We start from the raw sequence: 72,089 nt of genomic DNA, 5'->3' as shown, positions 1-72,089 counted from the left end.
CTTTGCATTTTTCTCCCAAACGAAGGACACTAGAAAGAAAATGTTAAAGCCTCCTGTTAGGCCATCATCTACACGGCATAGCCCTGAATTTTCCAATGCACAGCTCTTTGCAAAAGAGAGATATTGGCAAGGAAAAGCTGTCTTGTACCTTTGCATTTTTCTCCCAAACGAAGGACACTAGAACATTTTTTTTAAAGCCTCCTGTTAGGCCATCATCTACACGGCATAGCCCTGAATTTTCCAATGCGCAGCTCTTTGCAAAAGAGAGATATTGGCAAGGAAAAGCTGTCTTGTACCTTTGCATTTTTCTCCCAAACGAAGGACACTAGAAAGAAAATTTTAAAGCCTCCTGTTAGGCCATCATCTACACGGCATAGCCCTGAATTTTCCAATGCGCAGCTCTTTGCAAAAGAGAGATATTGGCAAGGAAAAGCTGTCTTGTACCTTTGCATTTTTCTCCCAAACGAAGGACACTAGAAAGAAAATTTTAAAGCCTCCTGTTAGGCCATCATCTACACGGCATAGCCCTGAATTTTCCAATGCGCAGCTCTTTGCAAAAGAGAGATATTGGCAAGGAAAAGCTGTCTTGTACCTTTGCATTTTTCTCCCAAACGAAGGAAACTAGAAAGAAAATTTTAAAGCCTCCTGTTAGGCCATCATCTACACGGCATAGCCCTGAATTTTCCAATGCGCAGCTCTTTGTAAAAGAGAGATATTGGCAAGGAAAAACTGTCTTGTACCATTGGATTTTTCTCCCAAACGAAGGACACTAGAATGAAAATTTTAAAGCCTCCTGTTAGTGCTTCATCTACATGGTATAGCCCTGAATTTTCCAATGCGTAGCTCTTTGCAAAAGAGAGATATTGGCAATGAAAAGCTGTCTTGTACCTTTGCATTTTTCTCCCAAACGAAGGACACTAGAAAGAAAATTTTAAAGCCTCCTGTTAGGCCATCATCTACACGGCATAGCCCTGAATTTTCCAATGCGCAGCTCTTTGCAAAAGAGAGATATTGGCAAGGAAAAGCTGTCTTGTACCTTTGCATTTTTCTCCCAAACGAAGGACACTAGAAAGAAAATTTTAAAGCCTCCTGTTAGGCCATCATCTACACGGCATAGCCCTGAATTTTCCAATGCGCAGCTCTTTGCAAAAGAGAGATATTGGCAAGGAAAAGCTGTCTTGTACCTTTGCATTTTTCTCCCAAACGAAGGACACTAGAAAGAAAATTTTAAAGCCTCCTGTTAGGCCATCATCTACACGGCATAGCCCTGAATTTTCCAATGCGCAGCTCTTTGCAAAAGAGAGATATTGGCAAGGAAAAGCTGTCTTGTACCTTTGCATTTTTCTCCCAAACGAAGGAAACTAGAAAGAAAATTTTAAAGCCTCCTGTTAGGCCATCATCTACACGGCATAGCCCTGAATTTTCCAATGCGCAGCTCTTTGTAAAAGAGAGATATTGGCAAGGAAAAACTGTCTTGTACCATTGGATTTTTCTCCCAAACGAAGGACACTAGAATGAAAATTTTAAAGCCTCCTGTTAGTGCTTCATCTACATGGTATAGCCCTGAATTTTCCAATGCGTAGCTCTTTGCAAAAGAGAGATATTGGCAATGAAAAGCTGTCTTGTACCTTTGCATTTTTCTCCCAAACGAAGGACACTAGAAAGAAAATTTTAAAGCCTCCTGTTAGGCCATCATCTACACGGCATAGCCCTGAATTTTCCAATGCGCAGCTCTTTGCAAAAGAGAGATATTGGCAAGGAAAAGCTGTCTTGTACCTTTGCATTTTTCTCCCAAACGAAGGACACTAGAAAGAAAATTTTAAAGCCTCCTGTTAGGCCATCATCTACACGGCATAGCCCTGAATTTTCCAATGCGCAGCTCTTTGCAAAAGAGAGATATTGGCAAGGAAAAGCTGTCTTGTACCTTTGCGTTTTTCTCCCAAACGAAGGACACTAGAAAGAAAATTTTAAAGCCTCCTGTTAGGCCATCATCTACACGGCATAGCCCTGAATTTTCCAATGCGCAGCTCTTTGCAAAAGAGAGATATTGGCAAGGAAAAGCTGTCTTGTACCTTTGCATTTTTCTCCCAAACGAAGGACACTAGAAAGAAAATTTTAAAGCCTCCTGTTAGGCCATCATCTACACGGCATAGCCCTGAATTTTCCAATGCGCAGCTCTTTGTAAAAGAGAGATATTGGCAAGGAAAAGCTGTCTTGTACCTTTGCATTTTTCTCCCAAACGAAGGACACTAGAATTTTTTTTTTAAAGCCTCCTGTTAGGCCATCATCTACACGGCATAGCCCTGAATTTTCCAATGCGCAGCTCATTGCAAAAGAGAGATATTGGCAAGGATAAGCTGTCTTGTACCTTTGCATTTTTCTCCCAAACGAAGGACACTAGAAAGAAAATTTTAAAGCCTCCTGTTAGGCCATCATCTACACGGCATAGCCCTGAATTTTCCAATGCGCAGCTCTTTGCAAAAGAGAGATATTGGCAAGGAAAAGCTGTCTTGTACCTTTGCATTTTTCTCCCAAACGAAGGACACTAGAAAGAAAATTTTAAAGCCTCCTGTTAGGCCATCATCTACACGGCATAGCCCTGAATTTTCCAATGCGCAGCTCTTTGCAAAAGAGAGATATTGGCAAGGAAAAACTGTCTTGTACCTTTGCATTTTTCTCCCAAACGAAGGACACTAGAAAGAAAATTTTAAAGCCTCCTGTTAGGCCATCATCTACACGGCATAGCCCATAATTTTCCAATGCGCAGCTCTTTGCAAAAGAGAGATATTGGCAAGGAAAAGCTGTCTTGTACCTTTGCATTTTTCTCCCAAACGAAGGACACTAGAAAGAAAATTTTAAAGCCTCCTGTTAGGCCATCATCTACACGGCATAGCCCTGAATTTTCCAATGCGCAGCTCTTTGCAAAAGAGAGATATTGGCAAGGAAAAGCTGTCTTGTACCTTTGCATTTTTCTCCCAAAACGAAGGACACTAGAAAAAATTTTTTAAAGCCTCCTGTTAGGCCATCATCTACACGGCATAGCCCTGAATTTTCCAATGCGCAGCTCTTTGCAAAAGAGAGATATTGGCAAGGATAAGCTGTCTTGTACCTTTGCATTTTTCTCCCAAACGAAGGACACTAGAAAGAAAATTTTAAAGCCTCCTGTTAGGCCATCATCTACACGGCATAGCCCTGAATTTTCCAATGCGCAGCTCTTTGCAAAAGAGAGATATTGGCAAGGAAAAGCTGTCTTGTACCTTTGCATTTTTCTCCCAAACGAAGCACACTAGAAAGAAAATTTTAAAGCCTCCTGTTAGGCCATCATCTACACGGCATAGCCCTGAATTTTCCAATGCGCAGCTCTTTGCAAAAGAGAGATATTGGCAAGGATAAGCTGTCTTGTACCTTTGCATTTTTCTCCCAAACGAAGGACACTAGAAAGAAAATTTTAAAGCCTCCTGTTAGGCCATCATCTACACGGCATAGCCCTGAATTTTCCAATGCGCAGCTCTTTGCAAAAGAGAGATATTGGCAAGGAAAAGCTGTCTTGTACCTTTGCATTTTTCTCCCAAACGAAGGACACTAGAAAGAAAATTTTAAAGCCTCCTGTTAGGCCATCATCTACACGGCATAGCCCTGAATTTTCCAATGCGCAGCTCTTTGCAAAAGAGAGATATTGGCAAGGAAAAGCTGTCTTGTACCTTTGCATTTTTCTCCCAAACGAAGGACACTAGAATTTTTTTTTTAAAGCCTCCTGTTAGGCCATCATCTACACGGCATAGCCCTGAATTTTCCAATGCGCAGCTCATTGCAAAAGAGAGATATTGGCAAGGATAAGCTGTCTTGTACCTTTGCATTTTTCTCCCAAACGAAGGACACTAGAAAGAAAATTTTAAAGCCTCCTGTTAGGCCATCATCTACACGGCATAGCCCTGAATTTTCCAATGCGCAGCTCTTTGCAAAAGAGAGATATTGGCAAGGAAAAGCTGTCTTGTACCTTTGCATTTTTCTCCCAAACGAAGGACACTAGAAAGAAAATTTTAAAGCCTCCTGTTAGGCCATCATCTACACGGCATAGCCCTGAATTTTCCAATGCGCAGCTCTTTGCAAAAGAGAGATATTGGCAAGGAAAAACTGTCTTGTACCTTTGCATTTTTCTCCCAAACGAAGGACACTAGAAAGAAAATTTTAAAGCCTCCTGTTAGGCCATCATCTACACGGCATAGCCCATAATTTTCCAATGCGCAGCTCTTTGCAAAAGAGAGATATTGGCAAGGAAAAGCTGTCTTGTACCTTTGCATTTTTCTCCCAAACGAAGGACACTAGAAAGAAAATTTTAAAGCCTCCTGTTAGGCCATCATCTACACGGCATAGCCCTGAATTTTCCAATGCGCAGCTCTTTGCAAAAGAGAGATATTGGCAAGGAAAAGCTGTCTTGTACCTTTGCATTTTTCTCCCAAAACGAAGGACACTAGAAAAAATTTTTTAAAGCCTCCTGTTAGGCCATCATCTACACGGCATAGCCCTGAATTTTCCAATGCGCAGCTCTTTGCAAAAGAGAGATATTGGCAAGGATAAGCTGTCTTGTACCTTTGCATTTTTCTCCCAAACGAAGGACACTAGAAAGAAAATTTTAAAGCCTCCTGTTAGGCCATCATCTACACGGCATAGCCCTGAATTTTCCAATGCGCAGCTCTTTGCAAAAGAGAGATATTGGCAAGGAAAAGCTGTCTTGTACCTTTGCATTTTTCTCCCAAACGAAGGACACTAGAAAGAAAATTTTAAAGCCTCCTGTTAGGCCATCATCTACACGGCATAGCCCTGAATTTTCCAATGCGCAGCTCTTTGCAAAAGAGAGATATTGGCAAGGATAAGCTGTCTTGTACCTTTGCATTTTTCTCCCAAACGAAGGACACTAGAAAGAAAATTTTAAAGCCTCCTGTTAGGCCATCATCTACACGGCATAGCCCTGAATTTTCCAATGCGCAGCTCTTTGCAAAAGAGAGATATTGGCAAGGAAAAGCTGTCTTGTACCTTTGCATTTTTCTCCCAAACGAAGGACACTAGAAATAAAATTGTAAAGCCTCCTGTTAGGCCATCATCTACACGGCATAGCCCTGAATTTTCCAATGCGCAGCTCTTTGCAAAAGAGAGATATTGGCAAGGAAAAGCTGTCTTGTACCTTTGCGTTTTTCTCCCAAACGAAGGACACTAGAAAGAAAATTTTAAAGCCTCCTGTTAGGCCATCATCTACACGGCATAGCCCTGAATTTTCCAATGCGCAGCTCTTTGCAAAAGAGAGATATTGGCAAGGAAAAGCTGTCTTGTACCTTTGCATTTTTCTCCCAAACGAAGGACACTAGAAAGAAAATTTTAAAGCCTCCTGTTAGGCCATCATCTACACGGCATAGCCCTGAATTTTCCAATGCGCAGCTCTTTGCAAAAGAGAGATATTGGCAAGGAAAAGCTGTCTTGTACCTTTGCATTTTTCTCCCAAACGAAGGACACTAGAATTTTTTTTTTAAAGCCCCCTGTTAGGCCATCATCTACACGGCAAAGCCCTGAATTTTCCAATGCGCAGCTCTTTGCAAAAGAGAGATATTGGCAAGGATAAGCTGTCTTGTACCTTTGCATTTTTCTCCCAAACGAAGGACACTAGAAAGAAAATTTTAAAGCCTCCTGTTAGGCCATCATCTACACGGCATAGCCCTGAATTTTCCAAAGCGCAGCTCTTTGCAAAAGAGAGATATTGGCAAGGAAAAGCTGTCTTGTACCTTTGCATTTTTCTCCCAAACGAAGGACACTAGAAAGAAAATTTTAAAGCCTCCTGTTAGTGCTTCATCTACACGGTATAGCCCTGAATTTTCCAATGCGTAGCTCTTTGCAAATGAGAGATATTGGCAAGGAAAAGCTGTCTTGTACCTTTGCATTTTTCTCCCAAACGAAGGACACTAGAAAGAAAATTTTAAAGCCTCCTGTTAGGCCATCATCTACACGGCATAGCCCTGAATTTTCCAATGCGTAGCTCTTTGCAAAAGAGAGATATTGGCAAGGAAAAGCTGTCTTGTACCTTTGCATTTTTCTCCCAAACGAAGGATACTAGAAAGAAAATTTTAAAGCCTCCTGTTAGGCCATCATCTACACGGCATAGCCCTGAATTTTCCAATGCGCAGCTCTTTGCAAAAGAGAGATATTGGCAAGGAAAAGCTGTCTTGTACCTTTGCATTTTTCTCCCAAACGAAGGAAACTAGAAAGAAAATTTTAAAGCCTCCTGTTAGGCCATCATCTACACGGCATAGCCCTGAATTTTCCAATGCGCAGCTCTTTGTAAAAGAGAGATATTGGCAAGGAAAAACTGTCTTGTACCATTGGATTTTTCTCCCAAACGAAGGACACTAGAATGAAAATTTTAAAGCCTCCTGTTAGTGCTTCATCTACATGGTATAGCCCTGAATTTTCCAATGCGTAGCTCTTTGCAAAAGAGAGATATTGGCAATGAAAAGCTGTCTTGTACCTATGCATTTTTCTCCCAAACGAAGGACACTAGAAATAAAATTTTAAAGCCTCCTGTTAGGCCATCATCTACACGGCATAGCCCTGAATTTTCCAATGCGCAGCTCTTTGCAAAAGAGAGATATTGGCAAGGAAAAGCTGTCTTGTACCTTTGCATTTTTCTCCCAAACGAAGGACACTAGAAAGAAAATTTTAAAGCCTCCTGTTAGGCCATCATCTACACGGCATAGCCCTGAATTTTCCAATGCGCAGCTCTTTGTAAAAGAGAGATATTGGCAAGGAAAAACTGTCTTGTACCATTGGATTTTTCTCCCAAACGAAGGACACTAGAATGAAAATTTTAAAGCCTCCTGTTAGTGCTTCATCTACATGGTATAGCCCTGAATTTTCCAATGCGTAGCTCTTTGCAAAAGAGAGATATTGGCAATGAAAAGCTGTCTTGTACCTATGCATTTTTCTCCCAAACGAAGGACACTAGAAATAAAATTTTAAAGCCTCCTGTTAGGCCATCATCTACACGGCATAGCCCTGAATTTTCCAATGCGCAGCTCTTTGCAAAAGAGAGATATTGGCAAGGAAAAGCTGTCTTGTACCTTTGCATTTTTCTCCCAAACGAAGGACACTAGAAAGAAAATTTTAAAGCCTCCTGTTAGGCCATCATCTACACGGCATAGCCCTGAATTTTCCAATGCGCAGCTCTTTGCAAAAGAGAGATATTGGCAAGGAAAAGCTGTCTTGTACCTTTGCATTTTTCTCCCAAACGAAGGACACTAGAAAGAAAATTTTAAAGCCTCCTGTTAGGCCATCATCTACACGGCATAGCCCTGAATTTTCCAATGCGCAGCTCTTTGCAAAAGAGAGATATTGGCAAGGAAAAGCTGTCTTGTACCTTTGCATTTTTCTCCCAAACGAAGGACACTAGAAAGAAAATTTTAAAGCCTCCTGTTAGGCCATCATCTACACGGCATAGCCCTGAATTTTCCAATGCGCAGCTCTTTGCAAAAGAGAGATATTGGCAAGGAAAAGCTGTCTTGTACCTTTGCATTTTTCTCCCAAACGAAGGACACTAGAAAGAAAATTTTAAAGCCTCCTGTTAGGCCATCATCTACACGGCATAGCCCTGAATTTTCCAATGCGCAGCTCTTTGCAAAAGAGAGATATTGGCAAGGAAAAACTGTCTTGTACCTTTGCATTTTTCTCCCAAACGAAGGACACTAGAAAGAAAATTTTAAAGCCTCCTGTTAGGCCATCATCTACACGGCATAGCCCATAATTTTCCAATGCGCAGCTCTTTGCAAAAGAGAGATATTGGCAAGGAAAAGCTGTCTTGTACCATTGGATTTTTCTCCCAAACGAAGGACACTAGAAAGAAAATTTTAAAGCCTCCTGTTAGGCCATCATCTACAAGGCATAGCCCTGAATTTTCCAATGCGCAGCTCTATGCAAAAGAGAGACATTGGCAAGGAAAAGCTGTCTTGTACCTTTGCATTTTTCTCCCAAACTAAGGACACTACAAAGAAAATTTTAAAGCCTCCTGTTAGGCCATCATCTACACGGCATAGCCCTGAATTTTCCAATGCGCAGCTTTGTGCAAAAGAGAGATATTGGCAAGGAAAAGCTGTCTTGTACCATTGGATTTTTCTACCAAACGAAGGACACTAGAAAGAAAATTTTAAAGCCTCCTGTTAGGCCATCATCAACACGGCATAGCCCTGAATTTTCCAATGCGCAGCTCTTTGCAAAAGAGAGATATTGGCAAGGAAAAGCTGTCTTGTACCTTTGCTTTTTTCTCCCAGACGAAGGACACTAGAAATAAAATTTTAAAGCCTCCTGTTAGGCCATCATCTACACGGCATAGCCCTGAATTTTCCAATGCGCAGCTCTTTGCAAAAGAGAGATATTGGCAAGGAAAAGCTGTCTTGTACCTTTGCATTTTTCTCCCAAACGAAGGACACTAGAAAGAAAATTTTAAAGCCTCCTGTTAGGCCATCATCTACACGGCATAGCCCTGAATTTTCCAATGCGCAGCTCTTTGCAAAAGAGAGATATTGGCAAGGAAAAGCTGTCTTGTACCTTTGCATTTTTCTCCCAAACGAAGGACACTAGAAAGAAAATTTTAAAGCCTCCTGTTAGGCCATCATCTACACGGCATAGCCCTGAATTTTCCAATGCGCAGCTCTTTGCAAAAGAGAGATATTGGCAAGGAAAAGCTGTCTTGTACCTTTGCATTTTTCTCCCAAACGAAGGACACTAGAAAGAAAATTTTAAAGCCTCCTGTTAGGCCATCATCTACACGGCATAGCCCTGAATTTTCCAATGCGCAGCTCTTTGCAAAAGAGAGATATTGGCAAGGAAAAGCTGTCTTGTACCTTTGCATTTTTCTCCCAAACGAAGGACACTAGAAAGAAAATTTTAAAGCCTCCTGTTAGGCCATCATCTACACGGCATAGCCCTGAATTTTCCAATGCGCAGCTCTTTGCAAAAGAGAGATATTGGCAAGGAAAAACTGTCTTGTACCTTTGCATTTTTCTCCCAAACGAAGGACACTAGAAAGAAAATTTTAAAGCCTCCTGTTAGGCCATCATCTACACGGCATAGCCCATAATTTTCCAATGCGCAGCTCTTTGCAAAAGAGAGATATTGGCAAGGAAAAGCTGTCTTGTACCATTGGATTTTTCTCCCAAACGAAGGACACTAGAAAGAAAATTTTAAAGCCTCCTGTTAGGCCATCATCTACAAGGCATAGCCCTGAATTTTCCAATGCGCAGCTCTATGCAAAAGAGAGACATTGGCAAGGAAAAGCTGTCTTGTACCTTTGCATTTTTCTCCCAAACTAAGGACACTACAAAGAAAATTTTAAAGCCTCCTGTTAGGCCATCATCTACACGGCATAGCCCTGAATTTTCCAATGCGCAGCTTTGTGCAAAAGAGAGATATTGGCAAGGAAAAGCTGTCTTGTACCATTGGATTTTTCTACCAAACGAAGGACACTAGAAAGAAAATTTTAAAGCCTCCTGTTAGGCCATCATCAACACGGCATAGCCCTGAATTTTCCAATGCGCAGCTCTTTGCAAAAGAGAGATATTGGCAAGGAAAAGCTGTCTTGTACCTTTGCTTTTTTCTCCCAGACGAAGGACACTAGAAAGAAAATTTTAAAGCCTCCTGTTAGGCCATCATCTACACGGCATAGCCCTGAATTTTCCAATGCGCAGCTCTTTGCAAAAGAGAGATATTGGCAAGGAAAAGCTGTCTTGTACCTTTGCATTTTTCTCCCAAACGAAGGACACTAGAAAGAAAATTTTAAAGCCTCCTGTTAGGCCATCATCTACACGGCATAGCCCTGAATTTTCCAATGCGCAGCTCTTTGCAAAAGAGAGATATTGGCAAGGAAAAGCTGTCTTGTACCTTTGCATTTTTCTCCCAAACGAAGGACACTAGAATTTTTTTTTTAAAGCCCCCTGTTAGGCCATCATCTACACGGCAAAGCCCTGAATTTTCCAATGCGCAGCTCTTTGCAAAAGAGAGATATTGGCAAGGATAAGCTGTCTTGTACCTTTGCATTTTTCTCCCAAACGAAGGACACTAGAAAGAAAATTTTAAAGCCTCCTGTTAGGCCATCATCTACACGGCATAGCCCTGAATTTTCCAAAGCGCAGCTCTTTGCAAAAGAGAGATATTGGCAAGGAAAAGCTGTCTTGTACCTTTGCATTTTTCTCCCAAACGAAGGACACTAGAAAGAAAATTTTAAAGCCTCCTGTTAGTGCTTCATCTACACGGTATAGCCCTGAATTTTCCAATGCGTAGCTCTTTGCAAATGAGAGATATTGGCAAGGAAAAGCTGTCTTGTACCTTTGCATTTTTCTCCCAAACGAAGGACACTAGAAAGAAAATTTTAAAGCCTCCTGTTAGGCCATCATCTACACGGCATAGCCCTGAATTTTCCAATGCGTAGCTCTTTGCAAAAGAGAGATATTGGCAAGGAAAAGCTGTCTTGTACCTTTGCATTTTTCTCCCAAACGAAGGATACTAGAAAGAAAATTTTAAAGCCTCCTGTTAGGCCATCATCTACACGGCATAGCCCTGAATTTTCCAATGCGCAGCTCTTTGCAAAAGAGAGATATTGGCAAGGAAAAGCTGTCTTGTACCTTTGCATTTTTCTCCCAAACGAAGGAAACTAGAAAGAAAATTTTAAAGCCTCCTGTTAGGCCATCATCTACACGGCATAGCCCTGAATTTTCCAATGCGCAGCTCTTTGTAAAAGAGAGATATTGGCAAGGAAAAACTGTCTTGTACCATTGGATTTTTCTCCCAAACGAAGGACACTAGAATGAAAATTTTAAAGCCTCCTGTTAGTGCTTCATCTACATGGTATAGCCCTGAATTTTCCAATGCGTAGCTCTTTGCAAAAGAGAGATATTGGCAATGAAAAGCTGTCTTGTACCTTTGCATTTTTCTCCCAAACGAAGGACACTAGAAATAAAATTTTAAAGCCTCCTGTTAGGCCATCATCTACACGGCATAGCCCTGAATTTTCCAATGCGCAGCTCTTTGCAAAAGAGAGATATTGGCAAGGAAAAGCTGTCTTGTACCTTTGCATTTTTCTCCCAAACGAAGGACACTAGAAAGAAAATTTTAAAGCCTCCTCTTAGGCCATCATCTACACGGCATAGCCCAGAATTTTCCAATGCGCAGCTCTTTGCAAAAGAGAGATATTGGCAAGGAAAAGCTGTCTTGTACCTTTGCGTTTTTCTCCCAAACGAAGGACACTAGAAAGAAAATTTTAAAGCCTCCTGTTAGGCCATCATCTACACGGCATAGCCCTGAATTTTCCAATGCGCAGCTCTTTGCAAAAGAGAGATATTGGCAAGGAAAAGCTGTCTTGTACCTTTGCATTTTTCTCCCAAACGAAGGACACTAGAAAGAAAATTTTAAAGCCTCCTGTTAGGCCATCATCTACACGGCATAGCCCTGAATTTTCCAATGCGCAGCTCTTTGCAAAAGAGAGATATTGGCAAGGAAAAGCTGTCTTGTACCTTTGCATTTTTCTCCCAAACGAAGGACACTAGAAAGAAAATTTTAAAGCCTCCTGTTAGGCCATCATCTACACGGCATAGCCCTGAATTTTCCAATGCGCAGCTCTTTGCAAAAGAGAGATATTGGCAAGGAAAAGCTGTCTTGTACCTTTGCATTTTTCTCCCAAACGAAGGACACTAGAAAGAAAATTTTAAAGCCTCCTGTTAGGCCATCATCTACACGGCATAGCCCTGAATTTTCCAATGCGCAGCTCTTTGCAAAAGAGAGATATTGGCAAGGAAAAGCTGTCTTGTACCTTTGCATTTTTCTCCCAAACGAAGGACACTAGAAAGAAAATTTTAAAGCCTCCTGTTAGGCCATCATCTACACGGCATAGCCCTGAATTTTCCAATGCGCAGCTCTTTGCAAAAGAGAGATATTGGCAAGGAAAAACTGTCTTGTACCTTTGCATTTTTCTCCCAAACGAAGGACACTAGAAAGAAAATTTTAAAGCCTCCTGTTAGGCCATCATCTACACGGCATAGCCCATAATTTTCCAATGCGCAGCTCTTTGCAAAAGAGAGATATTGGCAAGGAAAAGCTGTCTTGTACCATTGGATTTTTCTCCCAAACGAAGGACACTAGAAAGAAAATTTTAAAGCCTCCTGTTAGGCCATCATCTACACGGCATAGCCCTGAATTTTCCAATGCGCAGCTCTATGCAAAAGAGAGACATTGGCAAGGAGAAGCTGTCTTGTACCTTTGCATTTTTCTCCCAAACTAAGGACACTACAAAGAAAATTTTAAAGCCTCCTGTTAGGCCATCATCTACACGGCATAGCCCTGAATTTTCCAATGCGCAGCTTTGTGCAAAAGAGAGATATTGGCAAGGAAAAGCTGTCTTGTACCATTGGATTTTTCTACCAAACGAAGGACACTAGAAAGAAAATTTTAAAGCCTCCTGTTAGGCCATCATCTACACGGCATAGCCCTGAATTTTCCAATGCGCAGCTCTTTGCAAAAGAGAGATATTGGCAAGGAAAAGCTGTCTTGTACCTTTGCATTTTTCTCCCAAACGAAGGACACTAGAAAGAAAATTTTAAAGCCTCCTGTTAGGCCATTATCTACACGGCATAGCCCTGAATTTTCCAATGCGCAGCTCTTTGCAAAAGAGAGATATTGGCAAGGAAAAGCTGTCTTGTACCTTTGCATTTTTCTCCCAAACGAAGGACACTAGAAATTTTTTTTTAAAGCCTCCTGTTAGGCCATCATCTACACGGCATAGCCCTGAATTTTCCAATGCGCAGCTCTATGCAAAAGAGAGACATTGGCAAGGAAAAGCTGTCTTGTACCTTTGCATTTTTCTCCCAAACTAAGGACACTACAAAGAAAATTTTAAAGCCTCCTGTTAGGCCATCATCTACACGGCATAGCCCTGAATTTTCCAATGCGCAGCTTTGTGCAAAAGAGAGATATTTGCAAGGAAAAGCTGTCTTGTACCATTGGATTTTTCTACCAAACGAAGGACACTAGAAAGAAAATTTTAAAGCCTCCTGTTAGGCCATCATCTACACGGCATAGCCCTGAATTTTCCAATGCGCAGCTCTTTGCAAAAGAGAGATATTGGCAAGGAAAAGCTGTCTTGTACCTTTGCATTTTTCTCCCAAACGAAGGACACTAGAAAGAAAATTTTAAAGCCTCCTGTTAGGCCATTATCTACACGGCATAGCCCTGAATTTTCCAATGCGCAGCTCTTTGCAAAAGAGAGATATTGGCAAGGAAAAGCTGTCTTGTACCTTTGCATTTTTCTCCCAAACGAAGGACACTAGAAATTTTTTTTTAAAGCCTCCTGTTAGGCCATCATCTACACGGCATAGCCCTGAATTTTCCAATGCGCAGCTCTTTGCAAAAGAGAGATATTGGCAAGGAAAAGCTGTCTTGTACCTTTGCATTTTTCTCCCAAACGAAGGACACTAGAAAGAAAATTTTAAAGCCTCCTGTTAGGCCATCATCAACACGGCATAGCCCTGAATTTTCCAATGCGCAGCTCTTTGCAAAAGAGAGATATTGGCAAGGAAAAGCTGTCTTGTACCTTTGCTTTTTTCTCCCAGACGAAGGACACTAGAAAGAAAATTTTAAAGCCTCCTGTTAGGCCATCATCTACACGGCATAGCCCTGAATTTTCCAATGCGCAGCTCTTTGCAAAAGAGAGATATTGGCAAGGAAAAGCTGTCTTGTACCTTTGCATTTTTCTCCCAAACGAAGGACACTAGAAAGAAAATTTTAAAGCCTCCTGTTAGGCCATCATCTACACGGCATAGCCCTGAATTTTCCAATGAGCAGCTTTGTGCAAAAGAGAGATATTGGCAAGGAAAAGCTGTCTTGTACCATTGAATTTTTCTCCCAAACGAAGGACACTAGAATGAAAATTTTAAAGCCTCCTGTTAGTGCTTCATCTACACGGTATAGCCCTGAATTTTCCAATGCGTAGCTCTTTGCAAAAGAGAGATATTGGCAAGGAAAAGCTGTCTTGTACCTTTGCATTTTTCTCCCAAACGAAGGACACTAGAAAGAAAATTTTAAAGCCTCCTGTTAGGACATCATCTACACGGCATAGCCCTGAATTTTCCAATGCGCAGCTCCTTGCAAAAGAGAGATATTGGCAAGGAAAAGCTGTCTTGTACCTTTGCATTTTTCTCCCAAACGAAGGACACTAGAAATTTTTTTTTAAAGCCTCCTGTTAGGCCATCATCTACACGGCATAGCCCTGAATTTTCCAATGCGCAGCTCTTTGCAAAAGAGAGATATTGGCAAGGAAAAGCTGTCTTGTACCTTTGCATTTTTCTCCCAAACGAAGGACACTAGAAAGAAAATTTTAAAGCCTCCTGTTAGGCCATCATCTACACGGCATAGCCCTGAATTTTCCAATGCGCAGCTCTTTGCAAAAGAGAGATATTGGCAAGGAAAAGCTGTCTTGTACCTTTGCATTTTTCTCCCAAACGAAGGACACTAGAACATTTTTTTTAAAGCCTCCTGTTAGGCCATCACCTACACGGCATAGCCCTGAATTTTCCAATGCGCAGCTCTTTGCAAAAGAGAGATATTGGCAAGGAAAAGCTGTCTTGTACCTTTGCATTTTTTTCCCAAACGAAGGAGACTAGAAAGAAAATGTTAAAGCCTCCTGTTAGGCCATCATCTACACGGCATAGCCCTGAATTTTCCAAAGCGCAGCTCTTTGCAAAAGAGAGATATTGGCAAGGAAAAACTGTCTTGTACCTTTGCATTTTTCTCCCAAACGAAGGACACTAGAAAGAAAATTTTAAAGCCTCCTGTTAGGCCATCATCTACACGGCATAGCCCTGAATTTTCCAATGCGCAGCTCTTTGCAAAAGAGAGATATTGGCAAGGAAAAGCTGTCTTGTACCTTTGCATTTTTCTCCCAAACGAAGGACACTAGAAAGAAAATTTTAAAGCCTCCTGTTAGGCCATCATCTACACGGCATAGCCCTGAATTTTCCAAAGCGCAGCTCTTTGCAAAAGAGAGATATTGGCAAGGAAAAACTGTCTTGTACCATTGGATTTTTCTCCCAAACGAAGGACACTAGAAAGAAAATTTTAAAGCCTCCTGTTAGGCCATCATCTACACGGCATAGCCCTGAATTTTCCAATGCGCAGCTCTTTGCAAAAGAGAGATATTGGCAAGGAAAAGCTGTCTTGTACCTTTGCATTTTTCTCCCAAACTAAGGACACTACAAAGAAAATTTTAAAGCCTCCTGTTAGGCCATCATCTACACGGCATAGCCCTGAATTTTCCAATGCGCAGCTTTGTGCAAAAGAGAGATATTGGCAAGGAAAAGCTGTCTTGTACCATTGGATTTTTCTCCCAAACGAAGGACACTAGAAAGAAAATTTTAAAGCCTCCTGTTAGGCCATCATCTACACGGCATAGCCCTGAATTTTCCAATGCGCAGCTCTTTGCAAAAGAGAGATATTGGCAAGGAAAAGCTGTCTTGTACCTTTGCATTTTTCTCCCAAACGAAGGACACTAGAAAGAAAATTTTAAAGCCTCCTGTTAGGCCATCATCTACACGGCATAGCCCTGAATTTTCCAATGCGCAGCTCTTTGCAAAAGAGAGATATTGGCAAGGAAAAACTGTCTTGTACCATTGGATTTTTCTCCCAAACGAAGGACACTAGAAAGAAAATTTTAAAGCCTCCTGTTAGGCCATCATCTACACGGCATAGCCCTGAATTTTCCAATGCGCAGCTCTTTGCAAAAGAGAGATATTGGCAAGGAAAAGCTGTCTTGTACATTTGCATTTTTCTCCCAAACTAAGGACACTACAAAGAAAATTTTAAAGCCTCCTGTTAGGCCATCATCTACACGGCATAGCCCTGAATTTTCCAATGCGCAGCTTTGTGCAAAAGAGAGATATTGGCAAGGAAAAGCTGTCTTGTACCATTGGTTTTTCTCCCAAACGAAGGACACTAGAAAGAAAATGTTAAAGCCTCCTGTTAGGCCTTCATCTACACGGCATAGCCCTGAATTTTCCAATGCGCAGCTCTTTGCAAAAGAGAGATATTGGCAAGGAAAAGCTGTCTTGTACCTTTGCATTTTTCTCCCAAACGAAGGACACTAGAAAAATTTTTTTAAAGCCTCCTGTTAGGCCATCATCTACACGGCATAGCCCTGAATTTTCCAATGCGCAGCTCTTTGCAAAAGAGAGATATTGGCAAGGAAAAGCTGTCTTGTACCTTTGCATTTTTCTCCCAAACTAAGGACACTACAAAGAAAATTTTAAAGCCTCCTGTTAGGCCATCATCTACACGGCATAGCCCTGAATTTTCCAATGCGCAGCTTTGTGCAAAAGAGAGATATTGGCAAGGAAAAGCTGTCTTGTACCATTGGTTTTTCTCCCAAACGAAGGACACTAGAAAGAAAATGTTAAAGCCTCCTGTTAGGCCATCATCTACACGGCATAGCCCTGAATTTTCCAATGCGCAGCTCTTTGCAAAAGAGAGATATCGGCAAGGAAAAGCTGTCTTGTACCTGTGCATTTTTCTCCCAAACGAAGGACACTAGAAAGAAAATTTTAAAGCCTCCTGTTAGGCCATCATCTACACGGCATAGCCCATAATTTTCCAATGCGCAGCTCTTTGCAAAAGAGAGATATTGGCAAGGAAAAGCTGTCTTGTACCTTTGCATTTTTTTCCCAAACGAAGGACACTAGAAAGAAAATTTTAAAGCCTCCTGTTAGGCCATCATCTACACGGCATAGCCCTGAATTTTCCAATGCGCAGCTCTTTGCAAAAGAGAGATATTGGCAAGGAAAAGCTGTCTTGTACCTTTGCATTTTTCTCCCAAACGAAGGACACTAGAAAGAAAATTTTAAAGCCTCCTGTTAGGCCATCATCTACACGGCATAGCCCTGAATTTTCCAATGCGCAACTCTTTGCAAAAGAGAGATATTGGCAAGGAAAAGCTGTCTTGTACCATTGCATTTTTCTCCCAAACGAAGGACACTAGAAAGAAAATTTTAAAGCCTCCTGTTAGGCCATCATCTACACGGCATAGCCCTGAATTTTCCAATGCGCAGCTCTTTGCAAAAGAGAGATATTGGCAAGGAAAAGCTGTCTTGTACCTTTGCTTTTTTCTCCCAAACGAAGGACACTAGAAATAAAATGTTAAAGCCTCCTGTTAGGCCATCATCTACACGGCATAGCCCTGAATTTTCCAATGCGCAGCTCTTTGCAAAAGAGAGATATTGGCAAGGAAAAGCTGTCTTGTACCTTTGCATTTTTCTCCCAAACGAAGGACACTAGAAAGAAAATTTTAAAGCCTCCTGTTAGGCCATCATCTACACGGCATAGCCCTGAATTTTCCAATGAGCAGCTTTGTGCAAAAGAGAGATATTTGCAAGGAAAAGCTGTCTTGTACCATTGGATTTTTCTCCCAAACGAAGGACACTAGAATGAAAATTTTAAAGCCTCCTGTTAGTGCTTCATCTACACGGTATAGCCCTGAATTTTCCAATGCGTAGCTCTTTGCAAAAGAGAGATATTGGCAAGGAAAAGCTGTCTTGTACCTTTGCATTTTTCTCCCAAACGAAGGAAACTAGAAAGAAAATGTTAAAGCCTCCTGTTAGGCCATCATCTACACGGCATAGCCCTGAATTTTCCAATGCGCAGCTCTTTGCAAAAGAGAGATATCGGCAAGGAAAAGCTGTCTTGTACCTGTGCATTTTTCTCCCAAACGAAGGACACTAGAAAGAAAATTTTAAAGCCTCCTGTTAGGCCATCATCTACACGGCATAGCCCATAATTTTCCAATGCGCAGCTCTTTGCAAAAGAGAGATATTGGCAAGGAAAAGCTGTCTTGTACCTTTGCATTTTTCTCCCAAACGAAGGACACTAGAAAGAAAATTTTAAAGCCTCCTGTTAGGCCATCATCTACACGGCATAGCCCTGAATTTTCCAATGCGCAGCTCTTTGCAAAAGAGAGATATTGGCAAGGAAAAACTGTCTTGTACCATTGGATTTTTCTCCCAAACGAAGGACACTAGAAAGAAAATTTTAAAGCCTCCTGTTAGGCCATCATCTACACGGCATAGCCCTGAATTTTCCAATGCGCAGCTCTTTGCAAAAGAGAGATATTGGCAAGGAAAAGCTGTCTTGTACATTTGCATTTTTCTCCCAAACTAAGGACACTACAAAGAAAATTTTAAAGCCTCCTGTTAGGCCATCATCTACACGGCATAGCCCTGAATTTTCCAATGCGCAGCTTTGTGCAAAAGAGAGATATTGGCAAGGAAAAGCTGTCTTGTACCATTGGATTTTTCTCCCAAACGAAGGACACTAGAAAGAAAATTTTAAAGCCTCCTGTTAGGCCATCATCTACACGGCATAGCCCTGAATTTTCCAATGCGCAGCTCTTTGCAAAAGAGAGATATTGGCAAAGAAAAGCTGTCTTGTACCTTTGCATTTTTCTACCAAACGAAGGACACTAGAAAGAAAATGTAAAAGCCTCCTGTTAGGCCATCATCTACACGGCATAGCCCTGAATTTTCCAATGCGCAGCTCTTTGCAAAAGAGAGATATTGGCAAGGAAAAGCTGTCTTGTACCTTTGCATTTTTCTCCCAAACGAAGGACACTAGAAAGAAAATTTTAAAGCCTCCTGTTAGGCCATCATCTACACGGCATAGCCCTGAATTTTCCAATGCGCAGCTCTTTGCAAAAGAGAGATATTGGCAAGGAAAAGCTGTCTTGTACCTTTGCATTTTTCTCCCAAACTAAGGACACTACAAAGAAAATTTTAAAGCCTCCTGTTAGGCCATCATCTACACGGCATAGCCCTGAATTTTCCAATGCGCAGCTTTGTGCAAAAGAGAGATATTGGCAAGGAAAAGCTGTCTTGTACCATTGGTTTTTCTCCCAAACGAAGGACACTAGAAAGAAAATGTTAAAGCCTCCTGTTAGGCCTTCATCTACACGGCATAGCCCTGAATTTTCCAATGCGCAGCTCTTTGCAAAAGAGAGATATTGGCAAGGAAAAGCTGTCTTGTACCTTTGCATTTTTCTCCCAAACGAAGGACACTAGAAAAAATTTTTTAAAGCCTCCTGTTAGGCCATCATCTACACGGCATAGCCCTGAATTTTCCAATGCGCAGCTCTTTGCAAAAGAGAGATATTGGCAAGGAAAAGCTGTCTTGTACCTTTGCATTTTTCTCCCAAACTAAGGACACTACAAAGAAAATTTTAAAGCCTCCTGTTAGGCCATCATCTACACGGCATAGCCCTGAATTTTCCAATGCGCAGCTTTGTGCAAAAGAGAGATATTGGCAAGGAAAAGCTGTCTTGTACCATTGGTTTTTCTCCCAAACGAAGGACACTAGAAAGAAAATGTTAAAGCCTCCTGTTAGGCCATCATCTACACGGCATAGCCCTGAATTTTCCAATGCGCAGCTCTTTGCAAAAGAGAGATATCGGCAAGGAAAAGCTGTCTTGTACCTGTGCATTTTTCTCCCAAACGAAGGACACTAGAAAGAAAATTTTAAAGCCTCCTGTTAGGCCATCATCTACACGGCATAGCCCATAATTTTCCAATGCGCAGCTCTTTGCAAAAGAGAGATATTGGCAAGGAAAAGCTGTCTTGTACCTTTGCATTTTTTTCCCAAACGAAGGACACTAGAAAGAAAATTTTAAAGCCTCCTGTTAGGCCATCATCTACACGGCATAGCCCTGAATTTTCCAATGCGCAGCTCTTTGCAAAAGAGAGATATTGGCAAGGAAAAGCTGTCTTGTACCTTTGCATTTTTCTCCCAAACGAAGGACACTAGAAAGAAAATTTTAAAGCCTCCTGTTAGGCCATCATCTACACGGCATAGCCCTGAATTTTCCAATGCGCAACTCTTTGCAAAAGAGAGATATTGGCAAGGAAAAGCTGTCTTGTACCATTGCATTTTTCTCCCAAACGAAGGACACTAGAAAGAAAATTTTAAAGCCTCCTGTTAGGCCATCATCTACACGGCATAGCCCTGAATTTTCCAATGCGCAGCTCTTTGCAAAAGAGAGATATTGGCAAGGAAAAGCTGTCTTGTACCTTTGCTTTTTTCTCCCAAACGAAGGACACTAGAAATAAAATGTTAAAGCCTCCTGTTAGGCCATCATCTACACGGCATAGCCCTGAATTTTCCAATGCGCAGCTCTTTGCAAAAGAGAGATATTGGCAAGGAAAAGCTGTCTTGTACCTTTGCATTTTTCTCCCAAACGAAGGACACTAGAAAGAAAATTTTAAAGCCTCCTGTTAGGCCATCATCTACACGGCATAGCCCTGAATTTTCCAATGAGCAGCTTTGTGCAAAAGAGAGATATTTGCAAGGAAAAGCTGTCTTGTACCATTGGATTTTTCTCCCAAACGAAGGACACTAGAATGAAAATTTTAAAGCCTCCTGTTAGTGCTTCATCTACACGGTATAGCCCTGAATTTTCCAATGCGTAGCTCTTTGCAAAAGAGAGCTATTGGCAAGGAAAAGCTGTCTTGTACCTTTGCATTTTTCTCCCAAACGAAGGAAACTAGAAAGAAAATGTTAAAGCCTCCTGTTAGGCCATCATCTACACGGCATAGCCCTGAATTTTCCAATGCGCAGCTCTTTGCAAAAGAGAGATATCGGCAAGGAAAAGCTGTCTTGTACCTGTGCATTTTTCTCCCAAACGAAGGACACTAGAAAGAAAATTTTAAAGCCTCCTGTTAGGCCATCATCTACACGGCATAGCCCATAATTTTCCAATGCGCAGCTCTTTGCAAAAGAGAGATATTGGCAAGGAAAAGCTGTCTTGTACCTTTGCATTTTTTTCCCAAACGAAGGACACTAGAAAGAAAATGTTAAAGCCTCCTGTTAGGCCATCATCTACACGGCATAGCCCTGAATTTTCCAATGCGCAGCTCCTTGCAAAAGAGAGATATTGGCAAGGAAAAGCTGTCTTGTACCTTTGCATTTTTCTCCCAAACGAAGGACACTAGAAAGAAAATTTTAAAGCCTCCTGTTAGGCCATCATCTACACGGCATAGCCCTGAATTTTCCAATGCGCAGCTCTTTGCAAAAGAGAGATATTGGCAAGGAAAAGCTGTCTTGTACCATTGCATTTTTCTCCCAAACGAAGGACACTAGAAAGAAAATTTTAAAGCCTCCTGTTAGGCCATCATCTACACGGCATAGCCCTGAATTTTCCAATGCGCAGCTCTTTGCAAAAGAGAGATATTGGCAAGGAAAAGCTGTCTTGTACCTTTGCTTTTTTCTCCCAAACGAAGGACACTAGAAATAAAATGTTAAAGCCTCCTGTTAGGCCATCATCTACACGGCATAGCCCTGAATTTTCCAATGCGCAGCTCTTTGCAAAAGAGAGATATTGGCAAGGAAAAGCTGTCTTGTACCTTTGCATTTTTCTCCCAAACGAAGGACACTAGAAAGAAAATTTTAAAGCCTCCTGTTAGGCCATCATCTACACGGCATAGCCCTGAATTTTCCAATGAGCAGCTTTGTGCAAAAGAGAGATATTTGCAAGGAAAAGCTGTCTTGTACCATTGGATTTTTCTCCCAAACGAAGGACACTAGAATGAAAATTTTAAAGCCTCCTGTTAGTGCTTCATCTACACGGTATAGCCCTGAATTTTCCAATGCGTAGCTCTTTGCAAAAGAGAGATATTGGCAAGGAAAAGCTGTCTTGTACCTTTGCATTTTTCTCCCAAACGAAGGAAACTAGAAAGAAAATTTTAAAGCCTCCTGTTAGGCCATCATCTACACGGCATAGCCCTGAATTTTCCAATGCGCAGCTCTTTGTAAAAGAGAGATATTGGCAAGGAAAAACTGTCTTGTACCATTGGATTTTTCTCCCAAACGAAGGACACTAGAATGAAAATTTTAAAGCCTCCTGTTAGTGCTTCATCTACACGGTATAGCCCTGAATTTTCCAATGCGCAGCTCTTTGCAAAAGAGAGATATTGGCAAGGAAAAGCTGTCTTGTACCTTTGCATTTTTCTCCCAAACGAAGGACACTAGAAAGAAAATTTTAAAGCCTCCAGTTAGGCCATCATCTACACGGCATAGCCCTGAATTTTCCAATGCGCAGCTTTGTGCAAAAAAGAGATATTGGCAAGGAAAAACTGTCTTGTACCATTGGATTTTTCTCCCAAACGAAGGACACTAGAATGAAAATTTTAAAGCCTCCTGTTAGTGCTTCATCTACATGGTATAGCCCTGAATTTTCCAATGCGTAGCTCTTTGCAAAAGAGCGATATTTGCAATGAAAAGCTGTCTTGTACCTTTGCATTTTTCTCCCAAACGAAGGACACTAGAAATAAAATTGTAAAGCCTCCTGTTAGGCCATCATCTACACGGCATAGCCCTGAATTTTCCAATGCGCAGCTCTTTGCAAAAGAGAGATATTGGCAAGGAAAAGCTGTCTTGTACCTTTGCATTTTTCTCCCAAACGAAGGACACTAGAAAATTTTTTTTAAAGCCTCCTGTTAGGCCATCATCTACACGGCATAGCCCTGAATTTTCCAATGCGCAGCTCTTTGCAAAAGAGAGATATTGGCAAGGAAAAGCTGTCTTGTACCTTTGCATTTTTCTCCCAAACGAAGGACACTAGAAAGAAAATTTTAAAGCCTCCTGTTAGGCCATCATCTACACGGCATAGCCCTGAATTTTCCAATGCGCAGCTCTTTGCAAAAGAGAGATATTGGCAAGGAAAAGCTGTCTTGTACCTTTGCATTTTTCTCCCAAACGAAGGACACTAGAAAGAAAATTTTAAAGCCTCCTGTTAGGCCATCATCTACACGGCATAGCCCTGAATTTTCCAATGCGCAGCTCTTTGCAAAAGAGAGATATTGGCAAGGAAAAGCTGTCTTGTACCTTTGCATTTTTCTCCCAAACGAAGGACACTAGAAAGAAAATTTTAAAGCCTCCTGTTAGGCCATCATCTACACGGCATAGCCCTGAATTTTCCAATGCGCAGCTCTTTGCAAAAGAGAGATATTGGCAAGGAAAAACTGTCTTGTACCTTTGCATTTTTCTCCCAAACGAAGGACACTAGAAAGAAAATTTTAAAGCCTCCTGTTAGGCCATCATCTACACGGCATAGCCCTGAATTTTCCAATGCGCAGCTCTTTGCAAAAGAGAGATATTGGCAAGGAAAAGCTGTCATGTACCTTTGCATTTTTCTCCCAAACGAAGGACACTAGAAAGGAAATTTTAAAGCCTCCTGTTAGGCCATCATCTACACGGCATAGCCCATAATTTTCCAATGCGCAGTTCTTTGCAAAAGAGAGATATTGGCAAGGAAAAGCTGTCTTGTACCTTTGCATTTTTCTCCCAAACGAAGGACACTAGAAAGAAAATTTTAAAGCCTCCTGTTAGGCCATCATCTACACGGCATAGCCCTGAATTTTCCAATGAGCAGCTTTGTGCAAAAGAGAGATATTGGCAAGGAAAAGCTGTCTTGTACCATTGGATTTTTCTCCCAAACGAAGGACACTAGAATGAAAATTTTAAAGCCTCCTGTTAGTGCTTCATCTACACGGTATAGCCCTGAATTTTCCAATGCGTAGCTCTTTGCAAAAGAGAGATATTGGCAAGGAAAAGCTGTCTTGTACCTTTGCATTTTTCTCCCAAACGAAGGACACTAGAAAGAAAATTTTAAAGCCTCCTGTTAGGACATCATCTACACGGCATAGCCCTGAATTTTCCAATGCGCAGCTCTTTGCAAAAGAGAGATATTGGCAAGGAAAAGCTGTCTTGTACCGCACTCAAGGGCCCACAGCCGCCGGCATTACAATGAGTCACAATGACTCATTGTATCATGCCGCAGCCGCACACCAGCGCTCCCGTCGGGTCTGCGTCCTGCGACTCCCGCCGCCCGCCCGTCGTAACGAACAGATCAGGCCAGGGCACTACGGGCAGCAGCCGCAGCACCAGACACGCTGCCGCCTCTGTAACACACGAAGAGGGAGGAGGGTCGCTTGGAGATGAGAGGAGCAGCGGCACGGGGGGGAGGAGGAGGAGACGGGAGGTGAAGGAAGGAGCCGCAGCAGCGCTTTGTTACTGGTGGAGGCGCTGCTGCTGCCCCTCTGCTTCACTATAGGCTGTCTTCCGAGAACAGCCTATAGTGAAGCAGAGGGGCAGCAGCAGCAGCGCCTCCACCAATAACACAGCGCTGCTGCGGCTCCCTCCTCCACCTCCCTTCTCCTCCTTCTCTACTGCCCGGGAATCGTCAAGCTGCACGAGGAGCCTGAGCCAGCGGAGAGGGTAAGTATAATTCTTCTTTCTTTCTTTCTTTCTTTCTTTCTTTCTTTCTTTCTTTCTTTCTTTCTTTCTTTCTTTCTTTCTTTCTTTCTTTCTTTCTTTCTTCTCTTTCTTTCTTGGGACTGCCTGCCGCTATGTGTAAAAAGGGGGAATCTGCCTGCCGCTATGTGTAAAAAGGGGGAATCTGCCTGCCGCTATGTGTAAAAAGGGGGAATCTGCCTGCAGCTATGTGTAAAAGGGGGGAATCTGCCTGCAGCTATGTGTTAAAAGGGGGAATCTGCCTGCAGCTATGTGTAAAAAGGGGGACTGCCTGCCGCAATGTGTAAAAAGGGTGAATCTGCCTGCCGCTATGTGTAAAAAGGGGGAATCTGCCTGCAGCTATGTGTAAAAAGGGGGACTGCCTGCCGCAATGTGTAAAAAGGGTGAATCTGCCTGCCGCAATGTGTAAAAAGGGGGAAGCTGCTTGCCGCAATGTGTAAAAAGGGGGAATCTGCTTGCCGCAATGTGTAACAAGGGGGAATCTGCCTGCCGTAATGTGTAACAAGGGGGATGCTGTCTGCCGTAATGTGTAACAAGGGCACGCTGTCTGCCATAATGTGTAACAAGGGCAAGCTGTCTGCTGTAATGTGTAACAAGGGCAAGCTGTCTGCTGTAATGTGTAAAAAGTGTACGATGTCTGCCATTATGTGTAACAAGGGCAGGCTGACTGCTGTTATGTGAAAAAAGTGTACGCTGTCTGCCGCTATGTTTAACAAGGGCAGGCTGTCTGCCGTTATGTGTAAAAAGTGTACGCTGTCTGCCGCTATGTTTAACAAGGGCAGGCTGTCTGCCGTTATGTGAAAAAAATGTACGCTGTCTGCCGCTATGTGTAACAAGGGCACGCTGTCTGCCGTTGTGTAAAAAAGGGGGATGCTGTCTGCCGTAATGTGTAAAAAGGGGACGCTGTCTGCTGTAATGTGTAAAAAGAGGACGCTGTCTGCTGTAATGTGTAAAAAGAGGAATCTGTCCACCATAAGGTGTAAAAGGGTCTCTACCTGGTGTAGTGGTGCTACTGTGCGGCGTAATTTGAATAATGGAGACTACTGTGCACCGTTTTATGAATTGGTATTATTTTGTGGCCACACCCCTTAACCACGAAGCCACGCCACTATGTTTTTTTGCGCGCGCCTACGGCGCGCACTGCCCCTGTTTTGCATGCAGGGGTGGGGCTCCAATGCCATTTCTTGCACACACTGCTAAAATGTCTAGTTACGGCACTGTTGCTAGGTATCCACTTCCCTGAGCAGGCCCCCCTCACCAGATCCTCTCCAGGAGTGAGGGGGTGGACTTGGATGGGATGGGATGGGATGGGGGGGGGGGCCCAAGCCATTTTGTCGCACATGGGCCCACTGCTTGCTAGTTCCGCCACTGGGGGGCACGTCTAAAACTCTTCAGACAGTTCTGGATTCATTCGGACCTGGACTCGTGGGTTTTACAAATAGTGTCCCAAGGGTACAAACTGGGGTTTCAAGAAGTTCCCCCTCACCAATTGTTCAAATCAGCCTTAGTCAGCAGGGAGAAGGTTTTTATTCAAGCCTCTTCGTGGTCCCGAAGCCGGACGGCTCAGTCAGACCAATCTTAAATCTGAAATCCCTTAATTTCTACCTAAAGAAATTAAATTTCAAGATGGAATCTCTCAGGGTAGTGATCTCCAGTCCGGGGGATAAAGGAGATTTCATGGTTTTGGTAGACATAAAGGATGCCTACTTACATGTTCCCATTTAGCCACTGCATCAAGCTACCTGAGGTTTGCAATTCAGGATTGTCATTACCAATTTCAGACGTTGCCGTTTGGTCTGTCCACGGCTCCGAGGATTTTCACCAGGGTGATGGCGGAAATGATGGTTCTCCTTCGCAAGCAAGGAGTCACAATTATCCCGTACTTGGATGATCTCCTGATAAAGGACGCGATCCCGGTACCAGCTGGTGCAAAACATCTACTCTCCCTGACAGTTCTTTAACAACATAGGCCCTCATTCCGAGTTGTTCGCTCGGTATTTTTCATCGCATCGCAGTGAAAATCCGCTTAGTACGCATGCGCAATGTTCGCACTGCGACTGCGCCAAGTAACTTTACTATGAAGATAGTATTTTTACTCACGGCTTTTTCTTCGCTCCGGCGATCGTAATGTGATTGACAGGAAATGGGTGTTACTGGGCGGAAACACGGCGTTTCAGGGGCGTGTGGCTGAAAACGCTACCGTTTCCGGAAAAAACGCAGGAGTGGCCGGGGAAACGGTGGGAGTGCCTGGGCGAACGCTGGGTGTGTTTGTGACGTCAACCAGGAACGACAAGCACTGAACTGATCGCACAGGCAGAGTAAGTCTGGAGCTACTCTGAAACTGCTAAGAAGTTAGTAATCGCAATATTGCGAATACATCGGTCGCAATTTTAAGAAGCTAAGACTCACTCCCAGTAGGCGGCGGCTTAGCGTGTGTAACTCTGCTAAATTCGCCTTGCGACCGATCAACTCGGAATGAGGGCCATGGTTGGCTCCTAAACTTGCCAAAATCGCAGTTGGTCCTAATGACGCGGTTGTTGTTTTTGGGAGTGATACTGGACACAGAAGAGGTTTTCTTCTAGTGGAATGGCTCTGGAGATCCAGAGTCTGGTCAAACAAATTCTGAAACCAGCAAGAGTGTTAATCCATCAATGCATTCGGTTGCTGGGGAAGATGGTTGCGGCCTACGAGGCCATTCAGTTTGGCAGGCTCCATGCCAGAGTGTTCCAGTGGGACCTGTTGGACAAGTGGTCCGGATCCCACCTACACATGCACCGGAGGATAATCCTGTCTTCCAAGACCAGAATCTCACTCCATTGGTGGCTGCACAGTTCTCACCACCTAGAGGGGCGATGGTTTGGGATCCAGGACGGGATCCTAGGGACCACGGATGCAACCCTCCGAGGCTGGGGAGCAGTCACACAGGGGGAAACATCCAAGGAAGATGGTCAAGTCAGGACAGTTGTCTCCACATAAATGTTCTGGAGTTAAGGGCCATTTAATAACTGCAGACACAGTACGCACTGGGACGGGTGCCCAGCATCCTCTACGGAATAAGAGAAAAGGATTTACCAGTAGGTATTAAAATCCTATTTTCTCTAAAGTCCTAGAGGATGCTGGGGACTCCGTAAGGACCATGGGGATAGACGGGCTCCGCAGGAGACATGGGCACTTTAAGAAAGACTTTAGTTCTGGGTGTGCACTGGCTCCTCCCTCTATGCCCCTCCTCCAGACCTTAGTTTGATACTGTGCCCAGTGGAGACTGGGTGCTTTTCAGGAGCTCTCCTGAGCTTTCTGACAGAAAGTACTTTGTTAGGTTTTTAATTTTCAGGGAGCACTGCTGGCAACAGACTCCCTCATCGAGGGACTGAGGGGAGAGAAGCAGCCCTACTCTCTGAGTTGCAAGGTCCTGCTTCTTAGGCTACTGGACACCATTAGCTCCAGAGGGATTGGTACGCAGGATCTCACCCTCGCCGTCCGTCCCAGAGCCGCGCCGCCGTCCCCCTCGCAGAGCCGGAAGATAGAAGCCGGGTGAGTATGAGAAGAAAAGAAGACTTCAGAGGCGGCAGAAGACTTTATGATCTTCACTGAGGTAACGCACAGCACTGCAGCTGTGTGCCTTTGCTCCCATACACCTCACATACTCCGGTCACTGTAAGGGTGCAGGGCGCAGGGGGGGCGCCCTGGGCAGCAATATAAACCTCTTTCGCAAAAATATAACATATATACAGCTGGGCACTGTATAAATGTATGAGCCCCCACCAATTTTACAGTTTAAGCGGGACAGAATCCCGCCTCCGAGGGGGCGGGGCTTCTCCCTCAGCACTCACCAGCGCCATTTTTTCTCCACAGCACCGCTGAGAGGAAGCTCCCCGGACTCTACCCTGCTTATACCACGTTAGACAAGAGGGTTGAAAAGAGGGGGGGGGGGGGGCACATAATTCGCAAATTACATACTGCAGCACTACTGGGCAAACATTAAGTTACTGTTTTATTCCTGGGTTATATAGCGCTGGGGTGTGTGCTGGCATACTCCCTCTCTGTCTCTCCAAAAGGCCTTGTGGGGAAACTGTCTTCAGAAAAAGCATTCCCTGTGTGTGTGGTGTGTCGGTACACGTGTGTCGACATGTCTGAGGAAGAAGGCTATATTAGAGAGGAGCGGGAGCAAATGAATGTGGTGTCTCCGCCGACAGCTGATTGGATGGATATGTGGAATGTTTTAAATGCTAGTGCAAACTCATTGCACAAAAGATTAGACAAGGCAGAAGCTTTGGGACAGTCAGGGTCTCAACCCATGCCTGATCCTATGTTGCAGGGACTGTCAGGGTCTCATAAGCGCCCACTATCCCAGTTTGTTGACACAGATACCGACACGGATTCTGACTCCAGTGTCGATTACGATGATGCAAAGTTACAGCCAAAATTGGCAAAATCCATTCGATTTATGATTATGGCAATAAAAGATGTTTTGCACATCACAGAGTAACCCCCTGTCGCTGACAAGAGGGTACATATGTACAAGGGAAAGAAGCCTGAGGTAACCTTTCCCCCCTCACACGAGCTGAACGAGTTATGTAAAAAAGCTTGGAAATCTCCAGATAAAAGACTGCAGATTTCCAAAAGGATTCTTATGGCGTATCCTTTCCCATCAACGGATAGGTTACGATGGGAATCCTCCCCTAGGGTGGACAAAGCATTAACACGCTTATCCAAGAAGGTAGCCCTCCCATCCCAGGATACGGCTACCCTCAAAGAGTGTGCTGACCGCAAACAGGAGATTACCCTGAAGTCCATTTATACACATTCAGGTACCTTACTCAGACCGGCAATTGCGTCGACCTGGGTGTGTAGTGCTGTAGCGGCATGGACAAATGCCTTATCTGAGGGGATGGATAGCCTAGACAAGGATACTATTTTATTGACCCTGGGGCATATAAGAGATGCTGTCCTATATATGTGTGTATGCAAACTACCGGTGGTGCTGCAGGGCCCACACCCTTTTACTTGTCTTGTAGAGCAGCTCTGAAGCTGTTACAGTGCCCAGCTGCTGCAAGAAATCAGCTTGAATGCTTCAGGGGCTTGGGCATGGCCAACATGAGCCCCACACCGAAGGAGGGTGGGGGTGTTTAATGCAAACTTGGGGTTATCCAAGCGCCGCAAAAGACCGCCATGCCCCTTTTCTCTTTTCATATACAGATGAGGGTTCAAGCCAACTTTGGCCCACTGCTGGGATGACATCACTGAATGCAAATCCGTCTGCTGCAGACCTTCCCCCAGGAATGCTTGCAATAGTTGTTGCATATGGTTTAATGTCTGAGGGTGCTTCAGTATTAGGCAGCCTTCCGCCCTCCCATGTTCATCTGAAAAGATGTGGTCTCCCTGCAGTTGTTGTCCCCAGACGAGAGTTCCCTTGTGCTTCCTCAGTTAAATCTCCTTAACTTGACGAGGGTGTGCCCGAGCAGCCGCCCTCCCCAGCCCTTTCCCAACACATACTTATCTTGCATATGAGATCTCTTGATCATGAAGATAGTTCTCACAGGTTGAGGTTCATCCTGGCCCCGCTCCCCGCTGGAGAGCGCTGATGGGGACAGCAGCGGGGCTTCAGCAGCAGGGTGAGTATGTGTGGCGAGAGACCTCCCTTCCCATGTGCAGGCCTGCAGAGTGTGCCGCGCAGGATGGGGCATGTGACACTCTCCCTCCCTGGGGCTCTTCCAGATGTAGCTCCTCAGCAGTATTTTTCCCGGGCTGCGCGGCGCTCTCCCCGACTGGCATCTGCCCTGGAACACTGCCTTCCTCAACGCAACATCAGCAGGGGGCCCGGGCCTCATCACCATCCCAGGTCTTTCTCATGTATGTATCATGTATGTGTGTGTGATATATGTATGAATCATATATGTTTGTGATATATATATATATATATATATATATATATGTATCTATCTATCTATCTATCTATCTATCTATCTATCTATCTATCTATCTATCTATCTATCTATCTATCTATCGTATGTGTGTGTATATATGTATCTATCATGTATGTATGTATGTATGTATGTATCTATCTTGTATGTATGTGTTCTATCTATCTATCTATCTATCTATCTATCTATCTATCTATCTATCTATCTATCTATCTATCTATCTATCTATCGTGTGTGTGATATATGTATGTATCTATCATGTATGTGTTATATGTATGTATCACACCTTCCTCTATACATATACATACATACATACATACATACACACACACCTATATCTGTACGTACACTGACATACACACACCAACATCTATACATAAACACGCTGACCCCTAAACGTACACCAACGTACCCACATGTGAATCTATACATACATGTGCTGACACCTGGACATACACTGATGTACCCACACCTAACATCTATACATACACATGCTAACAACTGGACGTATACAGACGTACCCACATTTGCATCCATGCATATATAGATGTAGGTGTGTGTACATCAGTGTACGTCCAGGTGTCAACGCGTGTATGTATAGATGCAGGTGTGGGTACGTCTGTGTATGTCCAGGTGTCAGAATGTGTATGTATAGATGCAGGTGTGGGAACGTCAGTGTAGGTTCAGGTGCCAGCGCGTGTATGTATAGATGCAGGTGCTTGTATGTCCAGATGTCAGTGCATGTATGTATAGATGCAAGTGTGGGTACGTCGGTGTATGTCCATTTGTCAGCGCGTGTATATATAGATGCAGGTGCTTGTATGTTGGTGTATGTCCAGGTGTCAGCATGTGTATGTATAGATGCAGGTGTGGGAATGTTGGTGTATGTCCAGGTGTCAGGGCGTGTATGTATGGATATTAGGTGTGGGTACATCAGTGTATGTCCAGGTGTTAGCGCATGTATGTATAGATGCAGGATAATAATCGCACAGCGTGCCCCCCGCCAACCACAAACCTCCCCCACCCCCCTGTATGACATAAACACCGCTAATTCCACTTACACACAATAATTTCAGTTTGCGACCAGGAGCCGGCAATGTATGTGCACCCAAATGAAGCCACTGTACATGCCCTGCAGGCTGCTATGTACTGCACAGGTGCAACAAATTTAAATGCCCTATCTTTAAAATGGGGCATATTTTACTAAATTAAAAAAACCTGTAACTTTCTGTAAAACCTTAACCCCAAATGGCACTACACTAACATCGGGGTGTAGAGTTGGATGTTGATCCAAGGCACCAACAGGCTAAAGCTTTGACTGTTCCCAGGATGCCTTGCACCGCCTCCTCTATAACCCTGCCCAGTGGCGTAACTAGACCTTTGTGGGCCCCATAGCAAAATTCTGAATGGGCCCACCAGCACTCAACAAGAATGAGTGGCGTTTGGGGTCAGAAAAGTAGAGGGGAAGGGGTCTGACAGAGTAGGGGGCAGGACATGAATGAATAGAAACTGAGGTGTCCATTATATAAAGAAATACAGTATGTGTGTCTGTGTGTATATCACACACACACATATAAGGGAAATTCAAATGCCCTCAATTATTGCGCCCATTACACTCTGGTTTAGGTGCACAAAGCACCTAAACCTGAATAAAGTAATGGGCGCGATCGTGAAAAGACACCGTTTGGTTGCCCAAATGGGTCTCTTTGCACACATTTCAGCTTGTTTCCCCTGGGGGTAGCGAGCTGAAATAAACATGTCGCACCCGTTGGCAGCAACATTAGAATAGCTGCTGACGGGCACGATTGAGGGAGGAAAGGGACATTTGAATCCAGCCCATAGATGCAATGTGAATATGTAATTTGTACCTTCCTATCTTAAAATGTATATAGTAGTGTATACACTAGAGGTCTTTCCGAACCCCCTAATCCTAACATTGTAATTTGCTTTAGGGCGCACCTCCAATTAGTCTAGTGTTTCGTATTTTCACATTAAATACTTTCTTGCATTGGTTGATTAAAGATTAGATCGTATATTTTTCTAGATATAGCTGTGCATAGTCTACAAGGCTACATGCTTCTCCCCTAACTAGAGATGTGCAGCGGGCATTTTTCGTGTTTCATGTTTTGGTTTTGGTTTCGGATCCGCAGTTGTGTTTTGGATACGGACGCGTTTTGGCAAAACCACCCTTTCGGGTTTTGGATTCGGGTGATTTTTTTTTAAAACCTCAAACAGCTAAAATCATAGAATTTGGGGGTAATTTTGATCCTATAGTATTAAGCTCAATAACCATAATTTCTACTCCTTTCCAGTCTATTCTGAACACCTCACACCTCCCAATATTATTTTTAGTCCTAAAATTTGCACCAAGGTCCCTGGATGACTAAGCTAAGCGACCCAAGTGGGCAGCACAAACACCTGGCCCATCTAGGAGTGGCACTGCAGTGTCAGACAGGATGGCACTTAAAAAAATAGCCCCAAACAGCACATGATGCAAAGATAAATAAAAAAAGAGGCGCAAGATGAAATTGTAGTGTGTCTCTCCTGCTCAGTGTCAGTTCTCAGTAGTATCCTCATCAGTGCTCAGTATCACTGCTCATTGTCTTGTGCTGCATTGTGGTGCTCAGTATACTAGAGTACATTACTAATAGTCCAGTGCTGCATCTTGCTGCTCAGTGTCAGTTCTAGTATCCTCATCAGTGCTCAGTATCACTGCTCATTGTTTTGTGCTGCATTGTGGTGCTCAGTATACTACAGAACATTACTAATAGTCCAGTGCTGCATCTGGCTGCTCAGTGTCAGTTCTAGTAATCTCATCAGTGCTCCGTATCACTGCTCATTGTCTTGTGGTGCTCAGTATACTACAGTACATTACTAATACTCCAGTGTCTTGTGCCGCATATGGCTGCTGTAGGGTGCTGTGGTAGTGTCCTGTCACTGTGCATATGTCATCATTCCAGTCACAGTGACATACCCTCCAACTGTACCTTTTTAATAGGTACAGTACCTTTTTTTCATGGTCTGTACCTATTTTTGGCTCTCCAAACTTCCATTGAAAGTATAGGAAAAGGGGCGTGACCACGCCCCCTTTACCCGTGACCACGCCCCTTTTTCTAATTTGTACCGATTTTTGTGTGTAAAATGTTGGAGGGTATGCAGTGATATCTGGTATCTATCTAGTGGTATCTAATTCCAGACATTACCACCGTCTAATTCCAGATATATTACTGGCATATAATTCCACACATTAAAAAATGGAGAACAAAAAGGTGGAGGGTAAAATAGGGAAAGATCAAGATCCACTTCCACCTAGTGCTGAAGCTGCTGCCACTAGTCAAGGCAGAGACAATTCAATGCCATCAACATTATGTAATGATTATACGATACATTATATATCATATCATTGTATGGTTGTAAAATACAACTTAAAAACTTTAATGAATAAATACATAAAGTAGCTTTTATGTAACCTTTTTAAACCTATTAGCATAGACCGAATCTCATCGTGTGTATAGGCCTTTAGTTCAACAACAGCATGGGACCAGTTAGTGTGTTTTGACCACTGCACAGCACCTGGTGTTATATAGTAAGCACCACTATGGCATAGTATACAGCATTATGGGCCTGATATGAGTGTAACCAGCGGTGATGTGGAATGCAGTAGGAGGTGCTGTTTAGTAAGCACCACTTCTATATTCACCATGCAGTATATTGTGTGAATATAGAAGTGTTGGCTGTGTTATGTATTAGAGTAATTATTGCAGCTCCCAGCTAAAATTGCAACAATGTAATTTAGTGACAAGCTGCAGAGATTAACCCTTTCTGTGGCTGCTGCACAACCTCTATTCATATCGCTGAATTCAATTAGGGAGATGTTCTCACCCCGCGAGCAAGCGCAGGTATATGCCACACTTATGGTAACATTGGATTTGCAGATATTTTCTTGCAGGGGTGTTTCTAAACAATTTGGCTTCAAATGCGTGCCCCCCGCCACCATTGGCATTAAAAATTGTGCCCCTCCCCCATATATATATATATATATAAAAAAAACGATATTTGCGTGAGCGCTCCGGATGGGATGGGGGGGCGTGACCTCGCAAAAATGGGTATGGTCTCCATAAAATGGGCGTAGCCTTGCAGGCAAAGACTACCTTACACCCCAGTTCTTGACCCTGCACCAACAGACCTCGGCCACCACAGGGAAAAAAAAAAGTACAGTAATTTCCACCATGTTAAGCCCCACACATTAATGCCCTTTGGAACATATTATGTCACTCACCACAATATCTGTGATACACTATGCCCTACAGTAAAGCTTCTAATTACTTTTACAAAAACTGCTCAATGCCAAGAGTTTCACGTGCTGGGTGTCATGCTCATTGCCAGGGGTTTCACTCTCTGGGTGTCATGCTCATTGCCAGGGGGAACGCAGTAGGAGGTGTTATATAGTAAGCACCACTATGGCATAGTATATAGCATTATATATATTGTGAGCACTGGTGATGTTGAGTGCAGTAGAGCTGCTGCTGGGTAATTACAATTGACTACAACCACCAATATATTCTGCTGCACTATATATATGCAAAGCTAATTCTGCTGGGTAATTACAACTGACTACAACCACCAATATATTCTGCTGCACTAAATCTATATTTGCAAAGCTAATTCTGCTGGGTAATTACAATTGACTACAACCACCAATATATTCTGCTGCACTATATCTATATATGCAAAGCTAATTCTGCTGAGTAATTACAATTGACTACAACCACCAATATATTCTGCTGCACTATATCTATATATGCAAAGCTAATTCTGCTGGGTAATGCAAATTGAAACATTATTGCATAGTATGTGATTTTGAAGTACTTTTTTAAAGTTTTGAATGATATAGACCCAGTTTAATCTTTGTGGAATGCCTGGTTGTTGTTTTTAAGGTAATTTATTGCCTGGCATTTGAGGGGGTGGGGTGTGGTTACAGATTTCAATTATTGGTTTCACTTGTAATAGTCTTCTACTTAAGTCCAATGGTGTAGGCTGTGCAAAGCCATTTGGCTGTGCATTTATTGATCTAAGCGTGCATTTTTATCAAAGCGTGATAAAATTGACACATAACAGCAGTGTTCAATCAGCGTTCAATCAAAGTGAAAAAGAAGGAAAACAGAAGCACACCAATCTAACAAAACAAAGAAAACTGAAGAACTAATAACAAATGTTAGTCACTTACTCCTCAGATCACTCACCTCCTGATTGTTGCATCTGATTACATAGCACAGAACTACCTTACTTGGACATTTCATAAACCATCCATTTCACCTACAAATGCCTGTATCTGTATTATTGTAATTTTGTTTTTTAAGCACAGCTGCACCAATGCAATTTTACCTGCAAACACTTAAAACATCTAACATAATTACCATTGCTTCTTAAACCTCTCACAATCCTTTCATTTCTTACACTCCAAATACTTTTCTGCACCCACTTTATCTACGCTTTTGACTCATTTCATACTAAATCTACACCCCTTGAGCCTACACTGCTTTTCTCACCTGCATTTCTGCAATTCTTCTGCTCGGATTGCCTTACAGTCTCCTCTCCTACTTCCACTTTCCCTCAACCTATTTACCTACTTAACACTATGTCAAGGTTTTCTTATACTTCCCACATCACTCAGTGTCTACCTAATAATGTATCTTTAGCCTTCCCCCCTAGTCTCCTCCACCTCCTCCTCTCTCCCCTCCTCTGTCTCCCCTCCATCCCTCTGTTTCCTTCCCCCACCTTTCCTGTTACCCCACTTTCATTCACCTCTGCCCCATGGTCCTGCTACCCCACAACTCAGCCCTGCTCCCTCTCTCCCTTCCCTGTCACCTCCCCACACCCCCATCCACATCACACTGACCTCCCTCCCTGCCCACCTCCTGCAGTTTCCCCTCCTAGCTCAGGCACCCGTACCATCACTACTCTCTCATCATCCCTGCCCTCAAAGTTAATCCCACCTCATCGCTACAGCAACCCTGAAAATCTAATTCACATCTCTCCCACAAACTCATACCCCCTATCCTGTGCCCTCTGGAATGCCAGATCTGTTTATAACAAACTGGTCCCCACTCATGACCTTTTCATTTCCAACTCCCTACACCTACTAGCCATTACTGAAACTTGGATTACGCCCTCTGACACTACTTCTGCTGCTGCTCTCTCTGCTGGGGGCCTTACATTCACACACACACCCCGACCTGGGGGTCGCCATGGGGGTGGTGTTGGGGTCCTTTTACCTTCTAGTATCGGCGTACGAGGTTACTTCCAGAAAATGTGGAGAAGATGATGATCATCAAAATGAATTATAATCAATTCCTCCGTGGAGACATTTACCAGCAATTGCCTCCAGAAAGTACACAGGGATCTGAGATGGTGGATTCCAGTGGGGACGAATTAATAATATGTGAGGGGGGCGATGTACACAGTGAAAGGGGTGAGGAATCGGAGGATGATGAGGTGGACATCTTGCCTCTGTAGAGCCAGTTTGTGCAAGGAGAGATTGATTGCTTCTTTTTTGGTGGGGGCCCAAACCAACCAGTCATTTCAGTCAGCCGTGTGGCAGACCCTGTTGCTGAAATGATGGGTTCGTCAATGTTTTTCTTTTCAATCTAAGCCCCTGCAGTTTTCTGTAAGAATCTGCTTCGCTATGATGATCAACAAGTCACAAGGGCAAACACTCAGGGCTGGAGGCGTAGATCTTAGGACCAGCTGCTACAAGCATGGCAAAGGTGTCACTATCATTGGTGACACCCAGAGAGGCAGCGAGGGAGATTGTAATGCAGTGCGCGCAGATAAGCAGCGCAACGGTAAAAAGGAGGCATGGTCTCATAGGTAGGGGTGTGGCCTGTTTTCCTGAATCTCCATTTTGTTGCTCCGGGTATCCCGGGGGTTGAGTGCTGCACCCGGGGACTAGTGTGTGAGTGGTGCTGGCTCCTGCACAGTGACAGAAACTGGGTGTTGCACGTAATGTTACAGTGAAACGCCCATATTCTGTCACTGAAGAGGAGCCGGCACTTTGGTGTCACCCCCCTTGGCGGGTGACACTCGGGTGTGGGCCGCAACCCCGTTGTGATGCCACTGACCCATGGGAAGCTTTACGTGGCTTACCCATGTGTTAGTAGCCCCAAGCATCTTTTGTGTTAGTCCCTGAAGAAAAACTTCAAATATTTACAAATACATTTTGTAATCAATGGGCCTAATTCAGTAAGGATTGCAAATTCTGCTAAGTTACAGAATTTGCAATCCTTTGGTTCGCATGCTGGGGCCACCCAGCATGCCGCCTCCCTTCTTGACCACGCTGAAATTGCAGTCTCAGCGCAGTTCAGCGTGATCATAAAAAATGGGTTAGCCTCCTGTTGGTGCAGACTGTATGTGTGCGCAGGAAGCCGCCACCATTTTTGTGATCGCAGCTGCTGTATGTGATGTCATGCAGCAGCTCTGACCACGCCTCCTGTTTCTCCGTTGCCGACCCCATTTTGTAGCCCTGCCCATGCACCGCTCCATCTCCGACTTGGAAATGGATTGTTGCTGACCCCCCCCCCCCCAGCACCGATTGACAGTCAGAAGCGATCGCATTATCTGCGGGGTGCCGCAGAAAATGCAGGCGCATGCGTATGCTCTTAGCAATTTTTGCAGTTGGATTGCTTATTGCGATTGCAATCCAACCTGAATCAGGCTCTATTACCTATCACAATGCACTGCGGGTAGTACAAAATGGGGTTAATATAAGAGAAAACCCCCCCAGAGCTGTGCTCCTTAACTGTCCCTGGTGGCTAGTGGAGCGGCTGCCCAGTAATCAGTGTCCACGCCAGTGCGCACATGGCCCACCCCCTACAGCCACGCTGGATCACGGTATAGTGTGGGCACAGAAGTCCCTTACCTCCCTTTCATCAGCGGCCTCGTGATCCCGGAGGGCGGTGTGTGTGTGACTGACCTTAGGAAGAAACCGGAGCCTCCGCTGCAGTGACCCAGCAACCAGGGCACGGGAGTATACTGCGCCGCTGGGAGTGATGGAGCTGCAGTAAAGATGTCTATTAGACCTAACCTGCTGCAGCCCTTGTAGATTCTTATAAAAAAAAGTTCTTCTTTTCTTGTCAAAATTAATAGCTAAGAATAGGCTGCCTGAGGCAGCCCCCTGTTAAGTGGCCTGCTACTGAAGGCACCAACTACAAACTGAGCTCCCTGTTCATGGAAGCGAGGTTATAGAGCAGGGGGCGCTGAGCATCTTGGGAACAGTCAAAAGCTTTGAGCCTGTTGGTGCCTCAGATCAAGATCCTACTCTACACCCCAATGTGAATCCTTGTGGAGTCCAGTGTACCCCACAGAAGAAATGAATGTGTCACACCCATTGGCAGCAACATTAGAATAGCTGCTGATGGGCACAATTGAGAAAGGAAGGGGGGAAAACATTTGAATCCAGCACATATATGTAATTTGAATATGTCATTTGTACCTTCCTACTTTAAAATGTAATGGATGAACCTCACCCTGTGAGAACTATCTTCATGATCAAGAGATCTCATACGCAAGAAAAGCATGTATTGGGATAGGGCTGTGGAGGGCGGCTGCTCGAGCACACCCCCGTCAAGTTAAGGAGATTCAACTGAGGAAGCACAAGGGAACTCTTGTCTGGGGACAACAACTGCAGGGAGACCACATCTTTTCAGATGAAAATGAGAGGGCGTAAGGCTGCCTAATACTGAAGCACCCTCAAACATCAAACCATATGCAACAACTAGTACAAGCATTCCTGGGGAAAGGGCTGCAGCAGACGGATTTGCATACGGTGATGTCATCCAAGCAGTGGGCCAAAGTTGGCTGGAACCCTCATCTGCATATGAAAAGAGAAAAGGGGCGCTTGGATGACCCCTAGTTCGCATTGAACACCCCCCACCCTCCTTTGGTGTGGGGCTCATGTTGGCCATGCCTCAGCCCCTGAAGCATTCAAGCTGATTTCTTGCAGCAGCTGGGCACTGTAACAGCTCCAGAGCTGCTCTGTAAGGCAAATAAAAGGGTGTGGGCCATGCAACACCACCTGTAGTTCGCATTGTGCGTTGGAAGGCACAAAGTAAGCAGACGGGAGAAGTCAGGATAGTGCGCAAGGGCATAGAAGGGAGGGGCTCAAGAAAAGAGAAGTGGAAACAGACAGCAAACTAGGCTGGAGAGAGACCTGAGACAATGAGATCTAAATTATACCAGAGCCAACCAGGGGAAAGCACAAATGCAGCCCCCCCCCCCACCACAAATTATGCAGTCGAGATTCCCACATTTGGGGAAATCACAGAGGTCAGCATACCCAGAATGCAATGAATGAACCTCACCCTGGGAAAACAATCTTCATGACCATGGTATCACCTAAGCAAAATAAGTATGATTTGAGATAGGGCTGGGGAGGGCCGCTGCTCAGGCACACCTCCGTCAAGTAAAGGAGATTCAACTGAGGCAGCACAAGGGAACTCTCATCTGGGGACAACAACTGCAGGGAGAACACATTTTCAGACGAATGTGTGAGGGCAGAAGGCTGCCTAATACTGAAGCACCCCCCAAACAACAAACCAAATGCAACAACTAGTGCAAGCATTCCTGGGGGAAGGCCTGCAGCAGATGGATTCGCATATGGTGATGTCATCCAAGCAATGGGTATAGTTGGCTGCAACCCTCGTCTGCATATGAAAAGAGAAAATGGTCACGCAGGGCATGGCGGCCTTTGTGGGGTTGCGCTTGGATGACCCCTAGATCGCTTTATACACCCCCATCAGTGTGGGGCTCATGTTGGCCATGCCCCAGCCCCTGAAGCATTCAAGCTGATTTCTTGCAGCAGCTGGACCCAGTAACAGCTCCAGAGTTGCTCTACAAGACAAGTAAAAGGGTGTGAGCCATGCAGCAGCACCTGTAGTTTGCATACACACATATATAGGACAGCATCTCTTATATGCCCCAGGGGCAATAAAATAGTATCCTTATCTAGGGTATCCGTCCATGCCGCTACAGCACTACACATACACACCCAGGCAGACGCAATTGCCGGTCTGAGTAAGGTACCTGAATGTGTATAAATGGACTTCAGGGTAATCTCCTGTTTGCGGTCAGCAGACTCTTTGAGGGTAGCCGTATCCTGGGACGGGAGGGCTAACTTCTTGGATAAGCGTGTTAATGCTTTGTCCACCCAAGGGGAGGATTCCCATCGTAACCTATCCGTTGATGGGAAAGGATACGCCATAAGATCCTTTTGGAAATCAGCAGGAGATTCCCAAGCTTTTTCACATAACTCGTTCAGCTCGTGTGAGGGGAAAAGGTTACCTCAGGCTTCTTTCCCTTGTACATATGTACCCTCTTGTCAGGGATAGGGGGCTCCTCTGTGATGTGCAAAACATCTTTTATTGCCATAATCATATATCAAATGTATTTTGCCAATTTTGGCTGTAACTTTGCATCATCGTAATCGACACTGGAGTCAGAATCCGTGTCGGTATCTGTGTCAACAATCTGGATAGTGGGCACTTATGAGACCCTGACAGTCCCTGCGACATAGGATCAGGCATGGGTTGAGACCCTGACTGTCCCAAAGCTTCAGCCTTGTCTAATCTTTTGTGCAATGAGTTTACACTAGCATTTAAAACACTCCACATATCCATCCAATCAGGTGTCGGCGGAGACACCACATTCATTTGCTCCCGCTCCTCTCTAATATAGCCTTCTTCCTCAGACATGTCGACACACGCGTACCGACACACCACACACACAGGGAATGCTTTTACTGAAGACATTTCCCCCACAAGGCCCTTTGGCAGAGCTGGCCCTAACCAATATGATGCCCTAGGCAAGATTTTGCCTGGTGCCCCCTAGCACCACCGCTGGTTCCGCCTCTGACCTTGCACCTCTTTCCCAGCACCATCAACCCTCACCCATAACAGTACTTATTTTGGTGTTTGTACCCCCTATATTTTAAACAGGAACAGTTCGCACATTTGGCGCACAGTCCAAAAAGGGGTGTGTTTTTGCTGGCAATGGGCATGTCCACACAATAGTACCCCCAATTAAAATTCCGCCACACAGTACTGCAATTTTATTCACATTTGATCACGCGATAGTGTCCATAATTCACATTACATCCCACAGTAGTATCACTTTACCTTATAAACGTTACTTCTCACAGTAGTGCTCCTTATTCACATTACATCACACTGAATTGCTCCTTATTTACATTACACCACACCCTATTGCTCTTTATTCACATTAGACGACACAGTAAATGCCCTTTCTATACGCAACGCTACATATTAGAGCACCTTATACACATAATGCCACACATTAGTAATGCATTTATACACATAATTCCACACAGTAATGCCCCTTACACATATGAGACACATCATTAATGTCCTTATAAACATAATGCGTCTTACACATTATGACAACCTTTATTAATGCCCTTTTACACATAATGGCCCTCATTCCGAGTTGTTAGCTCGCAAGCTGCTTTTAGCAGCATTGCACACGTTAAGCCGCCGCCTACTGGGAGTGAATCTTAGCTTATCAAAATTGCGAACGAAAGATTAGCAGAATTGCGAATAGACACTTCTCAGCAGTTTCTGAGTAGCTCCAGACTTACTCGACAACTGTGATCAGTTCAGTCAGTTTCGTTCCTGGTTTGACGTCACAAACACACCCAGCGTTCGCCCAGACACTCCCACGTTTCTTCAGACATTCCCGCGTTTTACCAAGAAACGGCAGCGTTTTTTCACACACACCCATAAAACGGCCAGTTTCCGCCCAGAAACACCCACTTCCTGTCAATCACACTACGATCAGCAGAACAAAGAAAAAACCTCGTAATGCCGTGAGTAAAATACCTAACTGCATAGCAAATTTACTTTGCGCAGTCGCAGAGCGAACATTGCGCATGCGCAATTAGCGGAAAATCGCTGCGATGCGAAGAAAATTACAGAGCGAACAACTCGGAATGACCACCAATGTCCCTTACACATATGCCGCACATTATTAATGCCCTTATACACATAATGACACACATAGTGCCCCTTACACATATGTTGCACATTATTAATGCATTATTACATGACACACATAATGCTCCTTACTCATATTCCGAACACTACTGCACAATCAACCCACTCACATGCACACAGCACTCACACTGCCACTAACACTGTGACCTCTGCCTCTGCTTGGATACAGATGTGTCCTCATAAATCTTGCCTCAATGCTAAAGTTGGGGCACCTTTTTTTATTAAAATGCATCTTATTTGCATTGCTATGTTGCTAGGATGCACACGCAGCTTCTGCTGATTAAAATGATATGCAGCACGCCTATATACTGTGTGAGACTGTGGCTGTATCTGCATATGAAATGCTACACACAGAATATAGGCATGCCGCATATCATTTTAATCAGCAGAAGTTGCTGATGCCCCTAGGCATATCAAATGCCCTAGGCAATTGCCTAGTTTGCCTATGCCTATGGCCGGCTCTGCCCTTTGGAGAGACAGAGAGAGAGTATGCCAGCACATACCCCAGCGCTATATAACCCAGGAATAGCACAGTAACTTAATGTTTGCACAGTAGCGCTGCTGTATGTAATTTGCGCCAAATTATGTGCCCCCCCCCCCCCTCTCTTTTCAACCCTCTTGTCTACCGTGGTATAAGCAGGGGAGAGTCCGGGGAGCTTCCTCTCAGCGGTGCTGTGGAGAAAAAATGGCGCTGGTGAGTGCTGAGGGAGAAGCCCCGCCCCCTCGGCGGCGGGCTTCTGTCCCGCTTAAACTGTACAATTGGCGGGGGCTCATACATATATACAGTGCCCAGCTGTATATATGTTATATTTCTGCCAAAAAGAGGTTTATATTGCAGCCCAGGGCGCCCCCCCTGCGCCCTGCACCCTTACAGTGACCGGAGTATGTGAGGTGTATGGGAGCAATGGCGCACAGCTGCAGTGCTGTGCGTTACCTCAATGAAGATCATGAAGTCCTCTGCCGCCTCTGAAGTCTTCTTTTCTTCTCATACTCACCCGGCTTCTATCTTCCGGCTCTGCGAGGGGGACGGCGGCGCGGCTCTGGGACGGACGGCGAGGGTGAGATCCTGCGTACCAATCCCTTTGGAGCTAATCCCTTTGGAGCTAATGGTGTCCAGTAGCTTAAGAAGCAGGACCTTGCAACTCGGAGAGTAGGGCTGCTTCTCTCCCCTCAGTCCCTCGATGCAGGGAGTCTGTTGCCAGCAGTGCTCCCTGAAAATTAAAAACCTAACAAAATACTTTCTGTCAGAAAGCTCAGGAGAGCTCCTGAAAAGCACCCAGTCTCCACTGGGCACAGTATCAAACTGAGGTATGGAGGAGGGGCATAGAGGGAGGAGCCAGTGCACACCCAGAACTAAAGTCTTTCTTAAAGTGCCCATGTCTCCTGCGGAGCCGTCTATCCCCATGGTCATTACGGAGTCCCCAGCATCCTCTAGGACGTTAGAGAAAATAGGATTTTAATACCTACCAGTAAATCCTTTTCTCTTAGTCCGTAGAGGATGCTGGGCACCCGTCCCAGTGCGTACTGTGTCTGCAGTTATTAAATGGCCCTTAACTCCAGAACATTTATGTGGAGACAACTTTCCCGACTTGACCATCTTCCTTGGACGTTTTCCCCCTGTGTGACTGCTCCCCAGCCTCGGAGGGTTGCATCCATGGTCCCTAGGATCCAGTCCTGGATCCCGAACCTTCGCCCCTCTAGGAGGTGAGAACTGTGCAGCCACCAATGGAGTGAGATTCTGGTCTTGGAAGACAGGATTATCCTCCGGTGCGTGTGTAGGTGGGATCCGGACCACTTGTCCAACAGGTCCAACTGGAACACTCTGGCATGGAACCAGCCAAACTGAATGGGCTCGTAGGCCGCAACCATCTTACCCAGCAACCAAATGCATTGATGGATTAACACTCTTGCTGGTTTCAGAATTTGTTTGACCAGACTCTGGATCTCCAGAGCCTTTCCACTGGAAGAAAACCTCTTCTGTGTCCAGTATCACTCCCAAAAACAACAACCGCGTCATTGGGACCAACTGCGATTTTGGCATGTTTAGGAGCCAACTATGTTGTTGAAGAACTGTCAGGGAGAGTGCAATGTTTTGCACTAACTGGTCCCTGGATTTCGCCTTTATCAAAAGATCATCCAAGTAAGGGATAATTGTTACTCCTTGCTTGCGATCACCCTGGTTAAAATCCTCGGAGCCGTGGACAGACCAAACGGCAATGTCTGAAATTGGTAATGACAATACTGAATTGCAAACCTCAGGTAGCTTGATGCAGAGGCTAAATGGGAACATGTAAGTAGGCATCCTTTATGTCTACCAAAACCATGAAATCTCCTTCCTCTGGACTGGAGATCACTGCACTGAGAGATTCCATCTTGAAATTTAATTCAGATTTCAGATTGGTCTGACTGAGCTGTCCGGCTTAGGGACCACGAAGAGGCTTGAATAAAAACCTTCTCCCTGCTGACTAAAGCCGATTTGAACAATCGGTGAGGGGGAACGTCTTGAAACCCCAGTTTGTACCCTTGGGACACTATTTGTAAAACACACGAGTCCATGTCCGAATGAATCCAGAACTGACTGAAGAGTTTTAGACGTGCCCCCACTGGTGCGGGCTCCTGCAAGAGAGCCCCAGCGTCATGCGGTGGATTTGGCAGAAGCAGAGGATGATCTCTGCTCCTGCGATCTTGAAGAGGATGCAGACCTCTTCCCTCTTCTCCTTCCTCTACCTGCAAAGAAAGGGGAATCTTAACTTCTTGCATATCTATTGGGCCGAAATGACTGCATCAGATAATGATGCGTCTTCATCCGTTGGGAGGGAACATAGGGCAAGAAGGTTGACTTACCTGCGGGAGCTGCCGAGATCAAATTAACTAGGCAGTCACCAAACAACGCTTCACCTTCATAGGGAAGAGACTCCCTTTCTTCTTGGAGTCAGCATCAGCATTCTCTTGGTGAATCCACAATGCCCTCCTATCCGAGACTGCCATGAAATTGGCCCGTGAACTCAATAGTCCTATATCCCTTGCAGTCTCACGTAAGTATGCTGCAGTGTCCTTGATATGATACAACGTAAGGAGTATCCCATCTCTCCAAGGTATCTATATCGGATGACAAGGTATTCGACCAATTCTTGAATACTACTACTCACCCATGCACATGTAATGGCAGGTATAAGTAATGTACCCTTGGTTACATAACTAGAAATAATGTAGCTTCCTGCATACGATCCGCTGGATTTGTGACAGGGCCCCGTGCAGAACAGGGGGTGACTCCCACTTTATTCTGTCCGCGGCGGGAAATGAATAAACAACCAGAATCCTTTTGGGGATTTGAAACCATCTTGTCGAGCTGGCCCAGACTTTCTCAAACAGAGATGGAGGAACGTTACATCAGCTTTCATTATATATCTATATATACATACATATAGACCCCTTTGTCAGGAACAGCAGGGTCTTCAGTGATTTTAATATGTCCTTAATATCCACAATCATGTACTGAATGCTCCTTGCCAATATTGGATCTAATCAGGAAACATTATGGTCGACATAGGAATCAGTATCCGTGTCAGTATCAGTGTGTAGTAACTGGGCAAAATAACATTTTTGCGACCCCGCGGGGCCTGAGGGAAAAGAAACATAGCCATGAACATCACATCTATTCTCTACGTCTGTGTCTGGGACACAGATTTATCCAACCTTACTCTGATATTACTGAAACTTTTACCCAGTCAGTTATTGGTGGTGCCAACAGGGCCACCATCATATGTCTGCATTCCTAATATAGTTTCCTCTTGGGAAAAACATTCAGCCACCGACATGTTGACACACATGTACCAAGTACCCACAGACACATCGGCTTATGGGGGACAGACCGTCAGTAAATCTGTCAGAGGGACACAGAGGATTTTTCAGCTCACAATCCAGCGCCAAAAGTACACAGTCTGGGAAATAATAAACTCTATAGTGATAGACTTGTAATGCTCTAAAGATGTTCTGGTGAGGTGAGGAAGAAGCCCCGCTACTGTAATGGCGCGTATCTGTCCCGCTCAGAAATAATTAATTACGCTAGCGGGGTAAGGACAGTGCCCAGGCACTAATGTCCACTTTTTCCAGCCTTTTGTGAGGAATTTATGCTGCCCAGGGTGCCCCCCCCCCCGTGCCCTGCACCCTGCAGTGCCTGTGTTTGTGTGGGAGCATGGCGCGCAGCGTTCCGCTCGCTGCTCGGTACCTCAGAATGCCATCACTGGAGAAGAAGTCTTCTGTTCTTCTGCTACTCACCTGTCTTCTGGCTCTGTAAGGCGTACCCAGTGATCAGCACCCTCAGGAGCTAATGGTGTTCTGTCAGCCTGAAGCAGAGCCATTGAACTCACTAGAAGTTGGTCATACTTCTCTCCCCTAAGTCCCACGAAGCAGGGAGACTGTTGCCAGCAGCCTCCCTGAAAATAAAAAAAACTAACAAGTCTTTTCAGAGAAACTCAGTAGAGCTCCCCTGTAGTGCATCCAGTATCACTGCGCACAATACTAAAACTGGAGTCTGGAGGAGGGGCATAGAGGGAGGAGACAGTTCACACCCTTTGAAAGTCTTAAAGTGCCCATGTCTCCTGCAGATCCCGTCTATACCCCATGGTTCTTAATGTGACCCCAGCATCATCTAGGACGTATGAGAAAACAAATAACGCACACATGAGGAGGAGAGAACTAAGGAAGCTATAAGGAGAAGAGGGGAGGGAGGGGGGGTTGAAAGGTAAGGTAGTAAAGGCATATTGGATAAACTACAACCTTATACATATTCATTAATGTACCAGTAGTTAGAAGTAGAAGAGCTCTAACAGAAACCACAAAGCTTATCTAAAGCCACACCACACTGGATATGCCCAATCTCATTTGATTTTTGAAGCAAAGCAGTATTGGACTTTGTTAATACATGGATGGGAGACTGCTTGGTAGTATCAGATTCTTTAGGTGTTTTTAAACTACCAACACCATTTTCTTGGTACATTTAATTTTTACATGTATTCTTTTATGTACCAGAAGTTAGAAGTAGAAGAGCTGTAATAAAAACCACCAGCTCATCTACAGCCACAGCACACTGGATTTGCCCAATCTCTCCTGATCATGGAAGCTGAGCAGTGTTGGTCCTGGTTTTAGTACTTCGATGGGAGACCACCAGGAAATACCAGGAGCTGTGTGTATTTTTACAATACTAACACCGTTCTCTTGGGCCCTCATTCCGAGTGGTTCGCTCGGTAAAAATCTTCGTATCGCAGCGATTTTTCGCTTAATACGCATGCGCAATGTCCGCACTGCGACTGCGCCAAGTAAATTTGCTATGCACTTAGTAATTTTACTCACGGCTTTTTCATCGTTCTGGCGATCGTAATGTGATTGACAGGAAATGGGTGTTACTGGGCGGAAACAGGCCGTTTTATGGGCGTGTGGGAAAAAACGCTACCGTTTCCGGAAAAAACGCAGGAGTGGCCGGAGAAACGGGGGAGTGTCTGGGTGAACGCTGGGTGTGTTTGTGACGTCAAACCAGGAACGACAAGCACTGAACTGATCGCAGATGCCGAGTAAGTCTGGAGCTACTCTGAAACTGCTACGAGGTGTGTAATCGCAATATTGCGAATACATCGTTCGCAATTTTAAGATGCTAAGATTCACTCCCAGTAGGCGGCGGCTTAGCATGAGCAAATCTGCTAAAATTCACTTGCGAGCGAACAACTCGGAATGAGGGCCTTGATGCATTCCATTTTGAAACATTGGGGCAGATCTATTAAGCCTGGTGAACTAATAAAGTGCAAGGTGATAAAGTACCAGCCAGTCAGCTCCTAACTGTCATTTTTCAAACCCAGCCTGTGACATGGCAATTAGGAGCTGATTGGCTGGTACTTTATCACCATGCAAATTATCATTTCACCAGGTTTAATAAATCGTCCGCTTACTCATTTATGTACGAGTAGTTAGAAGTAGAAGAACTCTAACAGAAACCACTAAGCTCATCTACAGCCACACCACACTGTATATGCCCAATATCACCTGATTTTAGGCCTGGTTTGTTCTTGGATGTGAGACCACCTGGGAATATCAGGTGCTGTAGGTAGTTTTATACTACCAACACCGTTCTCTTGATGCATTCTATTTTGAAACTTATTCATTGATGTACCAGTAGTTAGAAGTAGAAGTTAGAAACAGCAAAAATCATCTACAGCCGCATCACACTGGATATGTCCAATCTCATCTGATGTTGGAAGCTAAGCAGTGTTGTGCCTGGTTAGTTTTTGGATTTCAGGTCCTGCCTTCTGGTTTGGCCACGGCACCTCGGAAATTCACCAAGGTCATGGCCGTGATGACGACCCTTCACCATCGGTGGACCAGGGAGGAATCTCTCCTCCCGATAAACATTCTGGAATTGCAGGCAGTGTTCAATTCATTGACACTGGCCCTGCCTCTAGTACAGAACAGGCCTGTTCAAGTACAATCGGACAACGCCACCACGGTAGTGTACACAAATCATCAAGGCGGCACTCGAAATTGCATAGCAAAGCTGGAAGTATCAAAAATCCTCAGTTGGGTAGAACGTTATCTGCCAGCAATATCGGCAGTGTTCATTCCCGGAGTCCTCAACTGGGAAGCGGATTTCCTCAGTCGTCAGGACGTTCACGCTGGAGAGTGGAGAGGCCGCAGCAGAAATGTCTGCACTGGTGTCAGTAGGTGACTGAGGCAGGGATGACTGGGAGATAGTGGGTGACTGAAGCATGTATGAGTGGGAGATAGTGGGTGACTGAGGCCGGGGTGACTGGGAGATAGTCAGTGACTAAGGCAGGGGTGATAGGGATATAGTGGATGACTGTGGCAGGGGTGACAGGGACAGTAGGAGACTGAGGCAGGGGTGACAGGGATAGTGGGTGACTGAGGCAGGGGTGATATGGAGATAGTGGTTGACTGAGGAAGGGGTGACAGAGATAGTGGGTGACTAAAGCAGGGGTGACTGGTATAGTGGGTGACTGAGGCAGGGGTCGCAGGTATAGTGGTTAACTGAGGCAGCGTTGACTGGGAGATAGTGGGTAACTGGGGCAGGGGTGACAGGGAAAGTGTGTGACTCAGGCAGGGGTGATAGGGAGATAGTGGGCAGCAGATCACTGCCTTGCTGACAGCAGCACATCCCTGCTTCACTGACAGCAGCACATCCCTGCCTCATTGACAGCAGCACATACCTGCCTCACTTATAGCAGCACATCCCTGCCTTACTGACAGCAGCAGATCACTGCCTCACTGACAGCAGCAGATCACTGCTTCACTGACAGCAGCACATCCCTGCCTCACTGGCAGCAGCAGATCCCTGCCTCACTGGCAGCAGCAGATCCCTGCCTCACTGGCAGCAGCAGATCCCTGCCTTACTGACAGCTGTATATAGGGCCTAATTCAGACCTGATCTCTGCTGTGCATATTCACACAACAGGAGATCAGGTCTGAAGTGTGTGTGTGTGCTGGTGCCGCAGTGCACCGGCACATGCCAGAGATGCGATCAGCATCTCTGCCCAGTGAGCGCCTCTGCCAACACATACTTATCTTGCATATGAGATCTCTTGATCATAAAGATAGTTCTCACAGGGTGAGGTTCATCCATTACATTTTAAAGTAGGAAGGTACAAATTACATATTCAAATTACATATATGTGCTGGATTCAAATGTTTTCCCCCCTTCCTTTCTCAATTGTGCCCATCAGCAGCTATTCTAATGTTGCTGCCAATGGGTGTGACACATTAATTTCTTCTGTGGGGTACACTGGACTCCACAAGGATTCACATTGGGGTGTAGAGTAGGATCTTGATCTGAGGCACCAACAGGCTCAAAGCTTTTGACTGTTCCCAAGATGCTCAGCGCCCCCTGCTCTATAACCTCGCTTCCATGAACAGGGAGCTCAGTTTGTAGTTGGTGCCTTCAGTAGCAGGCCACTTAACAGGGGGCTGCCTCAGGCAGCCTATTCTTAGCTATTAATTTTGACAAGAAAAGAAGAACTTTTTTTATAAGAATCTACAAGGGCTGCAGCAGGCTAGGTCTAATAGACATCTTTACTGCAGCTCCATCACTCCCAGCGGCGCAGTATACTCCCGTGCCCTGGTTGCTGGGTCACTGCAGCGGAGGCTCCGGTTTCTTCCTAAGGTCAGTCACACACACACCGCCCTCCGGGATCATGAGGCCGCTGATGAAAGGGAGGTAAGGGGCTTCTGTGCCCACACTATACCGAGATCCAGCGTGGCTGTAGGGGGCGGGCCGTGTGCGCACTGGCGTGGACACTGATTACTGGGCAGCTGCTCCACTAGCCACCAGGGACAGTTAAGGAGCACAGCTCTGGGGGTTTTTCTCCTATATTAACCCCATTTTGTACTACCTGCAGTGCATTGTGATAGGTAATAGAGCCTGATTCAGGTTGGATTGTAATCGCAATAAGCAATCCAACTGCAAAAATTGCTAAGAGCATACGCATGCGCCTGCATTTTCTGTGGCACCCCGCAGATAATGCGATCACCTCTGACTGTCAATCGGTGCGGGGGGGGGGGGGGGGGTCAGCAACAATCCATTTCAAAGTCGGAGATGGAGCGGTGCAGGGGCAGGGCTACAAAATGGGGTCGGCAACGGAGAAACAGGAGGCGTGGTCAGAGCGGCTGCATGACAGCACATGCAGCCGCTGCGATCACAAAAATGGTGGCGGCTTCCTGCGCACACGTACAGTCTGCACCAACAGGAGGCTAACCCATTTTTTATGATCACGCTGAACTGCACTGAGACTGCAATTTCAGCGTGGTCAAGAAGGGAGGCGGCATGCTGGGTGGCCATGCCCTGTGATGGGTGGCCCCAGCATGCGAACCAAAGGATTGCAAATTCTGTTACTTAGCAGAATTTGCAATCCTTACTGAATTAGGCCCATTGATTACAAAATTGTAAACAATATTTGAAGTTTTTCTTCAGGGACTAACACAAAAGATGCTTGGGGCTACTAACACATGGGTAAGCCACGTAAAGCTTCCCATGGGTCAGTGGCATCACAACAGGGTTGCGGCACACACCCGAGTGTCACCCGCCAAGGGGGGTGACACCAAAGTGCCGGCTCTTCTTCAGTGACAGAATATGGGTGTTTCACTGTGACATTACGTGCAACACCCAGTTTCTGTCACTGTGCAGGAGCCAACACCACTCACACACTAGTCCCCGGGTGCAGCCCCCAACCCCCGGGATACCCGGAGCAACAAAATGGTGATTCAGGCCACGCCCCTACCTATGAGACCATGCCTCCTTTTTACCATTGCGCTGCTTATCTGCGCGCACTGCATTACAATCTCCTTCGCCACCTCTCTGGGTGTCACCAGTGATAGTGACACCTCTGCCATGCTTGTAGCAGCTGGTCCTAAGATCTACGCCTCCAGCCCTGAGTGTTTGCCCATGTGACTTGTTGATCATCATAGCGAAGCAGATGCTTACAGAAAACTGCAGGGGCTTAGATTGAAAAGAAAAACATTGATGAACCCATCATTTCAGCGACAGGGTCTGCCACACGACTGACTGAAATGACTGGTTGGTTTGTGCCCCCATCAAAAAAGAATCAATCAATCAATCTCTCCTTGCACAAACTGGCTCTACAGAGGCAAGATGTCCACCTCATCATCCTCCGATTCCTCACCCCTTTCACTGTGTACATCCCCCTCCTCACAGATTATTAATTCGTCCCCACTGGAATCCACCATCTCAGATCCCTGTGTACTTTCTGGAGGCAATTGCTGGTGAATGTCTCCACGGAGGAATTGATTATAATTCATTTTGATGATCATCATCTTCTCCACATTTTCTGGAAGTAACCTCGTACGCCGATTGCTGACAAGGTGAGCGGCTGCACTAAACACTCTTTTGGAGTACACACTGGAGGGAGGGCAACTTAGGTAGAATAAAGCCATTTTGTGCAAGGGCCTCCAAATTGCCTCTTTTTCCTGCCAGTATACATACTGACGTGCCTACCTGGATGCAGTCACTCATATAATTCTCCACCATTCTTTCAAAGGTGACAGAATCATATGCAGTGACAGTAGACGACATGTCAGTAATCGTTGCCAGGTCCTTCAGTCCGGACCAGATGTCAGCACTCACTCCAGACTGCCCTGCATCACCGCCAGTGGGTGGGCTCGGAATTCTTAGCCTTTTCCTCGCACCCCCACATGCGGGAGAATGTGAAGGAGGAGCTGTTGACGGGTCACGTTCCGCTTGACTTGACAATTTTCTCACCAGCAGGTCTTTGAACCTCTGCAGACTTGTGTCTGCCGGAAAGAGAGATACAATGTAGGTTTTAAATCTAGGATCGAGCACGGTGGCCAAAATGTAGTGCTCTGATTTCAACAGATTGAATCCTGGTTAAGTGAATTAAGGGCTCCATCCACAAGTCCCACATGCCTAGTGGAATCGCTCTGTTTTAGCTCCTCCTTCAATGTCTCCAGCTTCTTCTGCAAAAGCCTGATGAGGGGAATGACCTGACTCAGGCTGGCAGTGTCTGAACTGACTTCACGTGTGGCAAGTTCAAAGGGTTGCAGAACCTTGCACAACGTTGAAATCATTCTCCACTGCGCTTGAGTAAGGTGCATTCCCCCTCCTTTGCCTATTTAGTGGGCAGATGTATAGGCTTGAATGGCCTTTTGCTGCTCCTCCATCCTCTGAAGCATATAGAGGGTTGAATTCCACCTCGTTACCACCTCTTGCTTCAGATGATGGCAGGACAGGTTCAGGAATGTTTGGTGGTGCTCCAGTCTTCGACATGCGGTGGCTGAAGGCAGAAAGTGGCCCGCAATTCTTCGGGCCACCGACAGCATCTCTTGCACGCCCCTGTTGTTTTTTAAATAATTCTGCACCACCAAATTAAATGTATGTGCAAAACATGGGACGTGCTGGAATTTGCCCAGATGTAATGCACGCACAATATTGGTGGCGTTGTCCGATGTCACAAATCCCCAGGAGAGTCCAATTGGGGTAAGCCATTCTGCGATGATGTTCCTCAGTTTCCGTAAGAGGTTGTCAGCTGTGTGCCTCTTATGGAAAGCGGTGATACAAAGCGTAGCCTGCCTAGGAACGAGTTGGCAATTGCGAGATGCTGCTACTGGTGCCGCCGCTGCTGTTCTTGCTGCGGGGGGCAATACATCTACCCAGTGGGCTGTCACAGTCATATAGTCCTGAGTCTGCCCTGCTCCACTTAACCACAGACAAGTGGACATTTTCAGTATCGCCTGCCTAGAGAAATGGAACCTAGAGGGTATTTGGTACCGGGGACACAGTACCTCAATCAAGTCTCTAGTTGCCTGTAAATTAACGATGGATACCGGAACCACGTTTCTCACCACCCAGGCTGACAAGACCTGAGTTATCCGCTTTGCAGCAGGATGACTGCTGTGATATTTCATCTTCCTCGCAAAGGACTGTTGGACAGTCAATTGCTTACTGGAAGTAGTACAAGTGGTCTTCCGACTTCCCCTCTGGGATGATGATCGACTCCCAGCAGCAACAACAGCAGCGCCAGCAGCAGTAGGCGTTACACTCAAGGATGCATCGGAGGAATCCCAGGCAGGAGAGGACTCGTCAGACTTGCCAGTGACATGGCCTGCAGGACTATTGGCTCTCCTGTCTAAGGAGGAAATTGACACTGAGGGAGTTGGTGGTGTGGTTTGCAGGAGCTTGGTTACAAGAGGAAGGGATTTAGTGGTCAGTGGACTGCTTCCGCTGTCATCCAAAGTTTTTGAACTTGTCACTGACTTATGATGAATGCGCTGCAGGTGTCGTATAAGGGAGGATGTTCCGAGGTGGTTAACGTCCTTATCCCTACTTATTACAGCTTGACAAAGGCAACACACGGCTTGACACCTGTTGTCCGCATTTGTGTACAGGATGCATACCTTCACGCTTACACATAGCGGCAGACAGCGTACATTTTTTTCACATAACGGCAGACAGCCTGCCCTGCTGTTCAGCAACTGCTCTCTTGATCTCGCTTTTATGAGATCGCCCAAGTACGGGATAATTGTGACACCTTGTTTACGCAGGAGAACCATCATTTCCGCCATTACCTTGGTGAAAATTCTCTGGGCCGTGGAGAGACCAAACAGCAACGTCTGAAATTGGCAATGACAGTCCTGTACCGCAAATCTGAGGTACGCCTGATGAGATGGATAAATGGGGACATGAAGGTATGCATCCTGTACACAAATGCGGACAACAGGTGTCAAGCCATGTGTTGCCTTTGTCAAGCTGTAATAAGTAGGGGTAAGGACGTTAACCACCTCAGAACATCCTCCCTTATACGTCACCTGCAGCGCATTAATCATAAGTCAGTGACAAGTTCAAAAACTTTGGATGACAGCGGAAGCAGTCCACTGACCACTAAATCCCTTCCTCTTGTAACCAAGCTCCTGCAAACCACACCACCAACTCCCTCAGTGTCAATTTCCTCCTTAGACAGGAAAGCCAATAGTCCTGCAGGCCATGTCACTGGCAAGTCTGACGAGTCCTCTCCTGCCTGGGATTCCTCCGATGCATCCTTGAGTGTAACGCCTACTGCTGCTGGCGCTGCTGTTGTTGCTGCTGGGAGTCGATCGTCATCCCAGAGGGGAAGTCGGAAGACCACTTGTACTACTTCCAGTAGGCAATTGACTGTCCAACAGTCCTTTGTGAGGAAGATGAAATATCACAGCAGTCATCCTGCTGCAAAGCGGATAACTCAGGTCTTGTCAGCCTGGGTGCTGAGAAACGTGGTTCCGGTATCCATCGTTAATTCAGAGGCAACTAGAGACTTGATTGAGGTACTGTGTCCCCGGTACCAAATGCCATCTAGGTTCCATTTCTCTAGGCAGGCGATACCGAAAATGTACACAGACCTCAGAAAAAGAGTCACCAGTGTCCTAAAAAATGCAGTTGTACCCAAGGTCCACTAGTCCACATGTCCGTGGTTAAGTGGAGCAGGGCAGACTCAGGACTATATGACTGTGACAGCCCACTGGGTAGATGTATTGCCTCCCGCAGCAAGAACAGCAGCGGCGGCACCAGTAGCAGCATCTCACAAATGCCAACTCGTTCCTAGGCAGACTACGCTTTGTACCACCGCTTTCCATAAGAGGCATACAGCTGACAACCTCTTACGGAAACTGAGGAACATCATCGCAGAATGGCTTACCCCAATTGGACTCTCCTGGGGATTTGTGACATCGGACAATGCCACCAATATTGTGCGTGCATTACATCTGGGCAAATTCCAGCACGTCCCATGTTTTGCACATACATTGAATTTGGTGGTGCAGAATTATTTAAAAAAACGACAGGGGCGTGCAAGAGATGCTGTCGGTGGCCCGAAGAATTGCGGGCCACTTTCTGCATTCAGCCACCGCGTGCCGAAGACTGGAGCACCACCAAACATTCCTGAACCTGCCCTGCCATCCTCTGAAGCAAGAGGTGGTAACGAGGTGGAATTCAACCCTCTATATGCTTCAGAGGATGGAGGAGCAGCAAAAGGCCATTCAAGCCTATACATCTACCCACGATATAGACAAAGGAGGGGGAATGCACCTGACTCAAGCGCAGTGGAGAATGATTTCAACGTTGTGTAAGGTTCTGCAACCCTTTGAACTTGCCACACATGAAGTCAGTTCAGACACTGCCAGCCTGAATCAGGTCATTCCCCTCATCAGGCTTTTGCAGAAGAAGCTGGAGACATTGAAGGAGGAGCTAAAACAGAGCGATTCCGCTAGGCATGTGGGACTTGTGGATGGAGCCCTTAATTCGCTTAACCAGGATTCAATCTGTTGAAATCAGAGCAATACATTTTTGGCCACCGTGCTCGATCCTAGATTTAAAACCTACATTGTATCTCTCTTTCCGGCAGACACAAGTCTGCAGAGGTTCAAAGACCTGCTGGTGAGAAAATTGTCAAGTCAAGCGGAACGTGACCCGTCAACAGCTCCTCCTTCACATTCTCCGGCAACTGGGGGTGCAAGGAAAAGGCTAAGAATTCCGAGCCCACCCACTGGCGGTGATGCAGGGCAGTTTGGAGTGAGTGCTGACATCTGGTCCGGACTGAAGGACCTGGCAACGATTACTGACATGTCGTCTACTGTCACTACATATGATTCTGTCACCTTTGAAAGAATGGTGGAGGATTATATGAGTGACCGCATCCAGGTAGGCACGTCAGACAGTCCGTATGTATACTGGCAGGAAAAAGAGGCAATTTGGAGGCCCTTGCACAAACTGGCTTTATTCTACCTAAGTTGCCCTCCCTCCAGTGTGTACTCCAAAAGAGTGTTTAGTGCAGCCGCTCACCTTGTCAGCAATCGGCGTACGAGGTTACTTCCAGAAAATGTGGAGAAGATGATGATCATCAAAATGAATTATAATCAATTCCTCCGTGGAGACATTTACCAGCAATTACCTCCAGAAAGTACACAGGGATCTGAGATGGTGGATTCCAGTGGGGACGAATTAATAATATGTGAGGGGGGCGATGTACACAGTGAAAGGGTTGAGGAATCGGAGGATGATGAGGTGGACATCTTGCCTCTGTAGAGCCAGTTTGTGCAAGGAGAGATTGATTGCTTCTTTTTTGGTGGGGGCCCAAACCAACCAGTCATTTCAGTCAGCCGTGTGGCAGACCCTGTTGCTGAAATGATGGGTTCGTCAATGTTTTTCTTTTCAATCTAAGCCCCTGCAGTTTTCTGTAAGAATCTGCTTCGCTATGATGATCAACAAGTCACAAGGGCAAACACTCAGGGCTGGAGGCGTAGATCTTAGGACCAGCTGCTACAAGCATGGCAAAGGTGTCACTATCATTGGTGACACCCAGAGAGGCAACGAGGGAGATTGTAATGCAGTGCGCGCAGATAAGCAGCGCAACGGTAAAAAGGAGGCATGGTCTCATAGGTAGGGGTGTGGCCTGTTTTCCTGAATCTCCATTTTGTTGCTCCGGGTATCCCGGGGGTTGAGTGCTGCACCCGGGGACTAGTGTGTGAGTGGTGCTGGCTCCTGCACAGTGACAGAAACTGGGTGTTGCACGTAATGTTACAGTGAAACACCCATATTCTGTCACTGAAGAGGAGCCGGCACTTTGGTGTCACCCCCCTTGGCGGGTGACACTCGGGTGTGGGCCGCAACCCCGTTGTGATGCCACTGACCCATGGGAAGCTTTTCGTGGCTTACCCATGTGTTAGTAGCCCCAAGCATCTTTTGTGTTAGTCCCTGAAGAAAAACTTCAAATATTTACAAATACATTTTGTAATCAATGGGCCTAATTCAGTAAGGATTGCAAATTCTGCTAAGTAACAGAATTTGCAATCCTTTGGTTCGCATGCTGGGGCCACCCAGCATGCCGCCTCCCTTCTTGACCACGCTGAAATTGCAGTCTCAGCGCAGTTCAGCGTGATCATAAAAAATGGGTTAGCCTCCTGTTGGTGCAGACTGTATGTGTGCGCAGGAAGCCGCCACCATTTTTGTGATCGCAGCTGCTGCATGTGATGTCATGCAGCAGCTCTGACCACGCCTCCTGTTTCTCTGTTGCCGACCCCATTTTGTAGCCCTGCCCATGCACCGCTCCATCTCCGACTTGGAAATGGATTGTTGCTGACCCCCCCCCCCAGCACCGATTGACAATCAGAAGCGATCGCATTATCTGCGGGGTGCCGCAGAAAATGCAGGCGCATGCGTATGCTCTTAGCAATTTTTGCAGTTGGATTGCTTATTGCGATTGCAATCCAACCTGAATCAGGCTCTATTACCTATCACAATGCACTGCGGGTAGTACAAAATGGGGTTAATATAAGAGAAAACCCCCCCAGAGCTGTGCTCCTTAACTGTCCCTGGTGGCTAGTGGAGCGGCTGCCCAGTAATCAGTGTCCACGCCAGTGCGCACATGGCCCACCCCCTACAGCCACGCTGGATCACGGTATAGTGTGGGCACAGAAGTCCCTTACCTCCCCTTCATCAGCGGCCTCGTGATCCCGGAGGGCGGTGTGTGTGTGACTGACCTTAGGAAGAAACCGGAGCCTCCGCTGCAGTGACCCAGCAACCAGGGCACGGGAGTATAATGCGCCGCTGGGAGTGATGGAGCTGCAGTAAAGATGTCTATTAGACCTAACCTGCTGCAGCCCTTGTAGATTCTTATAAAAAAAAGTTCTTCTTTTCTTGTCAAAATTAATAGCTAAGAATAGGCTGCCTGAGGCAGCCCCCTGTTAAGTGGCCTGCTACTGAAGGCACCAACTACAAACTGAGCTCCCTGTTCATGGAAGCGAGGTTATAGAGCAGGGGGCGCTGAGCATCTTGGGAACAGTCAAAAGCTTTGAGCCTGTTGGTGCCTCAGATCAAGATCCTACTCTACACCCCAATGTGAATCCTTGTGGAGTCCAGTGTACCCCACAGAAGAAATGAATGTGTCACACCAATTGGCAGCAACATTAGAATAGCTGCTGATGGGCACAATTGAGAAAGGAAGGGGGGAAAACATTTGAATCCAGCACATATATGTAATTTGAATATGTAATTTGTACCTTCCTACTTTAAAATGTAATGGATGAACCTCACCCTGTGAGAACTATCTTCATGATCAAGAGATCTCATACGCAAGAAAAGCATGTGTTGGGATAGGGCTGTGGAGGGCGGCTGCTCGAGCACACCCCCGTCAAGTTAAGGAGATTCAACTGAGGAAGCACAAGGGAACTCTTGTCTGGGGACAACAACTGCAGGGAGACCACATCTTTTCAGATGAAAATGAGAGGGCGGAAGGCTGCCTAATACTGAAGCACCCTCAAACATCAAACCATATGCAACAACTAGTACAAGCATTCCTGGGGAAAGGTCTGCAGCAGACGGATTTGCATACGGTGATGTCATCCAAGCAGTGGGCCAAAGTTGGCTGGAACCCTCATCTGCATATGAAAAGAGAAAAGGGGCGCTTGGATGACCCCTAGTTCGCATTGAACACCCCCCACCCTCCTTTGGTGTGGGGCTCATGTTGGCCATGCCCCAGCCCCTGAAGCATTCAAGCTGATTTCTTGCAGCAGCTGGGCACTGTAACAGCTCCAGAGCTGCTCTGTAAGGCAAATAAAAGGGTGTGGGCCCTGCAACACCACCTGTAGTTCGCATTGTGCGTTGGAAGGCACAAAGTAAGCAGACGGGAGAAGTCAGGATAGTGCGCAAGGGCATAGAAGGGAGGGGCTCAAGAAAAGAGAAGTGGAAACAGACAGCAAACTAGGCTGGAGAGAGACCTGAGACAATGAGATCTAAATTATACCAGAGCCAACCAGGGGAGAGCACAAATGCAGTCCCCCCCCCTACCACAAATTATGCAGTCGAGATTCCCACATTTGGGGAAATCACAGAGGTCAGCATACCCAGAATGCAATGAATGAACCTCACCCTGGGAAAACAATCTTCATGACCATGGTATCACCTAAGCAAAATAAGTATGATTTGAGATAGGGCTGGGGAGGGCCGCTGCTCAGGCACACCTCCGTCAAGTAAAGGAGATTCAACTGAGGCAGCACAAGGGAACTCTCATCTGGGGACAACAACTGCAGGGAGAACACATTTTCAGACGAATGTGTGAGGGCAGAAGGCTGCCTAATACTGAAGCACCCCCCAAACAACAAACCAAATGCAACAACTAGTGCAAGCATTCCTGGGGGAAGGCCTGCAGCAGATGGATTCGCATATGGTGATGTCATCCAAGCAATGGGTATAGTTGGCTGCAACCCTCGTCTGCATATGAAAAGAGAAAATGGTCACGCAGGGCATGGCGGCCTTTGTGGGGTTGCGCTTGGATGACCCCTAGATCGCTTTATACACCCCCATCAGTGTGGGGCTCATGTTGGCCATGCCCCAGCCCCTGAAGCATTCAAGCTGATTTCTTGCAGCAGCAGGACCCAGTAACAGCTCCAGAGTTGCTCTACAAGACAAGTAAAAGGGTGTGAGCCATGCAGCACCACCTGTAGTTTGCATACACACATATATAGGACAGCATCTCTTATATGCCCCAGGGGCAATAAAATAGTATCCTTATCTAGGGTATCCGTCCATGCCGCTACAGCACTACACATACACACCCAGGCAGACGCAATTGCCGGTCTGAGTAAGGTACCTGAATGTGTATAAATGGACTTCAGGGTAATCTCCTGTTTGCGGTCAGCAGACTCTTTGAGGGTAGCCGTATCCTGGGACGGGAGGGCTAACTTCTTGGATAAGCGTGTTAATGCTTTGTCCACCCAAGGGGAGGATTCCCATCGTAACCTATCCGTTGATGGGAAAGGATACGCCATAAGAATCCTTTTGGAAATCTGCAGGAGATTCCCAAGCTTTTTCACATAACTCGTTCAGCTCGTGTGAGGGGAAAAGGTTACCTCAGGCTTCTTTCCCTTGTACATATGTACCCTCTTGTCAGGGATAGGGAGCTCCTCTGTGATGTGCAAAACATCTTTTATTGCCATAATCATATATCAAATGTATTTTGCCAATTTTGGCTGTAACTTTGCATCATCGTAATCGACACTGGAGTCAGAATCCGTGTCGGTATCTGTGTCAACAATCTGGATAGTGGGCACTTATGAGACCCTGACAGTCCCTGCGACATAGGATCAGGCATGGGTTGAGACCCTGACTGTCCCAAAGCTTCAGCCTTGTCTAATCTTTTGTGCAATGAGTTTACACTAGCATTTAAAACATTCCACATATCCATCCAATCAGGTGTCGGCGGAGACACCACATTCATTTGCTCCCGCTCCTCTCTAATATAGCCTTCTTCCTCAGACATGTCGACACACGCGTACCGACACACCACACACACAGGGAATGCTTTTACTGAAGACATTTCCCCCACAAGGCCCTTTGGCAGAGCTGGCCCTAACCAATATGATGCCCTAGGCAAGATTTTGCCTGGTGCCCCCTAGCACCACCGCTGGTTCCGCCTCTGACCTTGCACCTCTTTCCCAGCACCATCAACCCTCACCCATAACAGTACTTATTTTGGTGTTTGTACCCCCTATATTTTAAACAGGAACAGTTCGCACATTTGGCGCACAGTCCAAAAAGGGGTGTGTTTTTGCTGGCAATGGGCATGTCCACACAATAGTACCCCCAATTAAAATTCCGCCACACAGTACTGCAATTTTATTCACATTTGATCACGCGATAGTGTCCATAATTCACATTACATCCCACAGTAGTATCACTTTACCTTATAAACGTTACTTCTCACAGTAGTGCTCCTTATTCACATTACATCACACTGAATTGCTCCTTATTTACATTACACCACACCCTATTGCTCTTTATTCACATTAGACGACACAGTAAATGCCCTTTCTATACGCAACGCTACATATTAGAGCACCTTATACACATAATGCCACACATTAGTAATGCATTTATACACATAATTCCACACAGTAATGCCCCTTACACATATGAGACACATCATTAATGTCCTTATAAACATAATGCGTCTTACACATTATGACAACCTTTATTAATGCCCTTTTACACATAATGGCCCTCATTCCGAGTTGTTAGCTCGCAAGCTGCTTTTAGCAGCATTGCACACGCTAAGCCGCCGCCTACTGGGAGTGAATCTTAGCTTATCAAAATTGCGAACGAAAGATTAGCAGAATTGCGAATAGACACTTCTCAGCAGTTTCTGAGTAGCTCCAGACTTACTCGACAACTGCGATCAGTTCAGTCAGTTTCGTTCCTGGTTTGACGTCACAAACACACCCAGCGTTCGCCCAGACACTCCCCCGTTTCTTCAGACACTCCCGCGTTTTACCCAGAAACGGCAGCGTTTTTTCACACACACCCATAAAACGGCCAGTTTCCGCCCAAAAACACCCACTTCCTGTCAATCACACTACGATCAGCAGAACAAAGAAAAAACCTCGTAATGCCGTGAGTAAAATACCTAACTGCATAGCAAATTTACTTTGCGCAGTCGCAGAGCGAACATTGCGCATGCGCAATTAGCGGAAAATTGCTGCGATGCGAAGAAAATTACCGAGCGAACAACTCGGAATGACCACCCTTGCGCATGCGCAATTAGCGGAAAATCGCTGCGATGCGAAGAAAATTACCGAGCGAACAACTCGGAATGACCACCAATGTCCCTTACACATATGCCGCACATTATTAATGCCCTTATACACATAATGACACACATAGTGCCCCTTACACATATGTTGCACATTATTAATGCATTTTTACATGACACACATAATGCTCCTTACTCATATTCCGAACACTACTGCACAATCAACCCACTCACATGCACACAGCACTCACACTGCCACTAACACTGTGACCTCTGCCTCTGCTTGGGTACAGATGTGTCCTCATAAATCTTGCCTCAATGCTAACGTTGGGGCACCTTTTTTTTATTAAAATGCATCTTATTTGCATTGCTATGTTGTTAGGATGCACACGCAGCTTCTGCTGATTAAAATGATATGCAGCACGCCTATATACTGTGTGAGACTGTGGCTGTATCTGCATATGAAATGCTACACACAGAATATAGGCATGCCGCATATCATTTTAATCAGCAGAAGTTGCTGATGCCCCTAGGCATATCAAATGCCCTAGGCAATTGCCTAGTTTGCCTATGCCTATGACCGGCTCTGCCCTTTGGAGAGACAGAGAGAGAGTATGCCAGCACATACCCCAGCGCTATATAACCCAGGAATAGCACAGTAACTTAATGTTTGCACAGTAGCGCTGCTGTATGTAATTTGCGCCAAATTATGTGCCCCCCCCCTCTCTTTTCAACCCTCTTGTCTACCGTGGTATAAGCAGGGGAGAGTCCGGGGAGCTTCCTCTCAGCGGTGCTGTGGAGAAAAAATGGAGCAGGTGAGAGCTGAGGGAGAAGCCCCGCCCCCTCGGCGGCGGGCTTCTGTCCCGCTTAAACTGTACAATTGGCGGGGGCTCATACATATATACAGTGCCCAGCTGTATATATGTTATATTTCTGCCAAAAAGAGCTTTATATTGCAGCCCAGGGCGCCCCCCCTGCGCCCTGCACCCTTACAGTGACCGGAGTATGTGAGGTGTATGGGAGCAATGGCGCACAGCTGCAGTGCTGTGCGTTACCTCAATGAAGATCATGAAGTCCTCTGCCGCCTCTGAAGTCTTCTTTTCTTCTCATACTCACCCGGCTTCTATCTTCCGGCTCTGCGAGGGGGACGGCGGCGCGGCTCTGGGACGGACGGCGAGGGTGAGATCCTGCGTACCAATCCCTTTGGAGCTAATCCCTTTGGAGCTAATGGTGTCCAGTAGCTTAAGAAGCAGGACCTTGCAACTCGGAGAGTAGGGCTGCTTCTCTCCCCTCAGTCCCTCGATGCAGGGAGTCTGTTGCCAGCAGTGCTCCCTGAAAATTAAAAACCTAACAAAATACTTTCTGTCAGAAAGCTCAGGAGAGCTCCTGAAAAGCACCCAGTCTCCACTGGGCACAGTATCAAACTGAGGAATGGAGGAGGGGCATAGAGGGAGGAGCCAGTGCACACCCAGAACTAAAGTCTTTCTTAAAGTGCCCATGTCTCCTGCGGAGCCGTCTATCCCCATGGTCCTTACGGAGTCCCCAGCATCCTCTAGGACGTTAGAGAAAATAGGATTTTAATACCTACCGGTAAATCCTTTTCTCTTAGTCCGTAGAGGATGCTGGGCACCCGTCCCAGTGCGTACTGTGTCTACAGTTATTAAATGGCCCTTAACTCCAGAACATTTATGTGGAGACAACTTTACCGACTTGACCATCTTCCTTGGACGTTTTCCCCCTGTGTGACTGCTCCCCAGCCTCGGAGGGTTGCATCCATGGTCCCTAGGATCCAGTCCTGGATCCCAAACCTTCGCCCCTCTAGGAGGTGAGAACTGTGCAGCCACCAATGGAGTGAGATTCTGGTCTTGGAAGACAGGATTATCCTCCGGTGCGTGTGTAGGTGGGATCCGGACCACTTGTCCAACAGGTCCCACTGGAACACTCTGGCATGGAACCAGACAAACTGAATGGGCTCGTAGGCCGCAACCATCTTACCCAGCAACCAAATGCATTGATGGATTAACACTCTTGCTGGTTTCAGAATTTGTTTGACCAGACTCTGGATCTCCAGAGCCTTTCCACTGGAAGAAAACCTCTTCTGTGTCCAATATCACTCCCAAAAACAACAACCGCGTCATTGGGACCAACTGCGATTTTGGCAAGTTTAGGAGCCAACTATGTTGTTGAAGAACTGTCAGGGAGAGTGCAATGTTTTGCACTAACTGGTCCCTGGATTTCGCCTTTATCAAAAGATCATCCAAGTACGGGATAATTGTTACTCCTTGCTTGCGATCACCCTGGTGAAAATCCTCAGAGCCGTGGACAGACCAAACGGCAATGTCTGAAATTGGTAATGACAATACTGAATTGCAAACCTCAGGTAGCTTGAGGCAGAGGCTAAATGGGAACATGTAAGTAGGCATCCTTTATGTCTACCAAAACCATGAAATCTCCTTCCTCCGGACTGGAGATCACTGCACTGAGAGATTCCATCTTGAAATTTAATTTCCTTAGGTAGAAATTGAGGGATTTCAGATTTCAGATTGGTCTGACTGAGCTGTCCGGCTTAGGGACCACGAAGAGGCTTGAATAAAAACCTTCTCCCTGCTGACTAAAGCCGATTTGAACAATCGGTGAGGGGGAACGTCTTGAAACCCCAGTTTGTACCCTTGGGACACTATTTGTAAAACACACGAGTCCATGTCCGAATGAATCCAGAACTGACTGAAGAGTTTTAGACGTGCCCCCACTGGTGCGGGCTCCTGCAAGAGAGCCCCAGCGTCATGCGGTGGATTTGGCAGAAGCAGAGGATGATCTCTGCTCCTGCGATCTTGAAGAGGCTACAGACCTCTTCCCTCTTCTCCTTCCTCTACCTGCAAAGAAAGGGGAATCTTAACTTCTTGCATATCTATTGGGCCGAAATGACTGCATCAGATAATGATGCGTCTTCATCCGTTGGGAGGGAACATAGGGCAAGAAGGTTGACTTACCTGCGGGAGCTGCCGAGATCAAACAACGCTTCACCTTCATAGGGAAGAGACTCCCTTTCTTCTTGGAGTCAGCATCAGCATTCTCTTGGTGAATCCACAATGCCCTCCTATCCGAGACTGCCATGAAATTGGCCCGTGAACTCAAGAGTCCTATATCCCTTGCAGTCTCACGTAAGTATGCTGCAGTGTCCTTGATATGATACAACGTAAGGAGTATCCCATCTCTCCAAGGTATCTATATCGGATGACAAGGTATTCGACCAATTCTTGAATACTACTACTCACCCATGCACATGTAATGGCAGGTATAAGTAATGTACCTTTGGTTACATAACTAGAAATAATGTAGCTTCCTGCATACGATCCGCTGGATTTGTGACAGGGCCCCGTGCAGAACAGGGGGTGACTCCCACTTTATTCTGTCCGCGGCGGGAAATGAATAAACAACCAGAATCCTTTTGGGGATTTGAAACCATCTTGTCGAGCTGGCCCAGACTTTCTCAAACAGAGATGGAGGAACGTTACATCAGCTTTCATTATATATCTATATATACATACATATAGACCCCTTTGTCAGGAACAGCAGGGTCTTCAGTGATTTTAATATGTCCTTAATATCCACAATCATGTAATGAATGCTCCTTGCCAATATTGGATCTAATCAGGAAACATTATGGTCGACATAGGAATCAGTATCCGTGTCAGTATCAGTGTGTAGTAACTGGGCAAAATAACATTTTTGCGACCCCGCGGGGCCTGAGGGAAAAGAAACATAGCCATGAACATCACATCTATTCTCTACGTCTGTGTCTGGGACACAGATTTATCCATCCTTACTCTGATATTACTGAAACTTTTACCCAGTCAGTTATTGGTGGTGCCAACAGGGCCACCATCATATGTCTGCATTCCTAATATAGTTTCCTCTTGGGAAAAACATTCAGCCACCGACATGTTGACACACATGTACCAAGTACCCACAGACACATCGGCTTATGGGGGACAGACCGTCAGTAAATCTGTCAGAGGGACACAGAGGATTTTTCAGCTCACAATCCAGCGCCAAAAGTACACAGTCTGGGAAATAATAAACTATATAGTGATAGACTTGTAATGCTCTAAAGATGTTCTGGTGAGGTGAGGAAGAAGCCCCGCTACTGTAATGGCGCGTATCTGTCCCGCTCAGAAATAATTAATTACGCTAGCGGGGTAAGGACAGTGCCCAGGCACTAATGTCCACTTTTTCCAGCCTTTTGTGAGGAATTTATGCTGCCCAGGGTGCCCCCCCCCGTGCCCTGCACCCTGCAGTGCCTGTGTTTGTGTGGGAGCATGGCGCGCAGCGTTCCGCTCGCTGCTCGGTACCTCAGAATGCCATCACTGGAGAAGAAGTCTTCTGTTCTTCTGCTACTCACCTGTCTTCTGGCTCTGTAAGGGGGTGACGGCAGGCTGCGGGAGTGTGCATCTAGGCGTACCCAGCGATCAGCACCCTTAGGAGCTAATGGTGTCCTGTCAGCCTGAAGCAGAGCCATTGAACTCACTAGAAGTTGGTCATACTTCTCTCCCCTAAGTCCCACGAAGCAGGGAGACTGTTGCCAGCAGCCTCCCTGAAAATAAAAAAAACTAACAAGTCTTTTCAGAGAAACTCAGTAGAGCTCCCCTGTAGTGCATCCAGTATCACTGCGCACAATACTAAAACTGGAGTCTAGAGGAGGGGCATAGAGGGAGGAGACAGTTCACACCCTTTGAAAGTCTTAAAGTGCCCATGTCTCCTGCGGATCCCGTCTATACCCCATGGTTCTTAATGTGACCCCAGCATCATCTAGGACGTATGAGAAAACAAATAACGCACACATGAGGAGGAGAGAACTAAGGAAGCTATAAGGAGAAGAGGGGAGGGAGGGGGGTTGAAAGGTAAGGTAGTAAAGGCATATTGGATAAACTACAACCTTATACATATTCATTAATGTACCAGTAGTTAGAAGTAGAAGAGCTCTAACAGAAACCACAAAGCTTATCTAAAGCCACACCACACTGGATATGCCCAATCTCATTTGATTTTTGAAGCAAAGCAGTATTGGACTTTGTTAATACATGGATGGGAGACTGCTTGGTAGTATCAGATTCTTTAGGTGTTTTTAAACTACCAACACCATTTTCTTGGTACATTTAATTTTTACATGTATTCTTTTATGTACCAGAAGTTAGAAGTAGAAGAGCTGTAATAAAAACCACCAGCTCATCTACAGCCACAGCACACTGGATTTGCCCAATCTCTCCTGATCATGGAAGCTGAGCAGTGTTGGTCCTGGTTTTAGTACTTGGATGGGAGACCACCAGGAAATACCAGGAGCTGTGTGTATTTTTACAATACTAACAATGTTCTCTTGATGCATTCCATTTTGAAACATTGGGGCAGATCTATTAAGCCTGGTGAACTGATAAAGTGCAAGGTGATAAAGTACCAGCCAGTCAGCTCCTAACTGTCATTTTTCAAACCCAGTCTGTGACATGGCAATTAGGAGCTGATTGGCTGGTACTTTAACACCATGCAAATTATCATTTCACCAGGTTTAATAAATCGTCCGCTTACTCATTTATGTACGAGTAGTTAGAAGTAGAAGAACTCTAACAGAAACCACTAAGCTCATCTACAGCCACACCACACTGTATATGCCCAATATCACCTGATCTTAGGCCTGGTTTGTTCTTGGATGTGAGACCACCTGGGAATACCAGGTGCTGTAGGTAGTTTTATACTACCAACACCGTTCTCTTGATGCATTCTATTTTGAAACTTATTCATTGATGTACCAGTAGTTAGAAGTAGAAGTTAGAAACAGCAAAAATCATCTACAGCCGCATCACACTGGATATGTCCAATCTCATCTGATGTTGGAAGCTAAGCAGTGTTGTGCCTGGTTAGTTTTTGGATTTCAGGTCCTGCCTTCTGGTTTGGCCACGGCACCTCGGAAATTCACCAAGGTCATGGCCGTGATGACGACCCTTCACCATCGGTGGACCAGGGAGGAATCTCTCCTCCCGATAAACATTCTGGAATTGCAGGCAGTGTTCAATTCATTGACACTGGCCCTGCCTCTAGTACAGAACAGGCCTGTTCAAGTACAATCGGACAACGCCACCACGGTAGTGTACACAAATCATCAAGGCGGCACTCGAAATTGCATAGCAAAGCTGGAAGTATCAAAAATCCTCAGTTGGGTAGAACGTCATCTGCCAGCAATATCGGCAGTGTTCATTCCCGGAGTCCTCAACAGGGAAGCGGATTTCCTCAGTCGTCAGGACGTTCACGCTGGAGAGTGGAGAGGCCGCAGCAGAAATGTCTGCACTGGTGTCAGTAGGTGACTGAGGCAGGGATGACTGGGAGATAGTGGGTAACTGAAGCATGTATGAGTGGGAGATAGTGGGTGACTGAGGCCGGGGTGACTGGGAGATAGTCAGTGACTAAGGCAGGGGTGATAGGGTGATTTGACTGTTCCCAAGATGCTCAGCGCCCCCTGCTCTATAACCTCGCTTCCATGAACAGGGAGCTCAGTTTGTAGTTGGTGCCTTCAGTAGCAGGCCACTTAACAGGGGGCTGCCTCAGGCAGCCTATTCTTAGCTATTCATTTTGACAAGAAAAGAAGAACTTTTTTTTATAAGAATCTACAAGGGCTGCAGCAGGCTAGGTCTAATAGACATATTTACTGCAGCTCCATCACTCCCAGCGGCGCAGTATACTCCCGTGCCCTGGTTGCTGGGTCACTGCAGCGGAGGCTCCGGTTCACACACACACCGCCCTCCGGGATCACGAGGCCGCTGATGAAAGGGAGGTAAGGGGCTTCTGTGCCCACACTATACCGAGATCCAGCGTGGCTGTAGGGGGCGGGCCGTGTGCGCACTGGCGTGGACACTGATTACTGGGCAGCCACCAGGGACAGTTAAGGAGCACAGCTCTGGGGGGTTTTCTCCTATATTAACCCCATTTTGTACTACCTGCAGTGCATTGTGATAGGTAATAGAGCCTGATTCAGGTTGGATTGTAATCGCAATAAGCAATCCAACTGCAAAAATTGCTAAGAGCATACGCATGCGCCTGCATTTTCTGTGGCACCCCGCAGATAATGCGATCACCTCTGACTGTCAATCGGTGCGGGGGGGGGGGGGGTCAGCAACAATCCATTTCAAAGTCGGAGATGGAGCGGTGCAGGGGCAGGGCTACAAAATGGGGTCGGCAACGGAGAAACAGGAGGCGTGGTCAGAGTGGCTGCATGACATCACATGCAGCCGCTGCGATCACAAAAATGGTGGCGGCTTCCTGCGCACACGTACAGTCTGCACCAACAGGAGGCTAACCCATTTTTTATGATCACGCTGAACTGCACTGAGACTGCAATTTCAGCGTGGTCAAGAAGGGAGGCAGCATGCTGGGTGGCCATGCCCTGTGATGGGTGGCCCCGGCATGCGAACCATAGGATTGCAAATTCTGTTACTTAGCAGAATTTGCAATCCTTACTGAATTAGGCCCATTGATTACAAAATTGTAAACAATATTTGAAGTTTTTCTTCAGGGACTAACACAAAAGATGCTTGGGGCTACTAACACATGGGTAAGCCACGTAAAGCTTCCCATGGGTCAGTGGCATCACAACAGGGTTGCGGCACACACCCGAGTGTCACCCGCCAAGGGGGGTGACACCAAAGTGCCGGCTCTTCTTCAGTGACAGAATATGGGTGTTTCACTGTGACATTACGTGCAACACCCAGTTTCTGTCACTGTGCAGGAGCCAGCACCACTCACACACTAGTCCCCGGGTGCAGCCCCCAACCCCCGGGATACCCGAAGCTACAAAATGGTGATTCAGGCCACGCCCCTACCTATGAGACCATGCCTCCTTTTTACCATTGCGCTGCTTATCTGCGCGCACTGCATTACAATCTCCTTCGCCACCTCTCTGGGTGTCACCAGTGATAGTGACACCTCTGCCATGCTTGTAGCAGCTGGTCCTAAGATCTACGCCTCCAGCCCTGAGTGTTTGCCCATGTGACTTGTTGATCATCATAGCGAAGCAGATGCTTACAGAAAACTGCAGGGGCTTAGATTGAAAAGAAAAACATTGATGAACCCATCATTTCAGCGACAGGGTCTGCCCGTGTGGAATGAAATGACTGACTGACTGAAATGACTGGTTGGTTTGTGCCCCCACCAAAAAAGAATCAATCAATCAATCAATCAATCAATCAATCTCTCCTTGCACAAACTGGCTCTACAGAGGCAAGATGTCCACCTCATCATCCTCCGATTCCTCACCCCTTTCACTGTGTACATCCCCCTCCTCACAGATTATTAATTCGTCCCCACTGGAATCCACCATCTCAGATCCCTGTGTACTTTCTGGAGGCAATTGCTGGTGAATGTCTCCACGGAGGAATTGATTATAATTCATTTTGATGATCATCATCTTCTCCACATTTTCTGGAAGTAACCTCGTACGCCGATTGCTGACAAGGTGAGCGGCTGCACTAAACACTCTTTTGGAGTACACACTGGAGGCAGGGCAACTTAGGTAGAATAAAGCCAGTTTGTGCAAGGGCCTCCAAATTGCCTCTTTTTCCTGCCAGTATACATACTGACGTGCCTACCTGGATGCAGTCACTCATATAATTCTCCACCATTCTTTCAAAGGTGACAGAATCATATGCAGTGACAGTAGACGACATGTCAGTAATCGTTGCCAGGTCCTTCAGTCCGGACCAGATGTCAGCACTCACTCCAGACTGCCCTGCATCACCGCCAGCGGGTGGGCTCGGAATTCTTAGCCTTTTCCTCGCACCCCCAGTTGCGGGAGAATGTGAAGGAGGAGCTGTTGACGGGTCACGTTCCGCTTGACTTGACAATTTTCTCACCAGCAGGTCTTTGAACCTCTGCAGACTTGTGTCTGCCGGAAAGAGAGATACAATGTAGGTTTTAAATCTAGGATCGAGCACGGTGGCCAAAATGTAGTGCTCTGATTTCAACAGATTGAATCCTGGTTAAGCGAATTAAGGGCTCCATCCACAAGTCCCACATGCCTAGTGGAATCGCTCTGTTTTAGCTCCTCCTTCAATGTCTCCAGCATTATTTTGCAAAAGCCTGATGAGGGAAATGACCTGACTCAGGCTGGCAGTGTCTGAACTGACTTCACGTGTGGCAAGTTCAAAGGGTTGCAGAACCTTGCACAACGTTGAAATCATTCTCCACTGCGCTTGAGTCAGGTGCATTCCCCCTCCTTTGCCTATTTCGTGGGCAGATGTATAGGCTTGAATGGCCTTTTGCTGCTCCTCTATCCTCTGAAGCATATAGAGGGTTGAATTCCACCTCGTTACCACCTCTTGCTTCAGATGATGGCAGGACAGGTTCAGGAATGTTTGGTGGTGCTCCAGTCTTCTACATGCGGTGGCTGAAGGCAGAAAGTGGCCCGCAATTCTTCGGGCCACCGACAGCATCTCTTGCACGCCCCTGTCGTTTTTTAAATAATTCTGCACCACCAAATTAAATGTATGTGCAAAACATGGGACGTGCTGGAATTTGCCCAGATGTAATGCACGCACAATATTGGTGGCGTTGTCCGATGTCACAAATCCCCAGGAGAGTCCAATTGGGGTAAGCCATTCTGCGATGAT

At 45.8% G+C, this 72,089-nt stretch overlaps 2 non-coding genes across 2 annotated transcripts; both read right to left on the bottom strand.

The window, feature by feature from the left end:
- Positions 1 to 39,531: 39,531 nt before the first annotated feature.
- On the bottom strand, positions 39,532 to 39,697 carry LOC135028132 (U1 spliceosomal RNA). The gene has a single exon (XR_010224486.1). It is a non-coding gene; the product is annotated as a U1 spliceosomal RNA (small nuclear RNA).
- Positions 39,698 to 59,665: 19,968 nt separating this feature from the next.
- Positions 59,666 to 59,831, bottom strand: LOC135028119 (U1 spliceosomal RNA). Its single transcript, XR_010224472.1, has one exon. It is a non-coding gene; the product is annotated as a U1 spliceosomal RNA (small nuclear RNA).
- Positions 59,832 to 72,089: the final 12,258 nt, after the last annotated feature.

The sequence above is a fragment of the Pseudophryne corroboree genome, unplaced genomic scaffold, assembly GCF_028390025.1.
Source record: "Pseudophryne corroboree isolate aPseCor3 unplaced genomic scaffold, aPseCor3.hap2 scaffold_473, whole genome shotgun sequence".
Taxonomy (NCBI): Eukaryota; Metazoa; Chordata; class Amphibia; order Anura; family Myobatrachidae; genus Pseudophryne; species Pseudophryne corroboree.
This window is presented reverse-complemented; position numbering and strand designations above follow the sequence as displayed.